Source organism: Oncorhynchus mykiss, chromosome 10 (genome assembly GCF_057628025.1).
Source record: "Oncorhynchus mykiss isolate SJ-2025 chromosome 10, ASM5762802v1, whole genome shotgun sequence".
Taxonomy (NCBI): domain Eukaryota; kingdom Metazoa; phylum Chordata; class Actinopteri; order Salmoniformes; family Salmonidae; genus Oncorhynchus; species Oncorhynchus mykiss.
Window position 1 is genome coordinate 35,681,010 of NC_143031.1, and position 58,361 is coordinate 35,739,370.

Genomic DNA, 58,361 nt, shown 5'->3' on the forward strand with positions numbered 1-58,361 from the left:
ACAGGTAGAAAAGTTCTCTCTACAATCCAATATGTATTGTATCGGGGGCTATGTAGGGGGTGGAGCCCCCTCAAAAACGAATCATATTTGGTTAGTAGACACTACAAATTATTTCCCACCCCTTTAGCTGAGACAGGTAGTAAAGTTAACTCTCTACAGTTCAATGTACTTAACATACCAGTGTCAACATTGTATTGTTTCATTATTGGTCTTTAAATAATGATAATTTAAAACCATATTTGTTATTTGTTTTCATAAATTACTTATGTTTTCTTGTTGACACAATACAAGTGGCCATTGATATAACATTCAATACATTTTTAATCAGCTGATGATATTACAATGTGGGCTTTTATTTTGAAGGTTTTATCATAAAACATTTTCTTTTAAAGTGACGTCAGCGTTATGCTACTGGCAGAATAGTACCAAAGATTTTTATGACTAAACCAAGATATACCACAGCCTGTCATTTCAAATGGGAACAAATTAGCCATAGTGGACAGAACTAGCAAGATTCTATTGGCCCGTTCTAGACAATATTTGCATATTTCCGTTAGGGAACGCCTATTCTGTGAAGTGCGCGTGTGCAATAACTCAATTCGCCTTTGCACTTCTTCTAAACAACGCAATTTTGTGAAACTTTGGCAAAGGGTAAAGTTCACAAAACTTAGTCCACTCTGTCTATAACAGATTGTAGTTCTGGGAAACAGAAAAATTGAGATTAAACGTTTAATCGATGAGTAAATCATTAGAATATCGGCCAAATGTATCTCGTTCCATCTTTTCCCACTGCCGGCCATTGGGCTTCCTCTCTACCATATTTGGCAGTGAGTGGAAACGCCAACCGGATGCTTCACATTTAAACATCCGGTGAAATATCTGTCTCATTATTATATCTGTGATAATACTTTACTGTTCCTGTTTGTCGGAGTCAAAAGTTACTGCGGCCCTGTCTGTGGTCTATATTTAGCATTTTAGCCGGGAACATTTGCCGTTTATTAGCTCTAGGGTTATGTTACGTTTATTTTGAACGCGTACACATTATGCTTTAGTAAAGTGAATCGCCATAAATGAGGCAAACAGGTGAATTTAGTAGGCCAGAGGTTTCAAAACAAGCTCGCCCGGGACAGAAAACTTCGATATTTTCAGCTTTTTTTCTTGGTAAGAGAGACCTATTCGCAAGTTGCAACAAGTCTGTAATTGTTATAGGATTACTTATGATAATGGTAAAAATGTGATCGACTGGTATGGGTGTTTTTTTATTTTCTTGTAACACAGGTCTTCTGTCTGGCAACATTCAAGTAGCCATTGACGTCAGACTTTGAACTGTGACCCGGAACCTGTACACCAGAGGTCCTCCAGGATGGCTGGGCGAGGCTCTGACACGATGGAGCATGATGGAGGGGAAACTATATCAGATGTCAGTTTTCCCTTGGGAGAGGGTGTGTCTGGCCGCGGAAGAAGTACAATCTCTATGTCTGATGAGGGAGAGGAGGCTTTCTATGTGCCTGAGAGGAGACCCTCCCTGGACCTGGGAGATGGCCTGAGACCCATGGACACTACTCACTGGTGAGGCACTGACCATACCACAACACACAGCACATGTCATGTGCCCAGAATTAAGCTTGTCCCTTTCCCCATCCTCAATCATTCATAGTTTGTGTGTGTGTGTTTATTTGGTGTGTTTGGCAGGCATGATGTGGAAAGGGCTCAATCCCCGGTCCACAGCTACAATTCGGTAAACAGTGATACACAATTCTGGCCATCTGATGAACTGGATGAAGAAACTGAGCTGTCTGCTACTAGGTACACTAAAACATGTTGATTTATAGACACTCATACACTTAAATTAACATACAGTAAAATGAAAAGCATTCAGTCACACAAAAAATACATACACTTGCGTTACATTTTTCTTTACAAAGTATTAACACGAAACAGGAACACATACCGTTAAAGGACTACAGTACGTGAACATATTTGTTATATTATGTGAACGGTTCCTTGAAGCAACACTAGTTCACTACTGCTGATGATTAATTCATTTTCCATGTGATGTTCTATTTAGAGTCCAGCTGGAAAGAACAGAGTCTTACTCCAGTGGCTACTCCGTGGACAGTGACTGTGAGACCAGAACCAGGAAGTAAGAAAAGTCATCCATGTTTGATCAGGCACAGACAGGATGCAATCGGTTGAAGTGTGTTATGATGGTGTAATTATGCATACGTTTATCTGAGTATTTATTCCTGAGTATAACGTTGGTGCATGTATGTCCATTTGTTTACAAATGGTCAAATCGGTGGATAGGCTCATGCACTAGTATGTGTAGCAATATTTAATCTTCCACCGCCTCTCCAGGTCTCAAGACGCTGCACCTAAAGAAGAGGGTCCTGCAGTGGAACCTCCAAGACCAGAGCTGATCAAAAACCCAGACGAGAAGAGGCACCCTGCCCTGACTGTAGACTTCACCTTCAAGGTGGGCTCACACTTCACTCTAGTCTAGGTGATGTACTGTATGTTCAGCAATAAATGTTAACATGTCCCTAAAGTTAAGTGTAGTGGATGAGAATTGCTTTTCTCTTGTTTTAATTGTATTCTGTGGACCCCAGGCCATCAGGAAGACACTGGAGAAACTGGGGAAGGATGATTTGAGGATATTTAAGATCACTCTGTGGAAGCGCTACCCAGAGTCATTCAGCTCTCCTCCCCAGGGCATGGACATGGTGGACCTGGTGGATAGACTACTGGAGTTTTATGACCTAGAGGTGGCCCTGCAGCTCACCAAGGCCCTGCTGAAGGACATGGGCCTCAAACGCCTGGATGCCTACATCACGGACCTCTGCAAGAAAAGTATGCACGTTGGCTTTATTTCATTTGATTCATGTAATAATGATAAGTAACAAATGTATACTTTGAGTTATGATAGGGTAGTAGTTGAGCTATTTATACATTATACAGTACTTCAAGAACCAATGGGTTATACACTAAAATGTTGAATTTAAATGGCCATTGAACAGGAAATATACTAGACTGTGCCTTTTTTAATGTCTGTGTTCTCTCTGTGCAGATGAGGTGCGTTATGAGCTGAGAGTTACTCTGTTGAGGAAGTATAGCTGGATGTGTGAGGGTGTTGCCCAGCAGGGAGAGCATAAGGCCTTTGAAAGTATCTTTAATGAGCTCTATATAACAGACCGAGGCAATGCTGGGCCCAACATCGAGCACGAGGTCAGAAAGATCGACAAGCTGTCCACCAATCGCAAGGAAGAGAAGCGGATCACCTGTAGCCAGATCTTTGACCCCGATGTGATTTATGAGAAGCATGTGAGTCATATAGTGACCAACGGCATCGCCGGGGTAGGGAAGTCTATGGCCGTACAGAAGTTCATCATGGACTGGGCAGAGGAGCGCAAGCACAATCATGTCTACTTCCTGTTCCCACTGCCCTTCAAAGAGCTCAACCTCATGCTGAAACTGAAGATTAGCCTCCTGGAGATCGTCCACACTCTCTACCCCGAGACCAAGGCGTTGCCCACCTTCGAGTGTGACGAAGGCAAGGTCATGTTCATCTGTGACGGGCTGGACGAGTATGCACATTCCCTGGACTTCCACCGCACCGAGACTTGGTGTGACAGCACTGAACCAGCCGCCATGCACGTGGTGGTAACCAACCTGATTAGGGGCAACCTGCTCCCCTCGTCTCTCCTCTGGATCATCTCTCGCCCCCTCACCTCCAGTCGGCTGCCCGCAGAGTCTGTGCACCAGGTGTTGGAGGTCCGTGGCTTCACCAACGAACAGAAGGAAGAGTACTTCAGAAGGAGGTTTCAGGACCCGGCGCAGGCAGATAAGGTGATTGCCCACCTGACCTCCTGCAAGACCCTCCACATCATGTGCCATCTGCCCATGTTCTGCTGTGTGGTGCGGGAGGTTTTCCAGCAAACGTTTAGGGAGAAGGGGCCGGATGCAGAGCTGCCCAAAGGGCTGACCCTGATGTACACTCGCCTGCTGCTGGTGCACCTGCATGTGCGTGGTGCCAGGGGCTCAGCCTCCCGCACCCCGGAAGAGGAGAGGGACTTCCTGATGAACCTGGGCAAACTAGCCTTTACAATGCTGGAGAAAAACCAGATGGTCATTGGCAAGGCCACCTGGAAGGACTGCGGCGTGGATGTCGCTGAGGCTGTCACCAATAGTGGCCTGTGCATTGAGTTCCTGATTGAGCAGTTTGTCATGTACCAGGAGAGGATCCAGACCTTCATCCACCCCACCATCCAAGAATACCTGGCTGCCCTCTACGTGTTCCTCACCTGGAGGTGTACGGGGCAGAACGTCCTGCAGCAGCCACGGAATAGCAAGTTCTCACGCATATTCAAGGACCCCGGGCTGCTGGACATGCACCGCAGTGCTATAGAGAGAAGCTTACAGAGCCCCGATGGAAACCTGGATGTCTTCCTGCGCTTCCTGTTGGGCATGGCACAGACAGCCAATCAGGAGCTGCTACAACGCTTCCTACCCGATAATAACAAATGCTCGTCAGCCTCTGAGGAGACGGCCGCCATTATCAGGAAGAAGATTAAAGAGAACCACTACCCTGACAGGAACGCCAACCTGCAGTGCTGCCTGGACGAGCTTGGTGTTGGGGCTGAAGCTCCCAGACGCAGCCGCTCAAACTCTGTGAAGAACCAATGACTGACAATACTCTGACTACAGTATTTATAAAGATGTATATATTAGGTTTGAAATATGGGTTGTATAGTTAGACAAACTTTTATAAGGGAATTGGGGAAGAAAGATATGGATACTTCAGGGTTGCTTTGTAACAATACTCAACTGTGGTAGTATTGTGGAAATATGTCATGAGAAGTAGCCACAAGGTGGCAGTAGCATTACACTACTATACTACTGAGACACAGAAGAGTGAAAGGGATGTGTGACAAATTACATATTCATAGGCAGTCACATGTATTGACTGTATTCTTAATATAACATTGTGATGATGTTTTAAACCAGGTATGTGCAACTGATGGGGGTGGGGGGTCACAAAATCCTAACTCACGACAGGCCGCAGTAGCGCACAGGTCTGTGTACCCACACATGCAGTCAGAGCCGGCCCCAAGCCTTTTGCGGGCAAAACATTTTAGTGGACCCCTCAACAAGGAAGAGAAACAATTTAATTTCCTGCAATTCTACACATTTTGCCATGGGGCTTACAGCAAATGTTGCAGTTTTAAAGCAAGTTTTCGGCAATTCTACACATTTTGCCATGCGGTCGAGAGAAATGTTAGCAGTTTTTGAATATGATATCTGAGTGAGAGTTACTAATAAAATCAGGGGGCCCCTGGATGGTAATTTGACCATGATTACTACAACTTTAGATAGCTGGCTAGACTTACTTACCAATTTAATTAAGTGACATTTCAGATGCACAACCAAATTTCAAAATTGCACCTTGCAGGGTTGGGTCAATTACATTTAAATTCAGAAAGTAAACCCAATTCCACATTTTCCTCATTGAAAAGCATAAGATGATAGTTGGAATTATTGTATTTCCTGAATTGAAATGGAATTGACCCCAACCCTGGCACCTTGTGTATTCTAACTCACAGCAAGTTGAGATCCCAACTGAGTTCCTAAAAAAAAAAAAAAAAAAAAACATTTGGAAATTGATTCGCAGGCCTACAGAAGGGGGGCCTCCCTGCTTTACACAATGGTGAGCTGATATAAAACACTAATGATGCATTTACATGTGCTTACAAGGTGCAACCTTATTTGCAATGGCTGTCTACTTCCAGAACAGTTGTGGTCTCTCTGTCATATAAAACACAATTGAATCAATTTCTAACAGATGTGAAAAAATAAGGGCAGATGAAGAGAAGTTCCCTCTGAACTAAATTGTCTAATCTAGGTTACAGAGTCTGTGGCAAAAAAGTCAACAATTTAATGTATTTATCTATCCCTATTATGTGAGTTCTCAAGATCGCATTAGAATCCATATTTGACTATTATCACTAGATGGAGCAATAGAAATGCTACGTGGTACAAAAAGTACCCAATTATCATACTTGAGTAACTTTCTATTAAAAAGGTCAAAGTGAAAGTCAGCCAGTAAAATAGAGTAAGTGTTTGGTTTTAAATATACCTAAGTATCAAAAGTAAATGTAATTACTAAAATATACTTAAGTATTAAAGGTAAAAGTATAAATAATTAACAATTCCTTATATTAAGCAAAGCAGACAGCACCATTTTAAAAATGTATGGATAGCCTGGTGCACACTCAAGACATTATTTACGAAAGTTGCATGTGTTTATTGAGACTGCCAGGCCAGAGGCGGTAGGGATGACCATGTGTTTATTGAGACTGCCAGGCCAGAGGTGGTAGGGATGACCATGTGTTTATTGAGACTGCCAGGCCAGAGGCGGTAGGGATGACCATGTGTTTATTGAGACTGCCAGGCCAGAGGCGGTAGGGATGACCATGTGTTTATTGAGACTGCCAGGCCAGAGGCGGTAGGGATGACCATGTGTTTATTGAGACTGCCAGGCCAGAGGCGGTAGGGATGACCATGTGTTTATTGAGACTGCCAGGCCAGAGGCGGTAGGGATGACCATGTGTTTATTGAGACTGCCAGGCCAGAGGCGGTAGGGATGACCATGTGTTTATTGAGACTGCCAGGCCAGAGGCTGTAGGGATGACCATGTGTTTATTGAGACTGCCAGGCCAGAGGCGGTAGGGATGACCATGTGTTTATTGAGACTGCCAGGCCAGAGGCGGTAGGGATGACCATGTGTTCTTTTGATAAGTGCTTGAATTTGACAATTTTCCTGTCCTGCTAAGCATTCAAAATGTAACAAGTACTTTTGGTTTTCAGGGGAAATGTTTGAAGCAAAAAAGTACAATATTTTCTTTAGGAATGTAGGGAAGTAAATGTTGTCAAATATAAATAGTAATGTACAGATACCCTAAAAAACTACTTAAGTAGTACTTTAAAGTATTTTTCTTAAACATGAACACCACAGAAGGGTTTTGTTATCATCCAATGTTTGCAGGTCTGATGGACCCACAACATTATTGGGTTAACACAGCCATAACAATTTGTAAAAATACTTCATGTAGACAGCATACATGGTTAACATTTGCCATTTACCTCTGCTAGATCACACATCAATAAAAGCGCAATTAGTTTATATTTTAAATTGTGATTTTTGTAAATTAATCTATTATCAAGACATAGGTGGAATAAATCATGTTGATCTTGAACAAATGTAAAAGAAACAAGGTTTTCACTTGATGTTTATTGCTTTGAACTGAACCAATTGGAAGGATACATTTGACTTAGTATTTATGGAAATTATAAATGTGCCCCATTGAACACATTAAGGCCGGCCTACACACCACGAGGGACGGAGTTTTACTGTGTGTGTGTTGCAAATGTATTTCTTGCACTTGATGCATGTGTACTGTGTCTTCCTGTCCTTGGGTCAACATGCATTGCAGCGCTTTTTCTTGTTACTACCGGCTGCAATCTAGATGGATGAAAACACTTAGTTCAGGAATTTGACTAACATCTCACTCACATATATAGTTACAGCAGGCCATGGTAGGAGAGTAAGACACACACACAAGCAACATCACTCACACTTCCGGTATTGGAGTTGTTTCTGTGGGTCAGGCGGATGGGGCACCAGCATCCTCCTCCTGAATCCTCCTCACAATGCAGCTGGGGTCCTTGGGATATGTTGCGTCCTCTGGATTTGAGATCTTACCAATGCCTTGCCCAGCTCCTCGAGAAAGAGATATCTCCTTTGGAGCTTCCCTCTGTTCCAATATGGGTTCAACACCATCCAGATGACCAACGCGTTGTACGCCAAGATGTGGCCAGCATAGAGTTCTTCTTTTGCAGCTGTAGCCAGTCACCAGCTTGTCTAAATTGTCCACCCCTCCTTTTGTGGCATTGTAATCCATTATGATTTCTGGTTTTTGATGTTCCTGGCCACAGATTTTACCATCCCTAAGCAGCGTTCACATCCCCTCTGGCTTGTTTTTTTCCATGCTGTTCCTACCATCATCAGCTTCCTCTTGAGCTCCTGTCTCAGCTTGTGCGAAGTAAAAAAAAGTTATTGCATGTGATATGGCCACAGAGTTCCTGTGTCACGTCCAGGACAACCCGCATCCCTTGGTTATTTTCAGGGGCTCCTACATCTGGCCTCCCTGTATACACTTGCAAGTTCCACGCATACGATGAAGCAGCATCACAGGCAGCCCAAACCTTGATTCCATGCGGTAGACGTTTAGATGGTATGTACTGCCTGAAGGGGCAGCGGCCCCTAAATGGCATAAGCTGCTCATCAACAGTAACGCTGGGCCCAGGGTTATAAAACGGGAAGGCAGTCCACCCACTTGTCCCACACTGACCTGATTGCAGCTAGCTTGTCTGGTGTCTCGGTTATTGAAGCGGATAATCCTGGAAATAATGCCGTTTTCCAGAGATATTGTTGCAGGTAAAAGTTCCCTGACAGTTTCTGCATCCCACAGGGATTCCTCATTGGATCTGAAAACACCAGCAAGGATAAGAACCCCAAAATATGCATGTAAATGAGTTTGGTCCATCTCACTCCAAAAACACACCTTCCCTCCAAATTAGTGCAGTCCAGAATGATTTTCTGGATGGTGTCTGGGATGAACAGTTCAAAAGAAGACTTTGTCCTGCACATGAGCAGTGGCGATTTTAGCATGTAAATCTTGGTGGAGCAAAAAGAAAAGTGGCATGCATGCCAGCAAAGCCACAACACTAAATAATACATTAATTGCACTATAACGGTGACAAACGGTGCCCACAAACTGTTAGGGCCTACATAAAGCTGTCCCAACAGCAGAGTCCCAACACCTTGGGGCGGCAGGGTAGCCTAGTGGTTAGAGCATTGGACTGCGAGTTCAAACCCCCGAGCTGACAAGGTACAAATCTGTCGTTCTGCCCCTGAACAGGCAGTTAACCCACTGTTCCCAGGCCGTCATTGAAAATAAGAATTTGTTCTTAACTGACTTGCCTGGTTAAATAAAGGTAAAAATAAAAAAATAAAATAAAAAAACCTTACCACTGCTACACCTGGCTATCAGCTGAGACTTGTCTGGCAGTGAAACAGTTAATTCAGCCTCATTTACTGCCTTTTAAAAAAACATGGCTGACTTGCTTAAACAAATGTTGTTTCTACTGACAATTGAGATGTACAAACTGGCATAAGAGGACGACAAGCGGATAAGAGGCAATCTGTAATTTCGATTGATATTAATGACTGAGCAAGGACGGACGTAGTCAATAGAACTATTTGTTCAGCACTTTTGAAATGTACAGCGACAGAATTTAGAACATGGGGTGTTTTTAGTGTTCTTTCGCCCTGTACACCAAGTCAGAACCATAGGATAAATAAAGGGGGCATATAAGCAGACAATGAAACCTCTGACAATATTCAATGATTACATATCTCAAAAACAGGTTATAGGCTACATGTGCACCACCAAGTCAGAACAGTACGCAAAATTAAGAGGTGAAAATAGACCAAATGATTAGGGTGAGGCACATGGGCTACTAACAGCTTACTACACAACATACACTTAGTATTACTTTCTTAGCTACAGTATACATATCTCCCTTGCATATTACATAATTTATGCAGCAGCATTATAAGACATTTATGGATTCACCTTGTTGTGCTGTGCTCCCTTGAACAGGAAGATGGCGCGGCGGCCCTTCGTGGGCGAATTCGGTCATCAAAGTCTGGCATTCTCTGGATTTATGGTGCTTTCAAGACAACTGGGAACTCTGAAAAATCATGATGACGTCAATGATCTTTAGGTTGGTGCTCTAGAAAGGCCCGAGTTCCGGATTTACAATTCTGAGTTGGATGAAAGTTCAAAACGTATTTTCCCGGTCGTATCTTGTTTTTCGCAAGTTTCCAGTTGTCTTGAACTCACTAAAGTCCGATTTTGCAGTTCTGAGTTAAGTTGTTTTGTTTCAAATATTTTTATTAAACACACACAAGAATGGTGAATAGGTATACAAGACAGGTATACAATTCTTATCTAAACATAAAAGAGCATACAAGAACAACAAGACCCAGAGTTCTGGGTGCAGAACAAATAATACAAAACACGACATACAAAACAAGGACACATTGAAAGAAAGAGGGAAGATGTCCCCCCCTATACCCCCCCCCCCCCCCCCCCCTTATGAGTTAAGTTGTTTTGAGCGTGGTACAAATAATGCTTAATTGACAGTCTGGCCAATGTTGAATGTTTATCATTTTAAACAAGGAAAAGAGACCCACACCGCCACTCCACTGAATAGCAGGCAATTGATTGCATTGCAATGCTTCCAGTTAGCCACTGATTCCTTCCAAACCACTCATTGTCTAATTTGCGATTTCCAACTTGTTGTAATGTTTATGTCCAATGAGCACGGATAGGTTTTATCTATATCTATTCTCTTCGTTATTTCTCTTCATATGACACAGATTAGAAAGGATTTGCCAGTAGATTGTCAACTTGATTCATGATGACTGCTAGCTAAGATTTTGAAAGTATGATGTTGACATGATCAGTCCAATCAAAGATATAACGTGATTTGACGTCATTTTATCTGTGGCCAATGAACTTGAGCCTTCACTTCTAACGTAACTCTATGGCAGCACCCAAGGGGCTTGAATTTTCTAGCTCTACCCTTAGACTTGGCAGTGACGTAGTGTCCCCATGAGTGACAGAACACTGACCAATCACGGCACAGCGCTCTCCATATTTTCTGCTGGCTTGCCCCACCAACACAGAAAGCTTGAGCTAGCCTGAAACTCCTGCATTTTGGAGCTGCCCTACTAAAAAAAAAACGTTAAAAAAGGAGACCTTGTTTGTATGCGGCTTTATTTACTCAATTCTATATATTTTGTACATTGTGTGCAAACTGATGACTTTTTTTTGCTTAAAATGTGTGGCTCAAAACAGGTGGGGCTCTGCCTAACCTACCCTGTCGCCACTGCACATGAGTAACCGCCATTCACGTTGGCCCTGGTTGCATCCTTATCACACTGGCAGCCATGCTGGGTCGCTCATTCCTTGGGCAAGACTATTCAACTTCACAATTTTTTTACAACCACATTTCTCCTCCTGCAGGCTGCTGATGAGCTGGTTGCTGACAGGCTGGTCCTGGCTGCTGACGGGCTGGCTAAGGGTCAATCTCATCCATTTCTTCCAACTCACCGTCAGACTCCGAATTGACAGTGACATGATATTCTGAAAATTCTTCATCTTCTAAAGTTGAAGATGCACTGTCCACACTAGCTTCTCTCTCTGCAAAAAATGTTTCTAAGGGCCTTTGAGCAGAGATGATTTTTATCCATAATGTTTGATTGTGGTAAGGAGCCACACATATAAAGCTAATTATTGGTTGTGTTCCTCCCCCAACTTGCACCTGGCTGGGGTAGTGTGGGTAAAAACTGCATTTTTTACAATGTATTGAAATAACATTGTGGAAGTTCCCACAAGACATTGTGTCGTTTCACACACTACAAAGGGTAAAGAGTGGGAGACAGGCAGGGAGACAGGCACTTTTATTACCCTCGGGTCCAGTGAATCGAACACCACATATGTAATATAAATGTGCAGTGTGCACTCAATGAAAGTGTTATTTTACATGTTGTTCATAGAAAATGTGCCAAGAACAGGTTGAAAAAAATATTTACATTGTATCATTAACCCACACAAGGGTTAAGTACTGGACTAAGACAATCCATCTAACCTAATTTCTTGCTAGCGTGGTTTTGTTTTTTTCCCCTGATCCTTTTTTCTAGGTTTCTTCTTAAATTCCTTTCTCGGTTTCCCCTGGTGTTTTGAGTTGGGAGTGAGTGAAGGACGAAGGGAGAGGACGTGAGGTAGTGAGGGAAAACTAGCCTTGTGATTTGGCATCAGTGTGACAGTCCTTCGGTCAAGCCCAGCTAGGCTACTTATTACACAGGTGAAAGTGGACTTAAAATCCTCTGCAGTCACATTCTTTAACACCAGACTCCTCTGGATCACCCTGCCGTCCTCTGATGCTGATCTGAAACCACCACATTTACAACTCTTAGCCAACTATCCCGCCACAGTATAACATCTCAACAGAACTCACACTGTGGAATTTGCCTACTCTACATGTGTGGTTCAAATATAAAAACAGCAGTACAGTATTAACAGCATCGTTAAAAGAGAAGAAATTAAGGGACATGGTTTAGTGTGGATTTCAAAAGCTTCCAATAAAGTATGTGAAGACAACCCCCAGTACTTACTCCTCTGTTTCTGATACTCTGCCATCAGAGAAGGCTACCTCTGGGAAGGTTCTGTTGACCAGCCAGTAGACATGGGTAAAGTCATCAGGAAGGCCTGGGTCTGCTTTACATTCAATAATCAACGGCTCTCCTGTGTATGACAAACACATACTGTTTGTTATAAACGGTGGTTCCTAACCAACACCGGAATATAATTATCTGACCGCACACCCAGCAACACTGGAGGTAAAGACCAGGTAATCTTTGAGTTCAAACACTCAAGAGTATCCATGATTGATAGGCCACTCAAAAAATAAAAATAAACTGAGATGACAGAATTCTTTACCTGGAACAGCTCTTATTTTGGACCTATGGGGTTGGAGGATTCTGGGAGACGGCACCTCTGTGGAACCTGGACAATATCAACTGAAGTTAGAGACACTTTGAAACATAAAAAAATGTTGTATGCAGGAAGATAGACGGACACACACACACCTGCAGTGGCCTCTGAGCGCAGGACCCCAAAAAACCCCATGAAGGCTGTAGAAGAGATGGAGCACACCCTCAGCCATTGCGTAACACAGGCACATACACACAGAAATGTAAATACATATGCAGCAGAAACATCCACATACATCAGTGAACGTGTGTGTGAGAATGTTAGAGGATCTCTTACCTAGGAGAAGAATCGTCAACTGCATACTTGCTTCTGTCCGATTACTGTGCGAGTTGGTCAACAAAGCTAGTTGTAACAACACCGTCTCATTTACTTACTATATATGCACAGTTACTTCCTCTTAACTCACCCACGCTGACCAACAACACACAAGGAAATTCCCTATCAAGTTATTTAGCATATTTATGTTAGACACAATCAAGATTAAATTAGTTAGACATTTTGACCTCAAATGTTACTTTGATATTTGCAGGTCACATTTCTCAAGTGTAATATACCCTCTACCATATGACTTAAGTGCGACTCATTTAACACATGGATATGAATCATAAGAAATGTGAAATATTGTGATGAAATACACATACTTTCACTGCTTACCTGTATTCTTCACAAGAGCAGTCTAAAAGAAGAACGTCATATTTCAATGGCCACACTCAATCCTAGTCCAGGGTGGCCTGACTGGCATCAGTCTGGTATGTTTCTTCATATGACGAGAACTATACTGCATCTTAACGGAACAGGAAGTATAATATTCTGGAAATGATACACAAAATCCCCCAGGTCATGAAGGGTCTATACTAGTGGATCTGGTCTGAATTAAGTAATGTCTACACCTGATCTTGACTGTGTCACATTTAATAACAGACAATCAAAAGAACAAAAACATGACAAAAAAGTAAATAGACAACCAAAATGATCAAATTATATTCACCTTTTTGCATATTCTTTTACGGTACCTATTCCTTGAGAGTCATCTGGGCTGAACACAGACACGAGCAGCCGTCTGAGGGAGGCGTGAGGGGGACATATTGTAGTTCCCCTCTTAAAGAGATGAAGTCTGTAGTAGGATAGGACACACTGTCTTGAGCCCAGTGCTCCTGAGAGACTAGAAACCCTCACCCCAGCAGCCACATTCAACCAGGACCTCCACTAACAAAAGGTACAGATTTAACACACAAAACGAAGACTGGCATTCTACAACGCTCCCCTCACGTATCTGGGCCGTGTCAGCCACTCATTACCATAGAAAGCAAAAGTTAAGACAAATTACTTTTGAAAAGCATCTCCAAAAAACTGAGGACCATTTTACTAAGCAATGAAATGTACACTGCATTTGTTTAAAACGTTTTGATTGACTAAACAAAAATACAATAAAAGGATATCCAAACCCAGGGTACTAGTCAAATTCTAAAACATCTCAAATACAGATACTACGTGCCTATACATATATACAAATAGTACATGTACAGACACAGTTTATAATAGATGTTCTTATAAGTCCATGGTGAGGCCTCCTAGTCAGGCCAGTGCATTATCTACCATCTCCATATGGCTTGTGTGTCCTTCCCCACTCTCCCAGGTCACTCCAGCCCCAGGATGTAGTTGATGCCTTGCACAAGTCCAATGATTACTGGTTGCCAAGCGACAAGGTAGCGGAGCCAGTCCAGGAGTTGTCCATACATGACATGTGGCCTCTCCCAGCTTCAGATGATGGGTCAAGGAGGCAGATAATTAAGTGACTACCCCACCCCTGATTCCAACCAATCTGACCCAACCAAACCTTAACTAAGCAATTCATTTAGAGTTGTAATAAAACACATCCAGCCTGTGACAATATGATTATTATAGATCCTTCAGGACACTACTAGAATCAGGCTGGATATTGGGGAATGGATAACATCTTCCCAATACATACAGTGCATTCAGAAAGTACTCAGACCTCTTCCCCTTTTCCACATTTTGATAAATTACAGCCTTATTCTAAAATGGATTAAATACATTTCTCCTCATCAATATACACACACAATACCCCATAATGACACGGTGAAAATAGATTATTTGTATTTTTTTGCAAATGCATTCCAAATTAAAAAATGAAACCTTATTTGCGTAAGTATTTAGACCCTTAGCTATGAGACTCGAAATTGAGCTCAGGTGCATCCTGTTTCCACTGATCATCTTGACATGTTTCTACAACTTAATTGGAGTCGACCTGTGGTAAATTCAATTGATTGTACATGATTTGGAAAGGCACACACCTGTCTATATAAGGTCCCACAGTTTACAGTGAATGTCAGAGCAAAAACCAAGCCATGAGGTCAAAGGAACTGTCTGTACAGCTTCGAGACAGGATTGTGTCAAGGCACAGATCTGGAGAAGGGCACCAAAAAATGTCTACAGCATCGAAGGACCCCAAGAACACAGTGGCCTCCATCATTCTTAAAATGGAAGAAGTTTGGAATCACCAAGACTCTTCCTAGAGTTGGGCGCCCGGCCACTCTGAGCAATCGGGGGAGAATGGCCTTGGTCAGGGAGGTGACTAACAACCTGATGGTCACTCTGACATAGCTCTAGAGTTCCTCTGTGGAGATGGGAGAACCTTTCAGAAGGACAACCATCTCTGCAGCACTCCACCAATCAGGCATTTATGGTTGAGTGGCCAGACAGAAGCCACTCCTGAGTAAAAGGGACGACAGCCCACTTGGAGTTTGCCAAAAGGCACCGAAAGGACTCAGAACATGAGAAACAAGATTCTCTGGTCTGATGAAACCAAGATTGAACTCTTTGGCCTGAACGCCAAGTGTCACATCTGGAGGAAACCTGGCACCATCCCTATGGTGAAGCATGGTAGAGGCAGCATCATGCTGGGGGGATGTTTTTCAGTGGCAGTGACTGGGAGACTAGTAAGGATCGAGGGAAAGATGAACAGAGCAAAGTACAGAGATCCTTGATGAAGTCCTGAGCGCTCTGGAGCAGGTTCTCAGACTGAGAAGTTTCACCCTCCAACAGGACAAAGACCCTAAGCACACAGCCAAGACAATGCAGGAGTGGCTTCGGGACAAGTCCCTGAATGTCCTTGAATGGCCCAACCAGAGCCTGGACTTGAAACCGATCGAACAGCACTGGAGAGACCTGAAAATAGCTGTGCAGCGACGCTCCCCATCCAACCTGACAGAGCTTGAGAGGATCTGCAGAGAAGAATGGGAGAAACTTCTCTATTACAGGTGTGCCAAGCTTATAGCGTCATACCCAAGGAGACTCGAGGCTGTAATCGCTGCCAAAAGGTGCTTCAAGAAAGTACTGGGTAAAGGGTCATGAAAAAGTCAAAGGGTCTGAATACTTCCCGAATGCACTGGATATGATGAACCATTTCTTAACATCAATTAACAACTCTGCTCTAGGGCAGCCTTTCTTAAAGTATAGTCGTGGACATGCTAAATGGTGGGCCGCGACAGGTCAAAGAAAAAACCTATTGATATATACAAATTAAAATTAATTGGGGGGGGGGGGTGGGGGACTCAGTCAGGGTCTCAACTTACTGTTAAGAGTTAGAACAGTTGAATACACAAGGTGCAATTTCAAAATTTGGTTGTGCTTCAGCAGTTTCTCTCTTGCTATGTCAGTAACTCAACAATTTTTAGATTGGTAAATTAGCTGGCTAGACTAACTAAACTTGTACTAATCATGGCCGAATATCAACCGGGCACGTACCCAGGGGCCCTGATCATATATCAATGTAGCTCAAAAGTCCCATGGACAACATCACTGTGTAAATGCACCAATTCTGAAGCATTTACAGGAAACAACCTATTCCCATCACAGCCAAGCAAAAATAACCCTGCCTCAACATTGACCCCACAGGCATCCCCGTGGCTTGGGACACAGGAAAACACAGAATTTCTCATTTGGGTCCCAGGCTGAAAAAGTTTTAGAACCCCTGCTCTAGGGTGTTATTTAGTAGAAATTGTGTGAAATTAAATGCGGTATGTATGCTCTGTTGGTCAAGAAAGGATTTGTGTATTGAGTGGTTGCAATGGAAACCCTTTCCCCTAAATCAGAAATAGCAGACAGCTGTTGAGTTTTTACAGCAGCAAAATAGGAACTGGAACTACTTTATGAAAGGTATCCATGAAGACAAAGCCACAACTATCAGACAATGGCTAACCTTGTTTTCAGAGGACTTCACCCGAGGTCCCTTCCCATAATATCCTGTTCCAGTTTGTGTTTACATATCAATGTGGCTCAAAAGTCCCATGAACAACATCACTGTATAAATGCTCCAATTCTGAAGCATTTTCAGGAAACAACCTATTCCCATCACAGCCAAGCAAAATAACCCGGCCTCAACATTTGCCATCTTATGTGCTTTGGACTGTGCGAATTCCAGTCATGCTGACAAACAGAGGGAGAGTGGGTGAAACAATGAGTGACAAAGGGCCACTTTGAGTGAGACCATCTGAATCTTAAAGACACACAACACAAAAAAAGTCACACACTAAGACACACTACAAGAGATGAGAATATTAAATAGACAAGCACACAGATTTTAACTGATAACTGCATGCGTTTTCCCCCTGCCTCTTAAATGCTGCCTATTACTGAATGTTTTACTGGATGTGCATTGTGTATTTTTGACTGTTTGTAGGATATTACTTAACCTGTGTGTTATATGTGCTGTGCTCGCTCCCTGACAGGTCATCGTTGTAAATAAGAATTTGTTCTTAATTGACTTACCTATATAAATAAAAGTGAAAACTACATTTTAAAAAACACACAAACATGTCATATGAGAGCAGAAGAGTAAAGGATACGGGTTACTGAACATCCTTTTCAGGTCCACCTTCTCTTTGCAGTACGGGCATATCTGCTTCTTTCCCACGATGCACCATCCTCGTATGCAGAATTCATGGAATCTGAGGCAGAGAGAGTTAAGGGAAAATTCCACCCCAAAAAAATATTTTGGTATTTGTTTCAGTAGCCCATTGTTGACATAGTCCCAAAATGTTTTGCTTGTCAGCAATCAAGTTAAGATATAGAACTTTCAAAATACGGAAATCATGTATTCAACCCTAAAAACATTAGAATAACTACAAAATGAGGCCAAATATGAAACAGGTGAAATTGGGTCAAATGCTGTAGGCATAGCGTAAGGGCATACTGGAAAGTTTCTTCCTACTTCCCTGTGGCACACTGTAATAAACATATCAGCAACATCACCAGTAAGCTATTCAAATCTGATGTCCTCCAAATGTGAACATAGTTAACACAAATGCCATGAAACATGTGACATTACACCTCATGGAAGTCTAGTACAGGCAGTCAATACAGGAGATGACATAGGGCAACATTATTTACAGAAACAGGAAGTGAGACGGGCTCATGGTATAGTGTTATTGAGTCATGCGAACAACAGTCACATGTCAGAGATAAAGTTCATGTTTGGTCAATTTCCCTTTGGTGTTTGTGTGCGTAAACCACCTGTTTTCCACGACTGACTGACTGCCAGTTACGGCTTTTATGCAACAGACAAATCAGTTCTACCACATCATGCTCCTGTGTGTTATTCAAATTAGGTCAAATATGTTCATATTTATCTAGAGCATTTTTCTTAGAAGAAAAAGAATACACATGGCTGCAGGATAGTCTGTATGTGTTCTCGATGATTCCCTCGTCGCTGACATCAACCAGTATGGGCTGGCCACACACAGCGCAGATACTATCTGAGAGGTGCTTGGTGGGCATTCCAGACGCGCTGTAGAACTAGAGAAGTCAGGGACACAATATAACGTGGCTGGACAGATACACAGCCTTGACAAAAACAAAAAAAACGAGAACTTGTATACTCACCCCCACTGTCGATGCCATGACGTCTGCACACATTTCAGCAAAGTCCCTACCCAGGACGCCATAGTACAGACCATAGAACAGTAAGGACACACCAAAATCCATTGCGTCCTCTGGCTTTATTCTGGAAACAAAGTCAACCAAAAGCATCATCAATACTATTAGCATGATCAACATGTTACTACTTATCAAAGAAAGCTCTGGCACCTCCTCTTAAAATCTAAACTTATTTGAAGGTTTTTGAGAGAAAGTTACTAACTACACAAGCACAATCCTTGTAAACCACTGGTACTGTCCATAAATACACAATTGTGCCTAGAAATAACCAGAACATACCTAAATATCAAGTTGATGCCAAACAGTGTAAACATGACGACAGTGTAGCCCACTATCCCTGTGGCATAGCTGATCTTGTAGAGGAGGAGGAACCATTTGTAGACCAGCCTGTCCACAGAAATACAAGGGAACATTCAGACATATTTCAGCTAACTGGCAGAGGTAATGTGAAGAAACATAGATCAGTATTTTGCCTAGAGCAGCACTGGCTGCATGGCAGGTTAGATTTGAGGCTTGGGATTGGTGGCCCTCTTACCATGACTATTCTATCATGCATCACCTAGGCATTCGGTATAAAATAATTAGGTGGGTGCTTACATTTCTCCCATTTCACACATGTACAAGTGCAAATGTGTTTTTTTTTTTGCATATCCCACTCCCCCTGACACACCCTCGAAGAGTGGGTCAGAGCAAGGTATCAGCCATTATTGGACGGCAACCCTGGACCAATTAGGGTTAAGTGCCTTGCTTAAGGGCACATGGACACCATTTTCACCTTGTCGGCTCAGGGTTTTGAATCAGCTACCTTTTGATTACTGGCCCAACACTCCTAACCACTAGGCTCTGCCGCCTCATATGTGGTGTTATACGGATGTGTGTAGACACTACCTGAGCTTGTGTATGGGGCCTTACCTAGGCGTGGTACACTCCAGGTGCTTGCGTGTGGCCCGGTAGGTAACGTATGCAGTGACCACAGAGAAGATGAACCACGTGACCAGAAACCTCCACCAGTGAAGCTTGGTGGTGAAGTACAGAGGAACCACCCACATCTGGAACAGAGTCACCAGCTACAAAAATAAAAAAGAACACACATTTTAAAGTACAGACACACTTGGGTAAATTTGAGACTGAATAACACTGAGAACCAGACTGTGTACAGTGGAAGGAACTGGTCTGTGGACAGTTTGTCTATACAGTATGTGAAGTGAGATTTGTATGATTTGCCTGCAGGCTTGCTGTCTATTCCCTCTTTCTGCCCATAAGAGAGCATGTGTTTGTGTCTGCGTGAGCATGACTGTGCAGTGTGTATGTGTGTGGGTGTGAGAGAGAGAGTGAGATTATTTTACATTGTAGGACTTGGGGTGCCTCTGTTTCCATTGCACAAGGACCAGCTGGGCGATGACCAGGGTGACAATGAGGATAAGCACCATCTCAGCGTGCATGGCCTCATGGCCCTTGTGTTTCACATGCATCCTGGCATGCTCCAACCTACAGTATGGACACACACACAACAATCAACCTACTGCTCAGGCCAGGGTATCTGGATAGATTCTTATAAATTGACATATTTGTAACACATTACCAGTTTTCATTGAAAGGAAACATTGTTGATATACTTTAGAGCCCTTAGTTTATCATGTTTAACTTCACTTGACTTTTGTGATTTAAAGTGTGACACAAATCAAATTTTCAGCCAGAATGAATAATTGTGTTTTGAGACTGACCTCCACTTCTCCTCCGGTGACAGATGGGATAGGTCGACCTGAAGTGAGAACAAGCCAGACAATCACGACAGTTCCAAAGGCTTCTAACTCCATTAGTAATGTTCTACATACATGAACATACATTCATTTAGAACCTTGTAAATAAACTGTCACAATTCATCTACTAAATACAATGGTGGCATGCATTAAAAAAAATGGCCATGTTATCAAAACTGTCTGTAATCTAATCAGTGATTATGTGAATTGGGAGGCTGTTGATAGTGGACAGACGTGAACACTAAAAGAAATGAACACTGCTGTCCAACAAAGAGAACATGCACAGTTTCTGTCCATTAGTGCTAAATGGTGAAAGAAATTGGCCTTTGGTACAAAGCATTGATTAGAGAGCTCGAGTCTGCCACATTGTATGACATGCCATCTAATGAGTGCTAGCTAAAATAGGGTTGTCAAGATACTAGTATGCAATACTCAGCGGTATCTTGGCCATGAAACAAATTTCCTGAGGAAAGCAGTCTTAATGTTGGAAACAAGCAGCCTTGTGTGTCACCCAGAATCACATGTTTATTTTCCAAACTATAACACACAATATTTGACATACAGAAGTGTTTTTTTAAAGGACCAAAGAGTTTGGTCTGCTTTGTGTATTCCTTTATGCGTCATGGAAAATATGCTATCGCGATACTGGTTTCGTGACAACCCTAACGTTGCTACATCATTGACTCAATTGCTGTCTTAATATGACAAAAAAGGGTTGTCAAGTAAAAGCAGCGAATTTGGGGCAGGTAAACCAGAATTATCAATTTAACTATCTGTGGCTACCTAGCTAGCTAGCGTTAACTACCACGTACAGTACAAGGCAAGGGCCTGATGGTGGGTATAACGTGTTACGTTACAACAGGAATCTGTTCCGAATACTTCGTAAAGTATAAGGTCGCCAACAAACAACGCATACAGAGCATGATAAATTAATCTAGCTAACGAATAAGCATCAAATCACCAAGTAGCTTATTCTTAATGTTTGTTCATGGGCTACCAGAGTGAGGACAGACATTTTTAAACGTGGTGAGCGAAAACCTTAATGTAATAGCCCACTCCTACCCGGTACTTTATTCTGCCGCTATACAACTTTATATGTGTTGTTTGTTGGCAACCTTGTTATTTACTTAGGTTATGGAACAAATTTCTGTTGGAACGTTCCACAAATTATACCCACACAGGGCGTAATGATGGTCTTGTACATTTGTCTTAGCTGACTGCACTATGATTGGATATATACTTGGTTTCCTAATGCACTCAATGATAGCCTACCTGTCTGGCTAAAATGGGAAGACAACTGTGATGTTAGATAAAACTAACACCGTATGACGCTTACTCGCCGGTGGAAGAGGCACGTCTATTCCATATTGGCAGCAACGTGCGCACTTTACAATTCACGCAATTATTTTTCTTTCTGATTCTACAACGGTAACACCCTAACCTGATTTGGTTCATCGTGGTGTCCATGATCGTGTTCTACACCATCAACCTCCACCTCAAACACCCCCGCCATCTTCGGGAGTGTTGTAAATTCCTAGCGCATGCCATTTCCGGGTTGGAAAACCGGAGGGCCATAAACACTGCACGCGAGTTCCTTTTCCGTTTGGCAACACTCACAGCAGTGGTTGTTTTCTGGTGGCGGGGAAAAAGTACGAGTAACAAACGGTTCAGCTGATGGTCTCTTGGATTTTACATAAACAGACAGCTAATTAATTTGACATTAATATGGCCCCAGTGAAAATTAAACACGTCGTTTCATTCACGTCACAGGTAAGTTCATGTATTTAACTGTCAACTAACTTAGCTTACTGCAAGTAGACTAGGGCTAGCTAGCAATGAGTAGCTAGCTAACTAAAGTTAGAAGCTCAATAACGTTAGGTAGTTAAATTATCTAGGCAGCTAGCATTAACCAAATGCATTTGGCATGATGAGAAAGGTTCAACTACTGGACAGCGTATGTAGCCATGTCACATGGGTTGCATCAGTAGCTATACATGTAGCTCCTAGCTAATTGTATTGAAATGGTGCAGGACCCCAAGAACTGTGTGGAGAACCTATGTGTTGTGGGTGGAGACAGCAGGTCGTGGCTGTGCAACCCCCAAGACCGAAGTGGAGTCCTCCGAGCAGAACTGCAGCTGGAGCGAGCCTCATACTTTGGATACATCGATGTGGGTAAGGCTCCTCAAGATTGACAATGAAGTTTATGTATTGTAGTAAACGCACAATGGGACACTGTTATCGTTTTGTTTTGATGTTCCATATAATTTAATGACTGTTTCCCAACTTACTGTGTAATTTGTAGGGAACTGTGGATCTGCGTTCATTCAGATTGATGTCGGCCGGTCCTCTTGGCCCCTGGACCAGCCCTATATCACCCTGTTGCCAACAGCAACACTGATGAGTCCAGCAGAATCGCGACAAGGCACTGGGCTTACAGGAGTGAGAATGTTCAAGAAAGGTGAGACCAGATATACTGGATGGATCTCAGCCCTATGACAATAGTAGGACTGATATGTCATTTAATATAGATGAAGGGATTGAGAATCAGTGTCCGAAGATGCTTTTTTAGTGACCCTCCTTTAGACAAAACAATTGACCCCCCCCCCCCCCCCCCCCCCCCCCCCCCCAGGTGATTTCCTGTCAGAAGGTGCAGAGGACAGCTGGGACCGGGTGAGAGTAACCTGCACCCAGCCTTTTAACAAGCGCTCTCAGTTTGGCCTGTCCTTCCTGCGCATCCGCAGCCCCCTGGAGGAGAGCGAGGAGGGCTCCACACAGACTTGCAAAGAGAACCAGGGTCAGGTGTGTGTATACCTGGGGCTTGGCAGTGAACTCTTCAGAGAGAGCGGTACAGTAAATTGCAGAGAACACCTCTGGGCCCGGTTTCATGATAGCAGTAGTTCTTGTTGCATCTTTCTTACAAAGGCCAAAGATATAACATGCGTTTCCCAAAACACCATGCAGAGAGAACGATCGCTAAGTGCGTTGTTAGAGTGTGTGTTGGTACTGATATGATCAAAAGAAAGGGAGTGCTGCTCTCGGGTCAGCTTTCTCTACTCAAATCTTACCTTAACATTATAATTATTTCACAATACTTGACGACGGAACAGCTACTAGAAAGACATTACCACCTACGGCTGCAAATATCGAGGTGGCTTATTCTAATGCTTACCCTATAAAAATGCACTAAATCACCAATTTGTCACATCGTTGCCCACATGTTGGACTACACATGAAATATATTGAGACTTACAGACAGTAGCCAACAAGTAGCAGAATATAAATGAAATGATTGAACACGAGTCTGTCTATAGCTTACTGTTTATATTTTCATTTGAAGCGTCTTTTTATACATCACTTGTTCCTACGGAGGTCCTAACGATAAACTTAGCCTTAAGATGCTTTTGGGAAACCAGGCCCAGGTCTCTTGGTCCACCCACCCCCTACGGGTGGTCAGCTCCCACTCAGCCCAGTCAAAGCGCTTCTCTTTCCTGGCACCCCAATGGTGAAGCCAGCTTCCCCCTGATGCTAGGTCAGCAGAGTCCCTGCCCATCTTGCGAAACGGTTTGAACCCTACCTCAAATAGTATGTTAAATAAGACATCTGTCTTATTCCCCCCCCCAAAAATGTTTTGTTCTGGTTACAAGCATCTGCTAAATGACTGAATTATATTTAAACCAGATAAGAGTTGTAGATTTGTCTTATGGGGTTGTTCCATATGATTTCTATCTTTTTTACTTTTACCCTGTATTCAAGAGTATACTGTGTCTCAACCAATAACAGGCACAACACAAACACTACAGATGTAAGGGTTTAAGCTCCAACATTTGTGAAAATCTGATTTTAGGTGATTGAAATCATATGGAACGACCCTATGGTGATCGATTTGGACTGTTATGAAAAATGTAAGTGTGTGTATTCTTAAGCAGTAAGGCACAAGGGGGTGTGATAAATGGCCAATATACCACAACTAAAGGCTGTTCTTATGCGTGACGCATCGCTGAGTGCTTGGACACAGCCCCTAGCCGTGGTATATTAGCCATATACCACAAACCCCTGAGGTGCCTTATTGCTATTATAAACGGGTTACCAACGTAATTAGAGCAGTAAAAATACATGTTTTGTCATACCCGTAGTATGTCAGCCAATCAGCATTCAGGGCTCGAACAACCCAGTTTATAATTTGGGAATATAAAAGAGATATGTATTATTGGTAAACATCAGAGGCCAGAAGTGTGTGCTTGTATTCTCACTCTCCTTTGACCTTCTCTCTATTCAGACAACCCCAGACAAATCAGCATCAGGCGTGAGAGAATGGCTGTCGAGCCCTGCTGTGCAGAGAACCTTCTTTGGGGGAGCGAAAGGGTAAGTGGAGGAATTTAAAGTTTTGTATGAGGAACTGTCAAACAGATTAGACGGCATTGAATTAATAAATACTTTTACAGAAAATCACTTACACCTTGGTTTGTCTCCCCCTGCTGTCAGGGAGGGTGTGGTTCTGAGCCGGACAGCTCGTATGGTCCTCACAGCGTCCCAGGCTGCCAGGCGTTCCCTTCCCCTTCCTTCCACTTCCTTGTCTCCCAGTCACACATCATCCTCTGGCACTCAGAATACAGCAATCTCTTCCCCTCCCACAGCCAAGCCAGATGCAACTACTCATATCCCCAACCAGGGAAAGCCAGGGGCTCATACACACAACAAAGGCAAGCCAGTTGGAAATATGGGAAATATACACCCTCACACAGGTAAACACCTCAGCTCTCAGAAATACCCTGCAATTTGCGTGGTAATTTTGTTTTGGCAACACTAAACTTGACAAATGATAAGTTGTGATGTTTTTCAGCTTCAATGGCTTGTTTAAGCACAGTTCGCAGCTCCAAGGAAAATACTTCTCAAAGACAGCTGAAGAGAAAACCGAACTCCAAAAGCAGGTATTCCTCTATACTCCACCCCATGGATCATTTTGGGAGGGTAAGTTTATCCTGGATCTGCACATAGGAGCAACTTCTATCTCACAAGTATCTCTCAGCATGAATCTCTGTTCTTTACCTCCCTCCCAGGCAGAACCAGCTGAATAGCACCACCTCTAGTAAGCATGGAAAACCTGCAGTCTGTAAGAGGCCAATAGCTACTCTACAACACACTGCCACAGCCCCTCATCCTCACTCATCTCCAGAGCCTCAGGACACTGGTGACCTTGAGACCACATGCCCAATATGCGGAGGTGTGTTTATGTTGGTTTCTTATTCTGTCTCTTCATGGACTGTATGACATACTGTATATTGATTCACTGTTACAATCAACAGTAGTATTGACACCCGTTGTCTGTTCTTTCTCTATGCTGCAGTGTTCTTTACTGCAGAGTACCTGCCGCTCCACGCTGCCTCCTGCCAGCAGGTGGAGACCAGGAAGCTCCCTGGGGGGATTGTGACCCCTGTTCCACACCCCTTCCCTCTCTCTCTCGCCAGCCTAGAGGAGTCCATGGTGCCCTGCCCTCTCTGCTCCTTCACGTTCCCTCTGTCCCTCATCCAGATGCACGCCAGCACCTGTGGAGACCCCGTGGACCCCCATGTTATCTGGGTGGACTAGGAAAGAATGCATTGTATAGTAACACGTTTTTGCTTTTCATCAGTGGGCAGTGCAGCAAACGTGGACAATCTTTTGTTTTTAATATACTGTATGTATATTTGTATTTTACTGACTTGTTCTGTAGCTATATATACCTGGACAAATAATGAATCTCTCTCTGCCTACCTCTATTCACCACTCTGCTCTGAGTGATTGGTTCTCTCCTGAGCTCATTGAAGGCTGTTTGTTATTGCACTGTTTACACATGCTATGTGCTAATGATGACCTATAATATATTGTATACTATAAACAGCGTCAATCATAGACTGTTCAGTTCATCTTTTTTCGGAAGTTATCACATAATTGAAATGATCAATTAAATGAACTGTGATTTATATTGTCTTGTTGGCTGTTCCTTGTTTTTCTTCACCATTGAACTTGTTGCACAGGGAATGTTAATTACTCCTGCTACCTGTTAACAGCGTCTCATCTGCAACGTTTCCACTGGGGAGCATTTCCAATGATAATGTTAGAGGCTTGGTATGGAAGGCAGGGGCCACTCCCTGGTTTGGGTCTTGCCATGTGTGGAACACTGAAATGGTTGCTTTTTAATTAGTCCTGTCCCAGGAGAGTAGAGATGTGTTACTTGGTTTGTGGCGAGACATTCTAACCTGTGTACTCAGCCAAGAGCACATTACCACAGTAGGCCCAAACAGCAGTCAGTGGACCTCACTGCCGTTCTCTCCTACCAACCTCTTAGCCTCAAGAATAACCAGGGCGCTTGGATTTCCACCGATTTAATGTGAGGTTACCTTCCCACTACGGACAACAATTACTGTCTGTCACTTTCACTAAAGAAACATTGGGAAACCTCAAGGTTAGTGTATTTGAAACAAACTTAGCAAAGAAAAGATGTGAAACAGATTGAAATATGATGTAAAATGTGTAAAGAAGTATGGTATGAATTTTGTAGTGGAATGTAAGTTAATTTAGTTTAATACTGCAATAATAAACTTAAATTGTAAAGCTTCTTTCATACATTATTTGCAGCTCAAAGTGCTTTACAATGAGACTACAAATGATTTAAAAATCAGTAAACAAAATACATAAAATGAAGGAAAAAAATGACAGGAATGAATATGAACAGATTTACTAGAATAGAAACCTATTATTACTGATGGTCTTGATAGTATCTTGCAATTTCATCTAGGAGTGGTCCTCATAGTAACATTACATTGTGTCTACTTATGTCTTCATAATGTTTATTCCTGTTAATTTCTCAGATTATAATGCTATTTTATCCTGTGTCATACCTTGACACTGCATGGTACTCACAAATTCCCTTCATGAATATCTTAATGTTCATCTGTAGACTACCCAGTGCAAACAAATGACTTAATAGTGATTTGTGTTTCGCAGTTTTATTATACATTTTTGTATTAATTAATGGTTTGGATTCAGAAATATCAAAGCAATGAACTCTGTGTCTCCTTGTGGTTTTAGCTAGAGCAGGAGATGGTGAACAAGAAGAGGCGTGGATCAGTGCCATCCAGGATGGGAACGTAATGATGGTGTGGCCTGCTGAAGCCTGGCGACGGCATCATCCATCAGCTGGAGGCCCTCAACCTGTCCATCCACCTGGGCAACAAGTTTGACTACTGCCAGATCCATGAGGCTCTACTGGTCGCCGTCAACACCAACCAGCCCTGTGTGGTGAAGAGGCTCCTCCACTGCCTGGACCAGGAGAAGAGCAACAAGATGGACGTGCAATCCTTCTCCCTGACCATCTTCGACCACTCCATTGACGACTTGCAGTTTGCCCCCGGCATGATCCCACTGACCCTGGCCTGTCAGAAGGACCTGTATGAGATTGTCACCATGCGGACCTAGAAGGGCCACGTCATCCCACGTTCACACAAGATCACCTGTGCCTGTAGAGTGCTGGAATGGGCGGCAGTATGACCTGATGAAGTTCTCCCTGTCTCAACACCTACCGTGGCATTGACAGTATGGCCTATCTGTCCATCACCTCATACAACGCCATGCTCAGTGCCTTCGGCCTCAGAAGGGAGATCCGTAAGCTTCCAAGAAGGAACCTGAGTTCAAGGTTAGATACTGTTTGTGCATATGCCCATATAGTCACTATGCACAAAGTATGTGGTGCATTACCCTGGAACTAATCTCTCTTGGACAGACTACGTAAAAATAAAGTATGCAAGATTTGAATTCTGGCTAAACCGATATTACCCTGGAACAGGAATACAACCATACTGGGCAATGAATGTTTTAATTGTAACTATAACTTGTTACCATACTATTACCATGTTGTTACCATTTTATTCCCTGCTGCCCTATATACATAGACATGGAATCACTGGCCACTTTAATAATGTTTGCATACTGCTTTACTAATCTCATATGCCTTCGGAAAGTATTCAGACCCCTTGACTTTTTCCACATTTTGTTACGTTACAGCCTTATTCTAAAATTGATTTTTTTTTAATCCTCAGTAATCTACACACAATACCCCATAATGACAAAGTGAAAACAGGTTTTTAGAAATGTTTGCAAATGTATAAAAAAAATACCTTATTTACATAAATATTCAGACCCTTTACTATGAGACTCAAAATTGAGCTCAGGTGCATCCTGTTTTCATTGATCATCCTTGAGATGTTTCTACAACTTGATTGAAGTCCACCTGCAGTAAATGCAATTGATTGGACATGATTTGGAAAGGCACACACCTGTCTATATGGTTCCATGGTTGACAGTGCATGTTAGAGCAAAAACCAAGCAATGACGTTGAAGAAATTGTTCGTAGAGCTCCGAGACAGAATTGTGACGAGGCACAAATATGGGGAAGGGTACCAAAAAATGTCTGCAGCATTCAACGTCCCCAAGAACACAGTGGCCTCCTTCATCCTTAAATGGAAGAGAACTGGCCGCCCCAGCCAAACTGAGCAATCGGGGGAGAAGGGCCTTGTCAGGGAGGTGACCAAGAACCCGATGGTCACTCTGACATAGCTCTAGAGTTCCTCTGTGGAGATGGGAGAACCTTCCAGAAGGACAACCATCTCTGCAGCACTCCACCAATCAGGCCTTTATGGTAGAGTGGCCAGACGGAAGCCACTCCTCAGTAAAATGCACATGACAGCCCACTTGGAGTTTACCAAAAGGCACCTAAAGACTCTCAGACCATAAGAAACTAGATTCTCTTGTCTGATGAAACCAAGATGGAACTCTTTGGCCTGGAAACCTACCACCATCCCTAAGGTGAAGCATGGTGGTGGCAGCATCATGCTGTAGGGAAGTTTTTCAGTGGCAGGGACTGGGAGACTAGTCAGGATCGAGGCAAAGATGGATGGAGCAAAGTACAGAGAGATCCTTAATGAAAACCTGCTCCAGAGTGCTCAAGACCTCAGACTGGGGTGACGGTTCACCTTCCAGGGACAACGACCCTAAGCACACAGCCAAGACAATGCAGGAGTGGCTTTGGGACAAGTCTCTGAATGTCCTTGAGTGGCCCAGCCAGAGCCCGTACTTGCACTCGATCTAATATCTCTGGAAAGACCTGAAAATAGCTGCACAGCAATGCTCCCCATCCACCCTGACAGAGCTTGAGAAGATCCGCAGAGAAGAACGGGAGAAATTCCCCAAATACAGGTGTGCCAAGCTTGTAGCGTCATAGCCAACAAGACTCATGGCTGTAATCGCTGCCAAAGATGCTTTAACAAAGTACTGACTAAAGGGTCTGAATACTAATGTAAATGTGATTTCGGCTTAATTTTTTAGCAAATATATTTTTTAAACTGTTTTTGCTTTGTCATTATGGGTTATGGTGTGAAGATTGAGAAAAAAATACAATTTAATCAATTTTAGAATAAGGCCGTAACCAAACAAAATGTGGAAAAAGTCCAGGGGTCTGAATACTTTCCGAAGGCACTGTATATACTGTATTCTATTCTACTGTATATTGCTCGTCGTAATATTTATATTTCTTAATTCCATTTTTGTCACGCCCTGACCATAGAGAGCCCTCGGTTCTCTATGGTGCTTAGGTCAGCTCGTGACTGGGGGGGGGGGGGGGTATCTAGTTTATAGATTTCTAGGTTGGTGGTTTGTGTGGTTCCCAATTAGAGTCAGTTGGTAATCGGTGCCTCTAATTGGGGATCATATTTAGGTAGGCTTTTTCCCACCTGCATTTGTGGGAAATTGCTTTGTGTTTGTGCATGTGCACCACGTAGTCACGTTTAGTTGTTCGTTTATTGTTATATATATTTTTTTAAGTTTCTCTTTTAATTAAATATGTGGAACTCAACATCCGCTGCACCTTGGTCCTGTTCTTACGACAGCCGTGACAATTTTACTTTTAGATATGTGTGTATTGTGAATTGTTAGATACTACTGTTGGAGCTAGGAACACAAGCATTTTGCTACACCCGCAATAACATCTGCATGTGACCAATATAATTTGATTTGATCTATTCTGTGCTGTTATGTGAAGTGTTATTAGGTTGTTTGTCTGAGTGGTTGTTTGTGTTATCTCTTGCATCCACGTCCAAGCTCAGATGTCCTGAAGTTCTGTAAAGGTGGTGATGTTGTGTGACTCTGCTTGGGTCTGTCTTGGGCCTGCAGATGTATGGCTCAGTTTTCTCAAGTATTTGTTCTTGGCTATGTTTATACTCCAGTGGAGGTTGCTGAGTAGAGAACGGCTCATAATAATGTCTGGAATGGAGTAAATGGAATGGCTAATGTTAAGGGCGCTGTACTGCAGCGCCAGCTGTGCCATCAGAGTCCCTGGGTTCGCGCCCAGGCTCTGTCGTAACCGGCCGCGACCGGGAGGTCCGTGGGGCGACGCACAATTGGCCTAGCGTCGTCCGGGTTAGTGAGGGATTGGTCGGTAGGGATCTCCTTGTCTCATCGCGCACCAGCGAATCCTGTGGCGGGCCGGGCGCAGTGCGCGCTAGCCAAGGTTGCCAGGTGCACGGTGTAGCCTCCAACACATTGGTGCGGCTGGCTTCCGGGTTGGATGCGCGCTGTGTTAAGAAGCAGTACGGCTGGTTGGGTTGTGTATCGGAGGACGCATGACATTCAGCCTTCGTCTCTCCCGAGCCCGTACGGGAGTTGTAGCAATGAGACAAGATAGTAGCTACTACAACAATTGGATACCACGAAATTGGGGAGAAAAAGGGGTAAAATAATTTTTTTATTTATTTTTTATTTTTTAAAACACATGGAAACAATGTATTTGATACCGTTCCACCTTTTCTGCTCCATTCATTACCACGAGCCCGTGCTCTCCAATTAAGGGGCCACCAGCCTCCTGTGACATATTCTACTGTATGTCTCTCAGGTGGGAAAGATACTTTAGATTTCAGTGATTAAGTTTCTTCTTCACTCGGCCTCCTATATGTGGTTCCTCATCACGTTGTTGGGAGAGTCCATCACCGTGGAGTTGTATAGAGACCAGTTTGCTTCGCACTGCTCATTCCACATGGTGTGGGTGGTCGATAGGTTAGTTTGTTGGTCTATAGAAATTAGTCTCTTCTCTCTATCTAGGTTCGTGTTCATATTCATGATAATTGGAATAGCTTTCCGCTGTGGTATCAATAACATATATGTTCCTTAAGTCACACAATCATATCTTGGAAGGGAAAGAAAATGTTGAAGTACACTACTACCTAGCTTCATTCTTGTTAGATCACTCATGATAATCATAATCCTCCCAACCCTAACTCCATTCCATAGGTTTAATGAGACTTTTCGTTTCCTGTTCTGGACCATGTTTGGGGTGGCAAACCAGGACTATATGGACATGTCCGAGTTTGTGGTGGCATGATCCTTTACGGCATCTTCAACTTCGTCATCGTGCTGCACAATATGCTCATTGCATCAATGATCACCAACTCCTGCCAGAAGATTGAGGCGAGATCAGATTAAACTCAAGAAACCTGGCTCTTAATTTGTCCACCTCAAGGGCAGGATAATGCCTTAGAATGGAAGAAACTGCTTCCCAATGTAGCAGATAAAAATGTTTCAAAGCTCAAATTCTAGACCTTTGTGACACAAAGGTAAAGTTTAGGAGAGATTCTAGGATGGGCCCTGACTGCTGCTTACCTGTCCCCTCTCAGGATGTCGCTGACCTTGAGTGGAAATTTGCCCGATCTAAGCTCTCGGAGTTACTTCAGAGGTCTCACCATGCCTGTCCCCTTTAACATCATTCCCTCCCCTAAGGCCTTTTTCTACCTCATACGGTAGGTTATACTGTGTGTATGTGTGTCATACAGCCAACTTCCTCTACCAACAATAGAACAACCTCTATCTCAAAGGTCAGTTTCATCTCATATTTCATATTCCACCTTCTGTCCTCTAATTGGTGTGGGAACCTGTCTGGCTGGAGGGGAAGCAGGACCTTCTATTCCACCTTCTTCCCCATCATCTCGTTGGCGCTTACCTTTTTATATCTGACCCCAGGTTAAGGTGGGGCCAGATGGAGCAGAACAGGAGGTGGTGGGGCCAGATGGAGCAGAACAGGAGGTGGTGGGGCTAGATGGAGCAGAACAGGAGGTGGTGGGGCCAGATGGAGCAGAACAGGAGGTGGTGGGGCCAGATGGAGCAGAACAGGAGGTGGAGCCCAGATGGAGCAGAACAGGAGGTGGGGCCAGATCGAGCAGAACAGGAGGTGGGGCAAGATGGAGCAGAACAGGAGGTGGAGCCCAGATGGAGCAGAACAGGAGGTGGGGCCAGATGGAGCAGAACAGGAGGTGGAGCCCAGATGGAGCAGAACAGGAGGTGGGGCCAGATGGAGCAGAGGGGAAGAAGCTGGTAGGAGACATGGATGTTGTGAAGATGGAGGGAAGGGAGAGAGAAGGGTGGAGGGGGGTAGTGAAGGAGTCAGAGCAGAAAATAGAGAGGAGACAGTGAGGGGAAGGGGGAGATTCGGATATAAAAAGGTAAGCACCAATGAGATGGTGGAGGGAAAGGACAATCCAGTGGAGGCAGAAGTAAGGATGGAAGAAGGTAAAGGGAAAAAGGTAGATCGCAGTGTGGATAATACAATCTGGTGGAAAGGACTTGTAGGAGGTGACAAAAAAGTGAATGATATGGGAGGACGTGGGAATGAAGGGAAAGTAGACATGGGCCTGGGAGATCTGAAAGAGGAAGGTCAAGGTGATGGAACTGAAGGAGAAAAGAGTGGTGGGGAAAATCAACATGACCAAGAGGTGGATTAAGGGCCCGGGGAGGGCGTTGGAGAATGTGACTAAGAAGAAGGCTGCCACAGCTAGCGTGGTGGTGGAGAATACTGCCAGGGCTGGGGTGAAGATCCTGGTGGAGAAGGTGGTTCCCTCCCGACCGATGGCAGCAGCAGCTCACAGGACACTGTCTTCGGCTTGTGCAGGAGGGGGAGGGGTCCATCAATGGAGGACCAATGAGAACTGCACATCTGAGTGCATCATCTTCAGATTAGAAGTGTCAGCCAGTTAGCATTGTTTCAGTCAACTCCATAGTCCCTTAATAGGTTTACATGAGATCTTTACATCAAAGCAGCAATATACACTTGCAGTAGATAGCATAAAACTATTTTGCTGTAAAATGAGCTACAAATCATTCAAAGGCATGTATATACACGCAAGGTTGGGTAGGTTACTTTCTAAATGTAATCTGTTACAATTACTAGTTACCTGTCCAAACTTTTAAGCAATGTCATTTTTGGAATAGGATTACTTTCCCCTTAAAAGGCATTAGAAGAAGACTAAAAGTATCCATCAAATGCATCAGGTGTGTCATCATAGTGGTCTCTGACTTGTGGTCAGACTCACTGAGGTGGAACAAACTTAAACTTGCACCTTTTTTCAATGCTGAATTGAATGTCATTGAGAAAACAGAAATGTGTCAATGTATTTATTCACACAGATCCTTTCTGAATTTAGTAATCTAGTTTTTTTTGAGTATCTGTAATCTGATTACAATATTGCTGCTGGTACACTGATTAGTTTTTTGTAATCAGAGTACTTGTAATCAGATACTCCACTACCCTGTAAACAATATTGTTAAGTGATGTAGCCAAATTAAACATGATCTATGAACACCTAGTGATACCGATGTCTGCTCCCATTGGACCACCTGTTTGAGACCAGTACTAACTCTTATTCATTGTCATTATAGACATTCCAACCTAACAATTAGAAAGGATAGAGAATTACAATTTCACTTTGAATACATATTTTCAAACCAATATTAAAATAACAAAAATATATACAATGTCCTTGTGTGTTCATTATATAAAGTAAATAATTTGAGTAAAACTGGCTATACTGCTCTGACAGTCTCTTCTCTGTTGGTCAACCTGGTCTCAGAGCATTTCGTATAATTCTGTATGTAAATCCGAAGTACTTCGTTTAGTATGGTGTGTTACGTTTGGTAAGTATTCACAAAGATGGTTACTTAAGGCAAAACAACCTGGACAGAGCATTTCGTATTATTATATAAGTAAATCCAAGACACTCCATTTTGTATGTTACTTTTCAAATGGTATGTATTAACTTGTGGATATAATCACCCATTTCAAAATATCAAGAGTGAAAGAAGCCCCATCTTCCTGATACAATTCCCATCAAGTACAAAATAGCATCACCTTATGCCATGTACTGTTATTACTAAACTACTGTACACCTTGACAAAAGTACCACAGGACATTGCATGAACACAAACTTAATTACATTGGGCCTCCCGAGTGGCGCAGCGGTCTAAGGCACTGCAGTGCTTGAGGCGTCGCTATAGATCCGGGATCGATCCCGGTCTGTGTTGCAGCCGGCTGCGACTGGGAGACCCATGAGGCGTCGCTATAGATCCGGGATCGATCCCGGTCTGTGTTGCAGCCGGCTGCGACTGGGAGACCCATGAGGCGTCGCTATAGATCCGGGATCGATCCCGGTCTGTGTTGCAGCCGGCTGAGACTGGGGGACCCATGAGGCATCGCTATAGATCCGGGATCGATCCCGGGCTGTGTTGCAGCCGGCTGCGACTGGGAGACCCATGAGGCATCGCTATAGATCCGGGATCGATCCCGGGCTGTGTTGCAGCCGGCTGCGACTGGGAGACCCATGAGGCGACGCACATTCGGCCCAGCGTCGTCCGGGTTAGGGGAGGGTTTGGCCGGCTGGGATGTCCTTGTCCAATTGCGCTGTAGCAGGCCGGGCGCATGCACGCTGACACGGTCACCAGTTGTAAGGTGTTTCCTCCGACACATTGGTGCGGTGGCTTCCGGGTTAAGCGAGCAGTATGTCAAGAAGCAGTGCAGCTTGGCAGGGTCGTGTTTCGGAGGACGCATGGCTCTTAACCTTTGCCTCTAGCGAGTCCCTATGGGAGTTGCAGTTATGGGACAAGACTAACTACCAATTGGATATCATGAAATTGGGGAGAAAAAAAAGAATTACACTGAACAAAAATATAACCAACACACAAAAAGCTTCTCTCAAATGTTACACATTTGTTTACATTGCTGTTAGTGAGCATTCTAATCCATCAGAAACAGTCTCGTGGAAGCTCATCTGGGTGCTCGTCATCCTCACCAGGGTCTTGAACCGACTTCAGTGGAATGCTCACCTAGATGAGCATTGGAGAAGTGTGCTCTCCATGGATGAATCCCAGTTTAACTGTACTGGGCAGATGACATAGTGTGGGCGAGCAGTTTGCTGAGGTTAACGTTGTCCCATGGTTGGTTTATGGTATGGGCAGGCATAAGCTAGATACAAATTGTATTGATGGCAATTTGAATGCACAGCGATACCGTGACAAGATCCTGAGGCACTTCGCCATGCCCTTGAGCCCCCATATCGCAAGGATCTGTACAAAAATTCCTGGAAGCTGAAAATGTCCTAGCTCTTCTATGGCCTTCATACTCAGACAGATCACCCATTGAGCATGTTTGGAAAGCTCTGGATGAACAAGTACAAGTGTGTTCCAGTTCTCGCCAATATCCAGCAACTTCATGCAGCCATTGAAGAGTGGGACAACATTCCACAGAACACAAACAGCCTGATCAACTCTATACGAAGATGCCACGCAGCACGAGGCAAATGGTCACACCAGACTGGTTTTCTGATCCACGCCTTTTGTTGAAGGTACAGTATATGTGATGAACAGATGCATATCTGTATTCCCAGTTTTGTTCAATCCACAAATTAGGGCCCAAGAAATGTATTTCAATTGACTGATTTTCTCATATGAACATTAACTCAGTAAACTTCAAATTGTTGCATGTTGCGTTTATATTTTTGTTCAGCATACAAAGCAATTTTATTTTCCCCACAGGTCAAATACAAAATACTTATAATATACACAAATTTTGTTTAAGTTCATTCAGCAAGTTATGAGATCCTTAGATTTACATATTAACAATGGAGTAGACAAAAAGTTTGGAAACTCAATCCTATACAAAACAAATCCACACAGACAGTGTAACTGTGAAAGATAAATAGAAAAGTTTACAGTTAATAATCTGGTATTAGCAGACAGCGCACACCTTGTACAGCACTATAGTTAGGCTACATTAGCATTCCCACAAACAAAAGCCTGTTCTATTAAGAGTCTGATCTGACATCAGGGCAGATTACTGTATAATGTTACCTGACCTAAAGGCAATGACAGTGGGGTTCAAAGATCCTGAGGACTTCAGTGGTCCACTGCTATGGTTAATTAACTAAAGAGCGGGGAGGAGTGGGGTGCCGTCTAAGAGCCACACATCAGGCAGTCGTCGCGGTTCTCCAGGGAACACACCATTGCGGCTCTGTTGAGCTCCTTGATCGCCTCCAAGTTCTTAGCCGACTGAGACTCCTTCAGCTTCTCCTTGTTCAGGGTGAACTGGATGGGGTTGGCTGCAGGCTTGGTCCTCAGGTAGTACATGCCCGTCTTCAGACCCTGAGGAGCAGAAAAGAGGTTAGTGGTTTATTTCATATTTAGCACTACTTTGATCCTCATACATTGCCTCCCTAGCCAATCACGCCAAGTTCCCATTGTTCTGGGTCCTCGGCGTAGACCTGTCACTCTCCGCCCCTCATGACACATGCTCGACACTTTCAGTCAGACTACAATGCTTCAAGGGGCAGCATCAGCCAGCCATTTTAACACCAGAGTTAAGGATGGCCCTGGGCTAAGAAAATGCAATCTTATAGAAACTTCAATAGGCAAGCTGACTCACCTGCTTCCAGCCGTAGAAGTGCATGCTGGTGAGCTTGCCATAGTTAGGCTCAGCGATGTGGATGTTGAGGGACTGGCTCTGGTCTATGAAGGCCCCGCGGTCAGCAGCCATCTTCAGAATGGTCTTCTGGGAGATCTCCCACACAGTCTTATACAGCTCCTTCAGGTCATCTGGGATCTCAGCAATGCCCTAAAGACAAGTAACAATAGAACGACGACAACTACTAAAAAAGGATAGCGCTTTTAAAATCGAACAAAAAAGTTAGACATGACCTTCACAAAATACAGTCAAAGGGCATAATTGCACTCTGATTAGTCTTCATTGATTGTGATGGTCTGGGTTCTCACCTGGATGGATCCATTCTGACCAATCAGCTGGTTCTTCATCTCCTCATTCCACAGCCCTCTCTCTGTTAGGTCCTTCAACAGATGGGGATTCACAATCTGCAAGGAGCACAAAGAACATTAGTCCTCACATACACACAACTTTAGCTTTTTACACTCCCAAACTCAGAGCCTTCTAGTGTTTGAGTATGCTGTGTGTGCAGAAGTCTAACTGTCTATGGAACCCACAGACTGGTACTGACCTGGAACTCTCCAGAGAGGACTCTGCGGGTGTAGATGTTGCTGGTGTAGGGCTCGATAGACTCATTGTTGCCCAGGATCTGGGCTGTAGAGGCCGTGGGCATGGGGGCCAGCAGCAGACTGTTCCTCACACCGTGCCTGGAGAGACGACGCAGAAGGGTGAGTGATGTGGTGATGAAAAACGCGACAACATTTAAATCCACTTGGTTGGTCATGTATGTGTTGAGACTAGTTGTAGTTGAGTTGGAAAATGGAGGACAAGGTTGAGAACTTACTTGGCAATCTTTTCCTTGAGAACTGTCCAGTCCCACAGGTCAGTTGGGGTTTTGTCCCACATGTTGTACTGAAGGATCTGGGGAAAATAACCATTTAAGCCCGAGACCCACACCAGAACATTCTCCTTAATCCAAAATTAACTATCGACAAGTTAGTTACCGTAAACAAAAACCCTACACAGGATATCTAACATCTCAGTTAGGTGTAAGGGTGGTGGTACTCACTCCTTTGCTGACAGGGGAGCCTGGGTAGGTCTGGTAGGCACCGAGCTCAGCAGCAAGCTCACAGCTGGACTCCAGGGCAGCGTAGTAGATGGTCTCAAAGATCTGAGTGTTGAGCTTCTGGGCCTCGGCACTCTCAAAGGGGAAACGCATCAGGATGAAAGCATCAGCAAGACCCTGCACACCGATACCAATGGGCCTGTGGCGCTTGTTGGAGTTCTCAGCCTGGTCAGAGAGGAGGCGAGGCATGGGACAATCAGTTACTGGTCCACATGAAGATATAACCTGTAGAATCATCAGTCTTGCTGATCATATTATTAGTATCACTAAGTTGAACGCTAGACATTACCTCGACCACAGGGTAGTAGTTGATCTCAATGATCTTGTTAAGGTTCCTGACGATGACCTTGGTGACATAGGCCAGCTTGCTGAAGTCAAATGTTCTCTCTGGGGTGACATACATGTTGAGGGCGATGGATGCCAGGTTACACACTGCCACCTGAGATTGGAAAATAGGAGCCAGATAGATTAGCGTCACACTTAGGCCATTTAAACATTCTTTGATGTGATCCAACATTTATTTTCAACAATATACAAATCAAAAGGATGCCATTCAAACAGCACTGTGATTATGTATGTATGTTATCAGAGCCATCATCCTTGGGTGATAGATACTGTAGTTGGTCATCTCTGCGTTGAGCGCTAATGCATATCTATGAGGTCATCCTGTGGCCAGAGTCAATAACACAATCTGAGGCTGGTCTCCGGTTGCGTCCAAAATGTCAACCTAATCTCTGTATAGTCCACTACCTTCAACCAGGGCCCCGATACAGGGAACAGGTATGGACTAGAGGTCGACCGATTAATCGGAATGGCCGAATAATTAGGGCCGATTTCAAGTTTTCATAACAATCGGAAATCGGTCATTTTGGTCGGTTTAACACCTTTATTTGAAATGTATTTAACTAGGCAAGTCAGTTAAACACATTCTTATTTTCAATGACGGCCTAGGAACGGTGGGTTAACTGCCTTGTTCAGGGGCAGAACGACAGATTTTTACCTCGTCATCTCAGGGATTCAATCTTGCAACCTTACGGTTACCTAGTCCAACGCTCTAACCACCTGCCTCATGAGGAGCCCGCCTGTTACGCGAATGCAGTAAGAAGCCAAGGTAAGTTGCTAGCTAGCATTAAACTTAATCATAATCACTAGTTATAACTACACATGGTTGATGATATTACTAGTTTATCTAGCGTGTCCTGTATTGCATATAATCGATGCAGTGCGCATTTGCGAAAAATGACTGTCGTTGCTTCAACATGTACCTAACCATAAACACCCATGCCTTTCTTAAAATCAATACACAGAAGTATATATTTTTAAACCTGCATATTAGCTAAAAGAAATCCAGGTTAGCAGGCAATATTAACCAGGTGAAATTGTGTCACTTCTCTTGCGTTCATTGCACGCAGAGTCAGGGTATATGCAACAGTTTGGGCAGCCTGGCTCATTGCGAACTAATTTGCCAGAATTTTAAGTAATTATGACATAACATTTTAGGTTGTGCAATGTAACAGGAATATTTAGACTGATGGATGCCACCCGTTAGATAAAATACGTAAACGGCTCATAAGCATTCAAACAGCACTTCCGTGCGTTTTGCCAGCAGTGCTGCTGTTTATAACTTCAACCATATCAACTCCCGAGATTAGGCTGGTGTAACGATGTGATGTGAAATGGCTAGCTAGTTAGCGGGGTGCGCGCTAATAGCGTTTCAAACACCACTCACTCTGAGACTAGTTGTTCCCCTTGCTCTGCATGGGTAACGCTGCTTCGAGGGTGGCTGTTGTCATTGTGTTCCTGGTTTGAGCCCAGGTAGGAGCGAGGAGAGGTACGGAAGCTATACAGTTACACTGGCAATACTAAAGTGCTTATAAGAACATCCAAAGGTATATGAAATACAAATGGTAGAGAGAGAAATAGTCCTATAATTCCTATAACTACAACCTAAAACTTCTTACCTGGGAATATTGAAGACTCATGTTAAAAGGAACCACCAACTTTCATATGTTCTCATGTTCTGAGCAAGGAACTGAAACGTTAGCTTTCTTACATAGCACATATTGCACTTTTACTTTCTTCTCCAACACTTTGTTTTTGCATTATTTAAAACAAATTGAACATGTTTCATTATTTATTTGAGACTAAATTGATTTGATTGATGTATTATATTAAGTTAAAATAAGTGTTCATTCAGTATTGTTGTAATTACACAAATAAAAGTGAATTAATTAATTTAAAAAATACGCCCGATTAATCGGTATCGGCGTTGAAAAATCATAATCGGTCAACCTCTAGTATGGACTTGATCAAAAGTAGTGCACCAAATATGGAATCGGGTGCAATTTCAGACAGCTTCAGTAGTTCAAACAGTTTAGGTAATCGATTGCCCTCACCTCATCATGGCTGGTGTACTCTACAATTTCGGTACAAAGGTTACTGGACTTAATGGTGCCCAGGTTCTGCTGATTGCTCTTCCTGTTGCAGGCGTCCTTGTAAAGCATATAGGGGGTGCCCGTCTCAGTCTGGGACTCAATAATGGCATGCCACACCTGCTGGGCCTTCACCACCCGCTTGACCCGACCCTCCTGCTCATACCTGACGACAGACAGAGACAGGCCCAGTGAGACATTGCACAGGGAGTAGACTGGTATGGAGCAGTTATACCAGGTCAGGAGCACCGGTCTTACATGGTATAGAGCTTCTCAAACTCCTCCCCCCAGCACTCGTCCAGTCCAGGGCAGTCACTGGGGCACATCAGGGACCAGTCCTGTGGGTATGATACACCAATGAGTACTGATATCTTTCAAGATATTCATCTAAACAGAACCACTCCTTATTCCCTTCTTTAATTCAACCTTGAAGAGCGATGTACAAAATATACTAGAGCTCGAATTTCATGAAATTCCATCTCTGGTTTGAATACTTCAGTTGATAAATGTTGCTGCATACCTGGTTGCTCTCCACTCTCTTCATAAAGAGGTCAGGGATCCACATGCCGTAGAACAGATCTCTGGCCCTCTGCTCTTCCTTCCCCGTGTTCTTCTTCAGATCCAAGAAGTCAAACACATCAAAGTGCCACGGCTCCAGGTACATGGCAAACGCACCAGGTCTCTGAGAAGGAGGGCAATGAGCGGGAGTTAAATGCCTGATGACGGTACAGTAAACACAGGCCAGAGTCTGAAAGACCGTATACATGTTCTCAGAGCCATCAGACTTGGGTGATAGATAGTGGGTCATCTCTGCGCAGAGCGCTAATGCATATCTATGAGGTCATCCTGTGGCCAGAGTCAATAACAAAACCCGTATTCAAATCTAAGTTCATTCTCACCTTGTTGCCTCCCTGGTCCACATAGCGTGCTGTGTTGTTGTACACTCGGAGCATGGGAACCAGCCCATTGGAATTACCATTTGTCTTAAAAACAAAAACAAAGAAGCCTCAGTAACTGAGTGACTCGCCAAGCATCAATGAAACACGAGTCATTTTTTCTCATGTACAAACTTTCCCCACAATCGGTCAGAGCCATCAATCACGCCAAGTACCCACTGTTCTGGGTCCTCGGCGTAGACATAGCCCCATCACTCCACACCCCTCCTGACACTTAATCGGGCAGTCTTTTTATGAACGTGATCCTCACCCCAGCAATGTAGCTGCCCGTGGCTCTGATGCAGCTGACTGCCACTCCGATGCCCCCTGCTGATTTAGAGATTAGGGCACACTGCTTTAGGGTGTCGTAGATGCCCTCAATGCTGTCATCCTTCATGGCCAACAGGAAACAGCTGAAAAGTCAACAAGGACAACTAATTTAAAACCAATCAAGCGCTTTTCTGGTTTGCACTTAGAACTGTCAAAGAAGTCTGCAATTTTCTGCAATTCAGTAATCATAGCCTGAGGAATGGCTTCTAGTAGAATGGCAAAAGTAGATCCAAAATATGAAGTGCTTACCTGGACAGTTGTGGGCGGTTGGTGCCAGCGTTGAAGAGTGTGGGCGAAGCGTGGGTGAACCACTTCTCTGACAGCAGGTTGTAAGTCTCGATGACAGCGTCAATGTCAGTCTGATGAATCCCAACTGCCACCCTCATGAGCATGTGTTGGGGTCGCTCGGCAACTACACAGAAACAGAACAGGTCAGCATGAGGGATGGAGCTCATCTGAACCACATAAAAAAAACAGCTCTGAAAATATGCGTGTTTGGCCAGGTGCCACTGGTGAGGAGCCCTAATCCAGTGCAGCATAGGTTCGTATCATGACAAGATGTCAATTCTTACAGGGACAGAATTTATGTAACCGGCTCACCTTTCCCATTAATCTTCAGAAGGTACGACCGCTCAAGTGTCTATGTAGAAAAACACAAAAAAGTGTTTACTTTCCTACGATTGCAGAATTTACTTTTAAATTATTATGGTTTATAAACCGTGTACTGTAAAAATGACCTTGAATCCAAAGAAGTTGTAGGAGAAGTCCCGGTCGAAGATGATTGCAGAGTTGAGGCGATCCTTGTTTTCTAGGACAATGTCAAGTGTCTCCTTGGCAACCATGGGAGAGTGGCATCTGTTTAGTGGGTTGACATAGTTGTAGAGATCCTCCACCACATCTAAAACAGCATTGACAGAAAAAATGAAGAGATTTCCAGATACCTTAGTTTCACACCCAGGGTTTAGAAATTACTTTTAGGTACCAATTTCTTCAGTTACCAGAAGTGCGATTGTCAGCTCACTGGCAAATTCGACATCCGTGCCACTGAATGAGTGGACAGGCTGAATCTTGGCTACTTTGAGTGAGCCTGATAATGGAGAAATATGCATAACTTGCAAGAGAGACTTACCACTGAACACCTTCTTGGTCTCCTTGTGCAGGTTGGAGACGGCGATGCGGGCAGCCAGGATGGCATAGTCGGGGTGTTTCGTTGTGAGGGTTGCAGCAATCTCTGCAGCCAGTGTGTCCAGCTCCACTGTAGTGACCCCACTGTACAGACCCTGGATTACCTTCATGGTGATCTGGGTCTAAACGTGGGACAACAGGCAGGGTAAAGGGTGCGTTAGAGGAACACAGCACACAGAAACACTAGAATTAACAAACAACGGAAATACAATGAACATAAAATATCGACTCACTGGATCTACAAAGTCAGAGTTGAGTCCATAGCACAGCTTCTGAATACGGGAAGTGATCTTGTCAAACATGACACGCTCTTCGCGCCCATCTGAAAATGATGTAATGACGGAAGTGTTAAACAGAAAATCAACAATAAAATATGTGCGCGCCATGGAAAAGGAATTTACAAGTTAATGTCAGTAATTGCCACAAAGCTTAAAAACTAAGTTAATTTAGTTATGTAATTGATGGGATAGTCACGGATACTAGCAAACGTCCTGTTGTGTAACCCAGAAAGCTGTTTTGGGGAAAAAAAGTATAATTTAAATACTTGAAAATGTTAACTAGCTATATGATTAATTGATGTGATAGTCACGGATACTTCCAATCAAATGCACTAGATAGAAGCACCTAACTGGCTAGCTAAACTACAAAACGTTGACAAATTTGGCGCCAAGTTTGACAAAAGGAACATTGCTGCAAGACTGTCAATAACCTGTTTTGATCGTTCTTATTAAACGACGACAGCGGTCCTTCTCTAGCTAGCTAACGCATTCAATAACATTAGTTACCTAATTAGGCAAAGTCATTCAACGTGGTTAATGACAGTACAGTAGCCAACGATATAATAATACACGTTCAAAAGGTTGCTTGTAAGAAAAAAAGACAAGAGTCAGTCAAATTGCAAACTTAGCTAGCTTTTGCTATTATTCCTACTAGAAATGACCTACCTCGCTTTATCACATGCATGTTGACAAGGGTTGTTTTCTTTCCAGAGAAAGTGCGAAAAATAAGAATACTGATATATAGCTTAGAATGTACAGAGAGTCTCACGCTAACAGCCGTCGAAGACTTCAAGTGCAGAAGATAAACCGCGAATAACTGCTTCTTCTTCTATGAAGTTTAACAACGGTTGGCATCCAATTTGTTGCATTACCGCCACCTACTAGATTGGAGTACAACTTCCTTATACTTTGCTTGAAAAATAAAAATAAATACCCTACCATCTAACACTACACTCACTAATTTCAAAATGATATAAAATCAAATTAACACCACCCTACTCCACTAATTAAATGTATGTATTCCTACCTCATGCAATCATCCTGAAAGGATGGGACATTACCACTTAACACACCCTTTAACTCTTCTGATGTCAAATCTCACACACCCAAATACCTCTTTGCAGCTGCCACCACAACCTCAATTTTCTGTGACTTACGTTCCATCCCTGCTGTACAATTGATAACATTGCTATAAATGCTAAAAATCCAATCTTACTGAAACTTATATCACTTTTTGGCCTATCCCTCTGTACTGGTATATCTCTACTACTCTCACCGCTCCTCCCCCTTAACCCATCTTCCTCAGCATATGACAACTTCTGCACTACTCTAACCCTGGAAACCTCAACCTGCCTCTCTCGCACGGGACATTTCTGATCCCCAGCCACATGTGAACCCCTAAAATTAACACATACCACTACTTTCCCCAATGCTACACATTGCTTTGTCTCCTGCCCTTCTGCAGACCTCTCACACCTGTGAACCTTCCTCCTACACACTGCTGCCACATGCCCATAAGCTTGACACCTGTAACAACGTAATGTATTCTGCACAAAAGCTCGTACAGGATAACTTATATATCCCAACATGACTTTCTCAGGTAAAGAATCCACATCAAAACTCAAAAGAACAGGCAACGACTCTTCTGTTTTACCACTGACGCCACCCTGTCTGCTTCACACCAAACGATGAGCATCACAAGCACTGGGAATCTTCCCCTTCAGTTTGTCAGCTTTTACATTTTCCACTACCCCCACAATTCACATCTCTTGCCCCCATTCGCTTAATGCAAAGAGCCTGCTCCCTCTGACTAGCAGAAACACAAACAATTATCACAAGACCACTTCTGGTTACACTCACCGATTCCACAGCACCCAACTCTGTTTTCATCTACCCTGAAACCACAAATGGATCAGACTAAAGGCAAGGGTCTACTTTTTCCAAAAACTTTACTCCTACTGTCACAGACTCATCTTTATCCTGACCCTTGTTGTAAGCCTTGGGCTCTGAGAACGTCACCACAGCTATCACCTACGATACTCCGATATATAAACTCAGCAAAATAAGAAATGTCAAATGCGTTTATTTTCAGCAAAAAAAACATGTGTAAATATTTGTATGAACATAACAAGATTCAACAACTGAGACACTTTTATTTTTTTATTTCACCTTTTTTTAACCAGGTAGGCTAGTTGAGAACAAGTTCTCATTTACAACTGTGACCTGGCCAAGATAAAGCAGAGCGACACAAACAACACAGAGTTACACATGGAATAAACAAGTGTACAGTCAATAACACAATAGTAAAAAAGAAAGTCTATATACATTGTGTGCAAATGGCATGAGGAGGTAAGGCAATAAATAAGCCATAGTAGCAAAGTAATTACAATTTAGCAGATTAACACTGGAGTGAAAGATGAGCAGATGATGATGTGCAAGTAGAAATACTGGTGTGCAAAAGATAAGAAAAGTAAATAAGCACAATATGGGGATGAGGTAGGTAGATTGGGTGGGCTATTTACAGATGGGCTATGTACAGCTGCAGTAAGCGGCTCAGATAGCTGATGTTTAAAGTTAGTGAGGGGAAATATAAGTCTCCAGCTTCAGCGATTTTTGCAATTCGTTCCAGTCATTGGCAGCAAAGAACTGGAAGGAAAAGCAGCCAAAGGAGGTGTTTGCTTTGGGGATCAAATCAATTTATATAGCCCTTTGTACATCAGCTGATATCTCAAAGTGCTGTACAGAAACCCAGCCTAAAACCCCAAACAGCAAGCAATGCAGGTGTAGAAGCACGGTGGCTAGGAAAAACTCCCTAGAAAGGTCAAAACCTAGGAAGAAACCAGGCTATGATGGGTGGCCAGTCCTCTTCTGGCTGTGCCGGGTGGAGATTATAACAGAACATGGCCAGCATGGTCAAATAATAATAATCACAGTAGTTGTCGAGGGTGCAGCAAGTCAGCACCTCAGGAGTAAATGTCAGTTGGCTTTTCATAGCCGATCATTAAGAGTATCTCTACCACTCCTGCTGTCTCTAGAGTGTTGAAAACAGCAGGTCTGGGACAGGTAGCATGTGCGGTGAACAGGTCAGGATTCCATTGCCGCAGGCAGAACAGTTGAAACTGGAGTAGCAGCACAGCCAGGTAGACTGGGGACAACAAGGAGTCATCATGCCAGGTAGTCCTGAGACATGGTCCTAGGGCTCAGGTCCTCCGAGAGAAAGAGAGAATTAGAGAGAGCATACTTAATTTCACACAGGACACCGGATAAGACAGGAGAAGTACTCCAGATATAACAAACTGACCCTAGCCCCCCGACACATAAACTACTGCAGCATAAATACTGGAGGCTGAGACAGGAGGGGTCAGGAGACACTGTGGCCCCATCCGATGATACAGTGCCTTGCGAAAGTATTCGGCCCCCTTGAACTTTGCGACCTTTTGCCACATTTCAGGCTTCAAACATAAAGATATAAAACTGTATTTTTTTGTGAAGAATCAACAACAAGTGGGACACAATCATGAAGTGGAACGACATTTATTGGATATTTCAAACTTTTTTAACAAATCAAAAACTGAAAAATTGGGCGTGCAAAATTATTCAGCCCCCTTAAGTTAATTCTTTGTAGCGCCACCTTTTGCTGCGATTACAGCTGTAAGTCGCTTGGGGTATGTCTCTATCAGTTTTGCACATCGAGAGACTGAAATGTTTTCCCATTCCTCCTTGCAAAACAGCTCGAGCTCAGTGAGGTTGGATGGAGAGCATTTGTGAACAGCAGTTTTCAGTTCTTTCCACAGATTCTCGATTGGATTTAGGTCTGGACTTTGACTTGGCCATTCTAACACCTGGATATGTTTATTTTTGAACCATTCCATTGTAGATTTTGCTTTATGTTTTGGATCATTGTCTTGTTGGAAGACAAATCTCCGTCCCAGTCTCAGGTCTTTTGCAGACTCCATCAGGTTCTTCCAGAAACGTCCTGTATTTGGCTCCATCCATCTTCCCATCAACTTTAACCATCTTCCCTGTCCCTGCTGAAGAAAAGCAGGCCCAAACCATGATGCTGCCACCACCATGTTTGACAGTGGGGATGGTGTGTTCAGCTGTGTTGCTTTTACGCCAAACATAACGTTTTGCATTGTTGCCAAAAAGTTCAATTTTGGTTTAATCTGACCAGAGCACCTTCTTCCACATGTTTGGTGTGTCTCCCAGGTGGCTTGTGGCAAACTTTAAACGACACTTTTTATGTATATCTTTAAGAAATGGCTTTCTTCTTGCCACTCTTCCATAAAGGCCAGATTTGTGCAATATACAACTGATTGTTGTCCTATGGACAGAGTCTCCCACCTCAGCTGTAGATCTCTGCAGTTCATCCAGAGTGATCATGGGCCTCTTGGCTGCATCTCTGATCAGTCTTCTCCTTGTATGAGCTGAAAGTTTAGAGGGACGGCCAGGTCTTGGTAGATTTGCAGTGGTCTGATACTCCTTCCATTTCAATATTATCGCTTGCACAGTGCTCCTTGGGATGTTTAAAGCTTGGGAAATCTTTTTGTATCCAAATCCGGCTTTAAACTTCTTCACAACAGTATCTCGGACCTGCCTGGTGTGTTCCTTGTTCTTCATGATGCTCTCTGCGCTTTTAACAGACCTCTGAGACTATCACAGTGCAGGGGCATTTATACGGAGACTTGATTACACACAGGTGGATTGTATTTATCATCATTAGTCATTTAGGTCAACATTGGATCATTCAGAGATCCTCACTGAACTTCTGGAGAGAGTTTGCTGCACTGAAAGTAAAGGGGCTGAATAATTTTGCACGCCCAATTTTTCAGTTTTTGATTTGTTAAAAAAGTTTGAAATATCCAATAAATGTCGTTGCACTTCATGATTGTGTCCCACTTGTTGTTGATTCTTCACAAAAAATACAGTTTTATATCTTTATGTTTGAAGCCTGAAATGTGGCAAAAGGTCGCAAAGTTCAAGGGGGCCGAATACTTTCGCAAGGCACTGTACCACCGGACAGGGCCAAACAGGAAGGATATAACCCCACCCAATTTGCCAAAGCACAGCCCACACACCACTAGAGGGACATCTTCAACCACCAACTTACCATCCTGAGACAAGGCCGAGTATAGCCCACAAAAATCTTCACCACGGCACAACCCAAGGGGGGGCCAACCCAGACAGGAAGATCACGTCAGTGACTCAACCCTCTCAAGTGACGCACCCCTCCCAGGGACAGCATGAAAGAGCACCAGTAAGCCAGTGACTCAGCCCCTGTAATAGGGTTAGAGGCAGAGAATCCCAGTGGAGAGAGGGGAACCGGCCAGGCAGAGACAGCAAGGGCGGTTCATTGCTCCAGAGCCTTTCCCTTCACCTTCCCACTCCGGGGCCAGACTACACTCAAGCATATGACCCACTGAAGAGATGAGTCTTCAGTAAAGACTTAAAGGTTGAGACCGAGTCTGCGTCTCTCACATGGGTAGGCAGACCATTCCATAAAAATGGAGCTCTATAGTAGAAAGCCCTGCCTCCAGCTGTTTGCTTAGAAATCCTAGGGACAATTAGGATGACCAGTGAGATATACCTGTTGGAGCGCGTGCTACGAGTGGGTGTTGTTATTGTGACCAGTGAGTTGAGATAAGGCGGAGCTTTACCTAGCATAGACTTATAGATGACCTGGATCCAGTGGGAATATGTAGCGAGGGCCAGCCGACTAGAGCGTACAGGTCGCAGTGGTGGGTGGTGTAAGGGGCTTTGGAGACAAAACGGATGGCACTGTGATAGACTGCATCCAGTTTGCTGTGTAGAGTATTGGAAGCTATTTTGTAAATGACATCGCCAAAGTCAAAGATCGGTAGGATACTCAGTTTAACGAGGGTATGTTTGGCGACTTTGAAGGAGTGAAGATGGCATTGTTGCGAAATAGGAAGCTCATTCTAGATTTAATTTTGGATTGGAGATGCTTAATATGAGTCTGGAAGGATAGTTTACAGTCTAGCCAGACACCTAGGTATTTGTAGTTGTCCACATATTCTAAGTCAGAACCGTCCAAAGTAGTGATGCGAGTCGGGCGGGCGGGTGCAGGCAGCGAACGGTTGAAAAGCATGCATTTGGTTTTACTAGCGTTTAAGAGCAGTCGGAGGCCACGGAAGGAGTGTTGTATGGCATTGAAACTCGTTTGGAGGTTAGTTAACACAGTGTCCAAAGAAGGGCACTGTGTTAAACTGTTAAACAAATTCCACAGACTTGTGACTAACAGAAATAGAATAATGTGTCCCTGAACAAAGGCAAAAGTAACAGTCAGTATCTGGTGTGGCCACCAGCTGCATTAAGTACTGCAGTGCATCTCCTCCTCATGGACTGCACCAGATTTGCCAGTTCTTGCTGTGAGATGTTACCCCACTCTTCCACCAAGGCACCTGCAAGTTCCCGGACATTTCTGGGGGGAATGGCCCTAGCCCTCAACCTCTGATCCAACAGGTCCCAGACGTGCTCAATGGGATAAAGATCCAGGCTCTTCGCTGGCCATGGTAGAACACTGACATTCCTGTCTTGCAGGAGATCACACACAGAACGAGTAGTATGGCTGGTGGCATTGTCATGCTGGAGGGTCATGTCAGGATGAGCCTGCAGGAAGGGTACCACATGAGGGAGGAGGATGTCTTCCCTGTAACGCACAGAGTTGAGATTGCCTGCAATGACAACAAGCTCAGTCCGATGATACTGTGACACACCGGCCCAGACCATGACGGACCCTCCACCTCCAAATCGATCCCGCTCCAGAGTACAGGCCTTGGTGTAACGCTCATTCTTTTGACGATAAACGTGAATCCGACCATCACCCCTGGTGCGACAAAACTGCGACTCGTCGGTGAAGAGCACTTTTTGCCAGTCCTGTCTGGTCTAGCAACGGTGGGTTTGTGCCCATAGGTGACGTTGTTGCCGGTGATGTCTGGTGAGGACCTGCCTTACAACAGTCATACAAGCCCTCAGTCCAGCCTCTCTCGGCCTACTGCGGACAGTCTGAGCACTGATGGAGGGATTGTGCTTTCCTGGTGTAACTTGGGCAGTTGTTGTTGCCATCCTGTACCTGTCCCGCAGGTGTGATGTTCGAATGTACCGATCCTGTGCAGGTGTTGTTACAAATGGTCTGCCACTGCGAGGACAATCAGCTGTCCGTCCTGTCTCCCTGTAGCTCTGTCTTAAACATCTCACAGTACAGACATTGCAATTTATTGCCCCGGCCACATCTGCAGTCCTCATGCCTCCTTGCAGCATTTCTAAGGCACGTTCACGCAGATGAGCAGGGACCCTGGCCATCTTTCTTTTGGTGTTTTTCAGAGTCAGTAGAAAGGCCTCTTTAGGGTCCTAAGTTTTCATAACTTAATTGCCTTCCGCCTGTAAGCTGTTAGTGTCTTAACGACCGTTCCACAGGTGCATGTTCATTAATTGTTTATGGTTCTTGAACAAGCATGGGAAACGGTTTTTAAACCCTTTAAAATGAATATCTGGGAAGTTATTTTGATTTTTACAAATGATCTATGAAAGACAGGGTCCTGAAAAATATAGACAGATAGACAGACAGACAGACAGACAGACAACAACAAAACATATATACACTGCTCAAAAAAATAAAGGGAACACTTAAACAACACAATGTAACTCCAAGTCAATCACACTTCTGTGAAATCAAACTGTCCACTTAGGAAGCAACACTGATTGACAATAAATGTCACATGCTGTTGTGCAAATGGAATAGACAACAGGTGGAAATTATAGGCAATTAGCAAGACACCCCCAATAAAGGAGTGGTTCTGCAGGTGGTGACCACTGACCACTTCTCAGTTCCTATGCTTCCTGGCTGATGTTTTGGTCACCTATGAATGCTGGCAGTGATTTCACTCTAGTGGTAGCATGAGACGGAGTCTACAACCCACACAAGTGGCTCAGGTAGTGCAGCTCATCCAGGATGGCACATCAATGCGAGCTGTGGCAAGAAGGTTTGCTGTGTCTGTCAGCGTAGTGTCCAGAGCATGGAGGCGCTACCAGGAGACAGGCCAGTACATCAGGAGACGTGGAGGAGGCCGTAGGAGGGCAACATCCCAGCAGCAGAACCGCTACCTCCGCCTTTGTGCAAGGAGGAGCAGGAGGAGCACTGCCAGAGCCCTGCAAAATGACCTCCAGCAGGCCACAAATGTGCATGTGTCTGCTCAAATGGTCAGAAACAGACTCCATGAGGGTGGTATGAGGGCCTGACGTCCACAGGTGGGGGTTGTGCTTACAGCCCAACACCGTGCAGGACGTTTGGCATTTGCCAGAGAACACCAAGATTGGCAAATTCGCCACTGGCGCCCTGTGCTCTTCACAGATGAAAGCAGGCTCACACTGAGCACATGTGACAGACGTGACAGAGTCTGGAGACGCTGTGGAGAACGTTCTGCTGCCTGCAACATCCTCCAGCATGACCGGTTTGGCGGTGGGTCAGTCATGGTGTGGGGTGGCATTTCTTTTTTGGGGCCGCACAGCCCTCCATGTGCTCGCCAGAGGTAGCCTGACTGCCATTAGGTACCGAGATGAGATCCTCAGACCCCTTGTGAGACCATATGCTGGTGCGGTTGGCCCTGGGTTCCTCCTAATGCAAGACAATGCTAGACCTCATGTGGCTGGAGTGTGTCAGCAGTTCCTGCAAGAGGAAGGCAATGATGCTATGGACTGGCCCGCCCGTTCCCCAGACCTGAATCCAATTGAGCACATCTGGGACATCATGTCTCGCACCACAGACTGTCCAGGAGTTGGCGAATGCTTTAGTCCAGGTCTGGGAGGATATCCCTCAGGAGACCATCCGCCACCTCATCAGGAGCATGCCCAGGCGTTGTAGGGAGGTCATACACACTACTGAGCCTCATTTTGACTTGTTTTAAGGACATTACATCAAAGTTGGTTCAGCCTGTAGTGTGGTTTTCCACTTTAATTTTGAGTGTGACTCCAAATCCAGACCTCGATGGGTTGATAAATTTGATTTCCATTGATAATTTTTGCGTGATTTTGTTGTCAGCACATTCAACTATGTAAAGAAAAAAGTATTTAATAAGAATATTTCATTCATTCAGATCTAGGATGTGTTATTTTAGTGTTCCCTTTATTTTTTTGAGCAGTGTATATATGGGAAGCAGGCAAATGCCTTTCACTGAGTTGTGCAAAGACAGACTGACAAGGGTGTCTGCTGTGAAGGAATATCACAACAAGTCAACTACTTGATTGATAAAGGCGGTCATCCAGCAAAGGCAGCATTACAGTCATCAACTACATGCACCATTTCTTCACCAACTACGGAGTTGGGAAACACATGTGGACCTGAATTGTGATAACTGCAGTGGCCAAAACAAGAACAAGTTTGTGCTCTTCCTGATCACAGGCCACACCAAGTTTGCCCCCGAAAGGTGCTTCGGCCTCATCAAGCAGCGCTTCAGAAAGACCAGAGTGAACACTTTGTCCAAGATTGCTGGTGTTGTGAAGGACAGCACTGTGACAGGAGTGACCACAGATCAAGCAGTTCCAGCACTTCAGGTGAATATCATTTTCATTGGATTGTATGCAGTGGCAACCCGTCATTCAGTGCAGGTGGGGCTTTGGAGCCCCACATTTTTAGAGCAATTTTTTGGTGGGGGTGGGGCTTGTCTGTTTTGCATGTTATTTTGGAATTAATACATGTCACATATCAGTTTGCAAACAATGTAAAAAAAAAAAAAAATCATTGAGTTAATAAAGCCACATACAAACATGGTGTATTTTTTAATTTCTTGAGTAACAGGCTGACTACACCACTCACGTCGTGAGTAAATTTAGAAATCTATATTATTCAATTATTGCACCCACACTGCTTGCGCACGCCAACAAGCGTCTGCGTTGCCAAGGGCTAAAATAGAAGTCAGTTCTATTCGTGACACAGATCGCGCTGCAAGTCCTGCCTCTCCCATCTACGCATTGGTTTATAGAAGCAGGTACCCATGTGCCATCTCCTCATTGATACCCACGTGGGTGACTGAAAGCCAAACAAGGTCAGTGGCGGTAATGCACCTAATTTATGAAAGTTGCCAATCACAATATAAAGTCAAGAGAAGAAAAAGCCTAGAAGGAGGAGAGATGACTATAAACGATTCGGTTGACCGTTTTATGTGTGGATTAATTGTAGGAGTAGAGGACCTTGTGCATTTCAGGTAAAATAGCAACTCAATGTTTATATCCCAGGACAAATTAGCTAGCAACAGCAAGCTAGCTAAATAGGACAAATTAGCTAGCAAGTGCAAGCTAGCTAGCTAAATTAATGTAATTGGTTCAGAGTTTGTTTTGATATTTTTACCTGCGTGTTGTGATCGCGTTTGGTGTGGGGGGGGGGGCAAAATGAATTTATGCACGATGGCAACTCCAAAATGCAGGTGTTTCAGCCTAGCTCAGTGCTTTCTGTGGTGGTGGGGTATTCAGCGGAAAATACAGTGAGTAGGTGTTGGTAATGTTCTCTTGTTGTGCCGTGATTGGCTCAGTGTTCTGTCACTCATGGGGACACTATGTCACCGCCAAGTCTAAGGGTAGAGCTAGAAAATTCAAGCCCCTTGGTTGCTGTCATAGATTTACATTAGAAGTGCCCATCCAAGAAGGCTCTATGTCATTGGCCACAGATAAAATGACATCAAATCACGTCATATCTACAGTAGCTTTGATTGGGGCGGCAGGGTAGCCTAGTGGTTAGAGTGTTGGACTAGTAATCAAAAGGTTGTAAGTTCATATCCCTGAGCTGACAAGGTACAAATCTGTTGTTCTGCCCCTGAACAGGCAGTTAACCCACCATCATTGAAAATAAGAATGTGTTCTTAACTGACTTTCCTAGTTAAATAAAGGTAAAATAAATCAATTGGACATGTCAACATCATACTTTCAGAATCTTAGCTAGCAGTCATCATCATGAATCAAGCTGATAATCTACTGGCAAATCCTTTTTAATCCTTGTCATATGAAGAGAAGTAATGAAGAGAAAGAATAGATAAAACATATCCGTTCTCATCGGCCATTGGACATAAACATTACACAGCAGGTTGGAAATCGCAAATTCAACAATAAGTAGTTTGGATGAAATCAGTGGCTAACTGCAAGCATTGCAATGCCATCACTGGCCTGCTATTCAGTGAGGTGGCTGTATGGTCCTAAATCTTGGATTAAAGGTCTCTTTTCCAAGCATAAAATGATAAACATTCAACATTGGCCATGCTGTCAATCCAGCATGATTTGGGCTTTGCTTAAAACAACTGTTTACATCGGAAAAACGAGCTCCGACCGGGAAAATACGTTTTCAACAGTCATCCAACTCTGAAGTGTAAATCCAGAACTCTGGTCTCTTTCTAGAGCTACGACATGAAGATCACTGACGTCATCATAATTCAACCTGGTTTATTTCAGAGTTCCCAATTGTCTTGAAAGCACCATAAATCCAGAGAAAGCTAGGCTTTGATGACTAAGTTTGATGACAAAATTTGCCCACGAAGGACTTCCGCGCAACCTTCTTATTCAAGTGAGCACAGCACAACAAGGTGAGTCCAAAAATGTCTTGTATGCTTCTGCATAAAGTCTGTTATATGCCAGCGAGATATGTATAGTGTAGCTAAGAAAGTAATACTAAGTGTATGTTGTGTAGTTAGTTGTTAGTAGCCCATGTGCCTCACCTTAATTTTCCCCTCTTAATTTTGCCTACTGTTCTGACTTGGTGGTGCACATGTAGCCTCTAACCTGTTTTAGAGAAATGTAATCAACAAATGTTATAAGAGATTTCATTGTCTGCTTATATGCCCCCTATATTTATCTGGCAGTTCTGAATGGCCCACTGTAAGAATGGCCCATGTTCTGAATTCTGTCGCTGTACATTTCAAAAGTGCTGAACAAATAGTCATATTGACTACGTTCATCCTAGCTCGCTCATTAATGTCTTAATTGAAATTACAGATGGCCTCTTATCTGCTTGTTGTCCCCTCATACCATAATGTGTACATCTAAATTGTCAGTAGAAAGCACATTTATTTAAGCAAGTCAGCCACATCAGCTATCATGGTTTTTTAAAAGGCAGTAAATTAGGTTGATTGAACTGTTTTTCTGACAGACAAGGCTCTGCTGATAGCCAGGTGTAGCAGTGGTAAGGTTTTGGGACAGCTGTTGGGACTCTGCTGTTGGGACAGCTTTATGCAGTCCCTAACAGTTTGTGGGAACCGTTTGTCATTGTTATAGTGCAATTGCTGTGTTGTGTAGTGGCTTTGCTGACATGCATCCCACATTTTCTTTTTTTTTTCCCCCACCAAGATTTACCTGCTAAAACCACCACTGATTGTATGAGATTCTTCTTATTATTTAAACTTGGGAGGTGAATTGATGTTATGCAAGGTTGTAATGTTTTCTCAATTTTTTTGTTGTTGTTATTTCCTGTTTTATAACTTCGATGCTCTGGAGCCTGGTGTTGTTGTCACCAAAGAGCATTCGGACTCAGTCAGGACCAGGTTTCAGCTGCTGACATCCTTCCTCCCATAGATGGTCTGCCTGTACAAGCACCACCTGGACTGGACACAGCTAAACAAACGTATATTTTTGAGAAGATCAGGGGGTTTTGCGACAAAAAAGCTATGGACATCACATGCCCTGCAACAAAGTCAAGGGCAGGACAAAAACAGGCTCTCTGAATATAGATTCCTTTGTTCATATGTGGTTCGCACGGACCAGTCATCAGCACTATCTGCAGTGCCTCTACTCAAATCACTCTCTCCTTACACACACGCCATATGTTGCTGGTACTATTTATAATTTTATCCTGCTGCTCAGCCACTTTACCCCTTATTGTATGCATATTACTACCTGATCTATCACCAGTATCACTGATATGGTTATTGATATTGTTCTTGTACATACTGTATATTATGTAATTATTTCTCTACTGGTATTGACACTTGTTGTTTTTTTATATTGACACTATTTTTGATATTGCTACTATGTCATCTAATATTTATAACATATTTTTGTCTGGACACTTTCAGTTTACCTGGAATTTGTCCTTACTGTAGGCTACTACTTTTACCACTTATAGTCTTAATCTTTACTACACTCACTCACTGTTTAGCACATTACCTCACATGTGAATCCTTGTTGGGTGGGGCTGGCTTAAGAGGGTGTGAACAATGCTGAATGGGTGTAGACAAAGAAGAGCTCTCCAGTAGGTGTACCAAAACATTCAAGGACCATTTTCTCAAAAGTGGGGTTTCAGGTTTATCAACTTTCAAAGGATAATTACTTTCCCATTGTTCCTCAAATGCAGTGTATGTTACCATTTTGTAGCTCTGTGTCTCTGCTTTTATCCAATGTAAAAAAATAAATGTAAAATGTTGCTACATAAGACCGAATCAAGGTGGTCAGTCACATATAATAATTTAACCATCATAAGCACATCCTCCACAGAGTAGGCGTGCTGATCTAGGATCTGTCCATGTTATATTATTCATTATGATCTAAAAGTCCAAACTGATGCAGGATCAGCACTCATAATCTGAGACGCTTTGTGGATACGGGCCCTGGGTTATTTGGACTACGTGATCCCTATCTGGTCATGAACTCAGGCTCAAAAGTCATTCTTGGGCTTTTCTTCTTCCTCTCTGCTGGCTGTCCCCAACAGAGGTTACAGACTGGTAGCTGGCGGGTTTGGCTGCATGGTTCATAAAGGCTGCATCTCTGCCAATGTCACTTACCTTGGTGTGAAGTGACTGGGACTTTCCTGTAAAGGTTTCTGTAACAAGGGTTTTCCAGGTGTCACAATCTTTTTGATGATAGTGATGATATCAGAAAGCAAAGCATTGATTTTCACTGTCATGCAGACGATACACAACTTTACATTTCTGTGTCACCAGAGGATTTTAGCTCCACGGATACATTTTAGACTGTATTAGTGATTTAAATACTTGGATGGCTCACAACTTCCTACAGCTAAATCAAGACAAGACCGAGGTACTTATTGTTGGAGCCAAAGCACAGAGAGAGAATCTAGCCGCACATTTTAATTCACAGGCAACATAGATAAAACACCAGATAAAAAACCTAGGTGCTATTTTAGATTCTGAACTCAATTTCGAATCACACATTAGGAATGTGACCAAAATGGCTTTTTACCACCTGAGGAACATTGCCAAGGCGAGGCCCTTTCTCTCTCAGGCTGATACAGAGAGACTCATCCATGTTTTTATTACAAGCAGGTTTGACTACTGTAATGCTCTCCTGTCTGGTCTACCCAAGAAAGCCATTGGTCAACTGCAAAACATACAGAATACTGCAGCACTGGTCCCAAGACCATACGGAGAGCACACATTAGACCGATTTTAAGGTTTCTGCACTAGCTGTCTGTGAGTTTGAGAATTAATTGTAAGATTTTTCTATTGGTTTTTAAATCAATCCACGATTGTGCACCCCAATACATGTCAGACGTGCTTTTAAGATATGTACCCAGTAGATTCCAAAGGTCTTCTGGCACTGGCCTTTTAACCATCCCAAAGTCTAGGACCAAGAGGCATGGAGAGGCAGCCTTTAGTTACTATGCCCCCAACCTCTGGAATAGCCTGCCAGAGAACCCGAGGGGAGCCGAAACTGTGGACATAATCAAAAGTGATCTTAAAACATCTATTTTTGGCTTTGCTTTTCCTTAGGGTGCTTTTTAGTTGTTCAATTTGTCATTATTTTGTTTTTTATGTTATGTTTGTTTTGTAGTAAATATTTTAGCTTTTATTTTCATATTTTTTTTGTTTTTTTCCCCCCTGTAAAGCACATTGCGTTGCATTCAGTGTCTGAAATGTGCTGTATAAATGAAGCTTGAC

At 43.6% G+C, this 58,361-nt stretch overlaps 4 protein-coding genes, 1 non-coding gene and 2 pseudogenes across 32 annotated transcripts; 3 read left to right on the top strand and 4 right to left on the bottom strand.

Moving 5' to 3' along the window:
- Positions 1–869: 869 nt before the first annotated feature.
- nlrc3l1 (NLR family, CARD domain containing 3-like 1) lies at positions 870–5,343 on the top strand. Of its 2 annotated transcripts, none has more exons than XM_021618226.3 (7): positions 870–1,161; positions 1,279–1,569; positions 1,693–1,806; positions 2,069–2,143; positions 2,359–2,476; positions 2,610–2,850; positions 3,068–5,343. In XM_021618226.3, the coding sequence occupies exons 2-7, from the start codon at positions 1,364–1,366 to the stop codon at positions 4,681–4,683; spliced, it is 2,370 nt and encodes a 789-aa protein (XP_021473901.2). In that variant the 5' UTR covers positions 870–1,161; positions 1,279–1,363; the 3' UTR covers positions 4,684–5,343. The 2 variants fall into 2 exon arrangements, with proteins under 2 accessions (XP_021473901.2, XP_090042599.1); XM_090186473.1 differs by having other exon boundaries at positions 944–1,083.
- A 6,231-nt stretch (positions 5,344–11,574) lies between these two features.
- On the bottom strand, positions 11,575–21,983 carry LOC110533740 (E3 ubiquitin ligase Rnf121). 18 transcript variants are annotated; one of them, XR_016483676.1, is made up of 12 exons: positions 21,843–21,983; positions 20,366–20,403; positions 19,988–20,129; positions 19,554–19,708; positions 18,921–19,028; positions 18,588–18,708; positions 18,367–18,500; positions 17,552–17,653; positions 14,280–14,441; positions 13,672–13,797; positions 13,338–13,493; positions 12,960–13,025 (listed from the first exon to the last, which is right to left on the bottom strand). XR_016483676.1 is itself a non-coding variant. In XM_036990151.2 (9 exons), exons 1-9 carry the CDS (start codon positions 21,912–21,914, stop codon positions 14,321–14,323), a joined length of 993 nt encoding a protein of 330 aa, XP_036846046.1. In that variant the 5' UTR covers positions 21,915–21,983; the 3' UTR covers positions 13,580–14,320. The 18 variants fall into 18 exon arrangements, 12 of the variants coding, with proteins under 12 accessions (XP_090042614.1, XP_090042609.1, XP_090042613.1 ...); XR_016483677.1 differs by lacking the exon at positions 12,960–13,025 and having other exon boundaries at positions 13,275–13,467; XR_016483679.1 differs by lacking the exons at positions 12,960–13,025; positions 18,367–18,500 and having other exon boundaries at positions 13,334–13,467.
- Positions 21,024–26,361, top strand: xndc1n (XRCC1 N-terminal domain containing 1, N-terminal like). 10 transcript variants are annotated; one of them, XM_090186474.1, is made up of 9 exons: positions 21,024–21,147; positions 22,432–22,573; positions 22,704–22,859; positions 23,031–23,200; positions 24,678–24,763; positions 24,884–25,143; positions 25,242–25,329; positions 25,459–25,622; positions 25,746–26,361. In XM_090186474.1, exons 1-9 carry the CDS (start codon positions 21,103–21,105, stop codon positions 25,985–25,987), a joined length of 1,353 nt encoding a protein of 450 aa, XP_090042600.1. In that variant the 5' UTR covers positions 21,024–21,102; the 3' UTR covers positions 25,988–26,361. The 10 variants fall into 10 exon arrangements, 5 of the variants coding, with proteins under 5 accessions (XP_090042600.1, XP_090042601.1, XP_021473902.2 ...); XM_090186475.1 differs by having other exon boundaries at positions 21,028–21,147; positions 22,432–22,569; XM_021618227.3 differs by lacking the exon at positions 21,024–21,147 and adding an exon at positions 21,844–22,171.
- Positions 26,362–27,444: 1,083 nt separating this feature from the next.
- LOC149980006 (short transient receptor potential channel 2 pseudogene) lies at positions 27,445–28,295 on the top strand (annotated as a pseudogene).
- A 7,927-nt stretch (positions 28,296–36,222) lies between these two features.
- LOC110533741 (ribonucleotide reductase M1 polypeptide) lies at positions 36,223–44,358 on the bottom strand. Its single transcript, XM_021618232.3, has 18 exons — positions 44,137–44,358; positions 43,426–43,514; positions 43,137–43,314; positions 42,745–42,905; positions 42,608–42,647; positions 42,257–42,419; positions 41,949–42,090; positions 41,642–41,725; positions 41,263–41,424; positions 41,001–41,080; positions 40,707–40,908; positions 38,600–38,749; positions 38,254–38,475; positions 38,029–38,105; positions 37,756–37,891; positions 37,517–37,612; positions 37,170–37,358; positions 36,223–36,889 (listed from the first exon to the last, which is right to left on the bottom strand). Exons 1-18 carry the CDS (start codon positions 44,153–44,155, stop codon positions 36,701–36,703), a joined length of 2,379 nt encoding a protein of 792 aa, XP_021473907.1. The 5' UTR covers positions 44,156–44,358; the 3' UTR covers positions 36,223–36,700.
- LOC118937084 (small nucleolar RNA SNORA17) lies at positions 36,961–37,078 on the bottom strand (annotated as a pseudogene).
- On the bottom strand, positions 41,517–41,595 carry LOC118937077 (small nucleolar RNA SNORD83). The gene has a single exon (XR_005034473.1). It is a non-coding gene; the product is annotated as a small nucleolar RNA SNORD83 (small nucleolar RNA).
- Positions 44,359–58,361: the final 14,003 nt, after the last annotated feature.

Excerpts from the sequence above, each read along its gene's own strand:
- nlrc3l1 (XM_021618226.3), top strand. The coding sequence starts at position 1,364 with ATGGCTGGGCGAGGCTCTGACACGATGGAGCATGATGGAGGGGAAACT. Across the intron at positions 2,144-2,358 it reads TGTGAGACCAGAACCAGGAA|GTCTCAAGACGCTGCACCTA; the intron begins GTAAGAAAAGTC and ends CCGCCTCTCCAG. Across the intron at positions 2,851-3,067 it reads CACGGACCTCTGCAAGAAAA|ATGAGGTGCGTTATGAGCTG; the intron begins GTATGCACGTTG and ends CTCTCTGTGCAG.
- xndc1n (XM_090186474.1), top strand. The coding sequence starts at position 21,103 with ATGACAAAAAAGGGTTGTCAAGTAAAAGCAGCGAATTTGGGGCAG. Across the intron at positions 23,201-24,677 it reads GCAAAGAGAACCAGGGTCAG|ACAACCCCAGACAAATCAGC; the intron begins GTGTGTGTATAC and ends CTCTCTATTCAG. Across the intron at positions 24,764-24,883 it reads TTCTTTGGGGGAGCGAAAGG|GGAGGGTGTGGTTCTGAGCC; the intron begins GTAAGTGGAGGA and ends CCCTGCTGTCAG.
- LOC110533740 (XM_036990151.2), bottom strand. The coding sequence starts at position 21,914 with ATGGCGGGGGTGTTTGAGGTGGAGGTTGATGGTGTAGAACACGATCAT. Across the intron at positions 19,709-19,987 it reads GGCACCCCAAGTCCTACAAT|CTGGTGACTCTGTTCCAGAT; the intron begins GTAAAATAATCT and ends TTATTTTTGTAG. Across the intron at positions 14,442-17,551 it reads AAAAGGATGTTCAGTAACCC|CTGGGAGAGGCCACATGTCA; the intron begins GTATCCTTTACT and ends CATCATCTGAAG.
- LOC110533741 (XM_021618232.3), bottom strand. Across the intron at positions 42,420-42,607 it reads TCTGAAGATTAATGGGAAAG|TTGCCGAGCGACCCCAACAC; the intron begins GTGAGCCGGTTA and ends GTTTCTGTGTAG. Across the intron at positions 42,091-42,256 it reads AACCGCCCACAACTGTCCAG|CTGTTTCCTGTTGGCCATGA; the intron begins GTAAGCACTTCA and ends TTGACTTTTCAG.